At 35.0% G+C, this 65,335-nt stretch overlaps 1 protein-coding gene across 1 annotated transcript; it reads left to right on the forward strand.

Moving 5' to 3' along the window:
- The first annotated feature begins 11,207 nt into the window (after positions 1–11,207).
- On the forward strand, positions 11,208–59,290 carry LOC149770906 (uncharacterized). Its single transcript, XM_089949004.1, has 7 exons — positions 11,208–11,344; positions 15,236–15,291; positions 18,097–18,174; positions 51,938–55,109; positions 55,215–55,570; positions 57,304–57,593; positions 57,846–59,290. The coding sequence occupies exons 1-7, from the start codon at positions 11,208–11,210 to the stop codon at positions 59,160–59,162; spliced, it is 5,406 nt and encodes a 1,801-aa protein (XP_089805130.1). The 3' UTR covers positions 59,163–59,290.
- The last annotated feature ends 6,045 nt before the right edge of the window (positions 59,291–65,335 follow it).

Below are 65,335 nucleotides of genomic sequence, written 5' to 3' on the forward strand. Positions count from 1 at the left end.
ATTTTGGACATAGTCACACATTGAAGAATCCTTAATCACTGTATGCCTAAGCTTTACAAAGAAAATTTGAAAGTCATCATATTCAGTATTCAGAAGGAAATACTGGACAATATGAACAAAATAAGAAAAACCAGTATTTCCTTGTAGACTTACCCAAACAGAATACCTTAGGAGAGCTACTATTACCTCACAAATCCAGCCCTCCCAGAATATTATTTGTTGAGGGATGAAGACTTGCAGAATATTAGGCTCAGAGCTCAAAAATTGACTGAGATACAGCTTTTTAAAAATTGAGTGTGACAAATAACTCGCAAAAGCATGTAGCTGGGGTGGATTTTCACATAGCTTTTTTCCACATTTCTAATTGGCCTAGACAGCTCAAAATCACAAAATCCTACAGAACTTTTTGTGTAGATCATGGATCTGAACATGGTTGGCATATTATATGGCCACAAAACCCCTATCCCAAGCAATGTACTAAATTTTTTTCAGGATTTTGCTGCAGTCCAGTTTCCACATGCAAATAGTTAGCGATTAAATATTGGGCATGTAGTGAGGCAATGGATGATACTCTGTAATTAATCTGTAAAAAGACCAGTACCTTCATTAGATTTTCCGATTTTTTGCCTTAAAGATGGTTTCCAGAGCAAAAACGAGTAAATTTCCCCTATTCAAGAGATAATGGAACCCCATAGATGACCTCCTAAAAATCTGAAACTGGGGGGATTTGGTCTTCATTCCAACGTGTCAAAAAAAATTCTTTGTTCTCATCATCTTGATGTGTTTTTGAATTTTTAAAGTTTGTGGTGTATCCAAAAAATGTTTTTTTTTTTTTTTTTTTTTTTTGTAAATCAACCAGGTTAACTCGGAGACCCATTCTAATGTAAAATTTGGATTCTTTGATGCTGAAAACCGTATAAATCATATATTACAACCCAGTGTAGGGTAATTCAGTATTCATGAAACTCAAAATCATAGGGCAAGGTGAAAGAAAAGAAAAAAAAAATGAAATCATGCAGTCTGCATCAATTATGCTTCAAGGTAACTATATAGCACAATGACATGTTCGGTCTGTTCAAAACGTACCTGAAGCATGGCAAGCTTCCATAGTGATTTCTGCTATCCATCACAACACCTCATGAGGGAAAAATGTATTTGTGTGCCTTTATTAGGAAATACGACTGAAAATTCATTACTTTGCTCTGAATTAAAAGCTGACTTCTTTAATATTATCACATTAATTGCACCTTTTGTATCAAATAAAGGAGGCAGAATGAAAGTGAAATTAAAAGACATGCAAATCCTACAGGTGTAAGATGTAGCAGCCCTGGTCATATGTCAGGTGAACTCATTTCAATTGACCAAACACTATTATAATATTATTGTGTACGTAATCTAATTAGACCACCGTAAATTACCCTAACGATAAATGTGATCAAAGATAGCATGGCAACAAAGCGAAATGAATACTTCATGAAATAAATAGCTTTGTTTCACAGATACTGATTATTGTGGAGAAGCGAGTTTCATTTCAGAGAATTCTTGAATTTGCACATAAAAGATGTCCTCAGGTATGACTAGAAGCTTCACTATTACTTGCTATGAAATAACAGCATCAGTATTTTACTAAATGAACAATGCAAAAATTGAGTTTTGATGTAAACATTTGTTTCTTGAAATGTAGCTCTAAGTTTTTAATAAAAAGAAATCTTGTCAGATGGTGTATCAACAGTTTGTCTGGTTCCTTCTTCATAGATCACAGCTTCACACTTCTTAAAGCATAAGACTTGTCAATAGCAACGAAAAGTAGTGACATAACATAAATGTTATCACATACACGTGAAGGTTGTTGAAACCAGTTGGAATAATGTTAATAATCTTTCAGTTGTTGGATATCTTGAAAACAAATGTAATTTTTAGAAAATTAATGAACAGTTTCTTTACAGAAGCGCTTCTTTGAATATTATTCTTAGAGCAATTATAAAATGAGTATTTAGCCATTAAACAGCCTAGTTACTTCCCCCTAAGTCCTGACAGTTGCCTTAATGTCCAGCGAGGATGGCATCACTTCTTGTTTTTTCTGAGGTCCCTCAGCAATGCATGCCCTTGAATATAGTGCGGTCTATATTTTTAGACCTCATTGTGTGAGACTTATTGAGGGAGAGGTGTAAGGGCATTGGTGGAATGGCAATTGCCAGAACAACAGTTCCATGGATGTTGTAACAGGTAAACCTTGTGTAGCAGCTAATCACATCTTGCTTATTTATGCTGTTAAATTTGCTGAGCAGCACGGTGTGCTAATTCCCCCAAAGTGCTTGACTTTGATTTAATGCTATATGAGGCACACAAAAATTAAAATAATACCTTAAAAAATAAGAACATTTTATTCAAAAGCTGAATGTTATGGCCAGTCAGGGGGCACTAAATTGACTATTCCAAGTATACCATTGTTTAACACCAGAATCTATGGGAGCTATCCTCATTTTTTCGTCCCACACCAACTAAAATCTCTAGTACCCTTGATATCCTTTGTCCACCTCATCTCATGAAAACCTTACAAGAATGTACAATTTTTTGGGTAAATTGCATAAAAGGGTTTATAATTGTAGGAATGAGCAATGCTTTCCAAGTTTCTGCCCATGACTATGGAGTTTCCATACCCATATATATGAGTTAAGTATATCTGTATTATGTGTGTTAGTTTTTATTTTTATGATTGTAGATTGTAAGGGTAATTTTAAAGGCATTACAAAGCTTCAAGGTAGTGAGTTTGTACTGTAAGATAAGGTCATTTTGATTGGTAAACATGTTTTTGTGTCCTTTTGACCTAGGAAGGCGTAGAAGAAATATTGTTAATGAATTTGATCGGATTTAAGTACGGTACTGGTCAATGACGTGCATTTCTCCCTTGGAAAACCAGGTGACCTAATTTCTGATTGGTTAGCTGCTAAAAGACCTGACCTTGTTGACAAGTTCAACTGATCTAGAAATGATAATTTGACCCTCATTCTGATTCTGAAACTGCATCTTAGTGTCTCATATGAGGGATGTTAACCGGTCTTAATGGAGTCATATAGTTGTGTTCAGTTGAGAGGATTTCATTTATTCATTTTGATTATTCATTGAAATAACAAGGTGCTCATAAACTTCCGGACAAAGTAGCTATTTTGGAATTACCACAAATTCGTTTAAAGACATTTCAGTTTATAGCAATGGGATAGCATATCAAACTATTCCAGACTATTGGCACATCAGAACAATAGATCGGACTTCAATCGGAACTCCAGTGTAACTCATGATATTCTCTATACTTTTGGACTTGTGATAGAACTTTTACGATTATTTAGGATTTCATTCACCATACCGTTAATTATTTTAAGTTTTCTCTTTACATTCTAGGGAATTAAATTATGTGTTTAATTGTACTAAACTTCCTGTTTTTCACTCTTTCCTGTTACTTAGTTTAACTCCTTAACCCCTGGAGGTTTTTGTCATTTTCGCCTAAAATGCGAGTAGGAAACACATTTTGGGGGCTATTTCTGAATACATCCTAATACATTGACTCCCTAGTGATTTCTGGTTAACCTAATGCCTAGTCGTATTAGAAACATAATTTTTTATTAGCTATTTAGCTCGCGAATGAGCAGAAGGGTAAAAGTTGGAATTCTTTTTTCTTTTTTGCTTAACGGACCCATCATTTTCATATCCAGACCATTTTTTATTCTTATCCTACTTTTTGCAAAGGTTCACCTGTCTGTGTGCAGTTCAGATTGGTCTGCCTTAGATATGAGGCCAAAAAGTCTAAAATCTGAACACACAATCGGATGCTGACCATGGGCGAATTTTAGGTGGAAAAAAATCAGGTCCAAAAAATTACGTTTTTCCCTCTGTATTTTGTAGTGCAACTAGAAAGTCCTGATTATTTGGCATCATTGTAGAGGTACATTTGTCTGCCTTTGAGGCGTAAACAAGGCACCAGGGGTTAATGAGTTAAGACCATAGAATTGTAACATATGTACATGATTAATTATTTTACTCAACATTCCTAGTTAGATTTTAAGATAAACAACATGGGTTATAAACAGAATGGTATCTTTTTAGTCCAGAGTCCAGAGTCAAAAATGATATTGGTCCAGGGTCCAGATACAAAAAAATGACAAAGTATAGGTCATAGATTAAATATCGACTCAAAACGGACCAATCCAGTGGCCTAGTGGTTAGATTATATGCCCTGGATGCGGGAGGTCATGGGTTAGATCCCCAGTCTAGTCATACCAAAGGCTTCAAAAAATGATACTAACAGCTGCCTCGCTAGGTACTCATCATTAAGAGGTTAGTGTTAGGACTGGTTGTCCTGGTGTCAGGATAATGTGACTGGGTGGGACATGATGCTACGTCTGCGGCATGATGCTCCAGTGCTGGACATCACTTTAAACTGCCACATTGCAGACATCGTAGCGATATGACTGAAAAATTGTTAAAGCTATGTTAAAAATCTAAATCACACACACATTGACTCAAATATCTTAAGACTTGTAGGTAGAGCCTACAAGATTCTGTTTACCTAAAGAATTCCATGTAAACTCGAAAATGTGTTCATAATGGATGCTTTCTTTTATTTATACATCCTTAAGTCTTAATAGGTATGATATTCTGCTTTTGTGGTCAAAACTTTAATAAAATCCTAACTGCGCATTTTAATCCTAGCATGTGTCATAGGAAGGTGCTTGGTTGCAATCACTCTAGAACATCATGAATTTTTAAGAACCTGTCACAGTATTTGCCTCTTGCATCAATACACATTAAATTTGTGTGATAAAGCCAATCTCAGAAACATATCTTATTTGTACGATGTTAACCAAAAAACAGTATCTTGTAAATGTACATGTTTTACATAGAGTGACAGTATGGAGAGAGAACAAGCCAGTGGATTGTTCTCAAAATATACAAAAGGAATATCCTCTAGCAAATACATACATATGATGGATAACCTATTTTGGCATTGTTTACCATATATACATCCCTGTCATTGTAAGTATGCAACTGTTTTTTCTTGCAGGTATCCCAACAAATATCATCAATAATTTCAGTATTGGTACTGTAATGAAGAGCAACATTGCAACTGGTGATAACAGCCACAACAGCATAAATCTTAGCCCACAGAAGGTATGTATTCAGGCAGGTGTACTTTGGAGACAATATTTAAAGACCCCTGAAATGGGTTGTAATTTTAATGAACATTTTGGTAGATTATGGGTTCCTTTTTTCCCCTCAGGTTTGCATTGTGTGTTAACTTTTAAACTGAAATGATATTATTTGTAATACATGTATTTGAATGTTGTGAAATTTCATAAGGAGTATCAAAACCAAATGTTAACCTCTGTAAACCACTTCAGTGATTAGAATGCTATTTATTCATATTGTTACTAAATTAGAAGTCTTCTGTCATAATCATCATTCAATCTTAATCTTACTATCATTGGATGACAAATAAATAGAAACTGTCATAGTAGACATATGTCCTGGCAAGTAAAATTTGGTGACTGTAAATTTACTTTGAATCAATCATGTAGAACAATTTACATTATGCTCTTGAAATTGTTGTTGCATAGTTGATTAAAGATTCAGCACCGGAAAGCATAATATAAACATTAGGAATAAGGGACATTTTTTTTTGTTATACTAGGTTATGGATACAATTGACCTTTTCGTATGGATTGCTTTTATTTTGTTAATATATGGTTCTATGTTTGTCTGCTTGGTAAATTGCTTATACCATTTTGATGAAGAATGTGCTCAGTATTTTCTTGAAATTTCTTTGGCATAACAAGAATATGATGGATTTGTTATCATGTGTACATTCATAAGAATGTCCAAATTCATGTACTCTCAAAAGCAAGCATGTGTTGTTGATAGGTTCAAGAAGATTCTAAAGACTAGAATGTGATGATGCTTTCATAGAACAAGATTGGGTAGATCTATTGTCTTATCGAAGGATATAATTAACAATTATCATAGACCAATAGTCGAAAACCCAGTCAGAGCAAGAATGGGAGGTCAGGATTAATTTATTTGGTTTCCTAAGAACTGATTTCCTCTGGAAAACTAAATTACAGTTCTCCATTGTTATAATATGCTTTACTGTAACACGATTCCAGACATAATACTGTAGTGCTATGGACGCCAAAATAGAAATTTAAAATATTATAATTAAAAACAAATTTAAATTTCTTTTGATATCTATCAGCTGAAAACCTTTACATCGAAAACTATTTTCCTTGGTTGGACAGAACATGTTTCTACGTGTACAATTTATCTCTAATTAGCCACTGTTCAGGCAGTGTAAGATAGTGTGTTCCTAGCAGGCTATTGAACACCCGAATCTCTAATTAGCCATACCATATTCGCCATATATATTGTAACATGATAAAATGATTTTTTCCTGTCCCAGAACGTATGGTGAAACTTCTTCACGTAGATCGAATGTCCCAAGACTTAAGAAATTTGTATTGCATTTGTGCCCCCCCCCCCCCCCCCAGCTGCACGCTGCAATAAAATAGATAAACAAAAGGCATATTGGAAAATAAAAAGAAAGAAACAAACCATATATTGTTATCATGTACTCCTTTTTTCAACATTTTTGTGAATAAATGTGTTTGGGACATAATAGTTATTCCATGTTCTGCAATTGATCAAAGCATGCTGCACATAATGTCATCACTTAGTCTCTAACCATGTAACTTATATTTTGAACTGGAAACGAGATATTTTATTGATTAGAACTGACTTGACATTATTCAGTGCACTCATTTAAGAGAGATGTTCATTTATTTAATAGCAGGATTGGTATAGAAGTAGTAAATATTTGATTGAGGGCTCCTAATTAAAAAAGAATGAAGCTGTTAACATCAGGTTGCATTGGCCTCAAGAGCAGCTTAAATTTAATCATTAAAATGAAATGTTTATATCATTGTTTTTTTATGTTACTCACAATCTGATCTGTCATATATATGACAATATGAGTTAAAAGAAAGAAAGCTTGGTATTACTATGCATTTGCCAGAGATTTGTTCACACACACACACACACACACACACACACACAGATAGACTCAACATTTTGTATTATTTTTGCTATACTGCTGTTCAGTACATAATGCAGTCAGTACTTATGGACTCTGACAACTGTGTTTTAATAGCTGTATTTGATATGTTACCCAGCTAGGATTTTGAAATATCTTTTAATTCTACAGAGAAGATTTTAAAAATCAGTTGTCCACAAACTAGAAGGCTTAAAGGGAAAGAATATTAAGATTTGCTTTACAAAGATGAGTGTCACTATGACAAACATGATGACTTGCATAAGGTTGAAAATACTTTGAAGACAACTAGGAATTTTTCAGTGGCAGTATGGAAGGGGTATGATAATTTGTATGAGAACTGAGAGCTAGTTGAAAATATTGTAACAATAACATTAATGGAAGACATAAAATTTGTCACTTCAGAATTAAAATTCTGCCTAAAACAAAATCACATAATCATATATTCAAGGACACATATTGTGATATTTTAAAAGGTGAAAATTATTCCAGTGGAACAATATGCAGACTATTATCAGGATTGCAACATAATTTTGCAAGACAAAAGAAAAATGTTTTAACTTTTTAACTGAAAGATAAAGGTTATTTACCCATATAGATGGCAGTTAGAGTGATCCAGCTCATACATGTAATTACTATAAGCAATGCTTAAGTGATTTTGCCGTTATTGGCATTCAGACATTGGCCTTCCTTGGTGGGTAAGTTCTTACTAAAATTGATTATTCTTCTTCCACTTAATATATGTAGTTGCTTTATATGATATTTCAGTAATTTTACCTGTATAGGGAGTCAAAATTGACCTTCCCACAGGTTACTTGTTACTAGAATTTATTATTAGCATCCACTTTACAAATATTAATAGTGATGCTCTAATTCTCTACCTGTACAGGGCACATATACCCATTACAGGTATTTATCATCGTAGGTAACTGTGCAAGGACACACATAAGTTCATAAAGCAGGACACTGCGCTATGTATAATGTATTTGTCTTCATTTTGTCTTACAGATTTAGAACATAAGTGAGGCCAGTCTGACAACCTCTCAACATGTGTTGTTTTCTCTTTCATTCCTTGGATACATGTCAGGCTTGCATATCATTTATTGGAGAGCAACAGGAGCTTCAAGTATGGTCTTGCATATTAGAATTATGGACAGGCTATGTGGATCAATGTTCCATAACCCATCTCAGTCTCAAGAACTGGACAGCCTCTTGCCAGCCAAGAAGGCCATGTTCCTTCATGATCAGACTCAGCTATATAACTTTGATTACAATGGGCTTTGATCACAAATGACCATACAGTATCAGCCACCAGAGAAGGAACTTGTTCATTTCCACAACTGCCTTATTGCTGCTGTGTTTGATGCCCAGTTTAGTTCCACAAGACCAAAGAACCCAGTTTGTGAAACTAATTATGCAGCAGAATGACACACAGTTTATACAAGCACTCTCATAGATCACTCTGTTTGGCATAGTGCTGTCAGACACTTCATGTGAACATCGTCCAGTGTGTACTGGCACTCGTATGGATCAATCTATCATGCATAGTACCTCTAATCAGTTCTGGTTCATCTTGGTCATCTTGTTGCATCAGTTTCTAAGAGATGTCTCTTTACTTGCCCTCAAGCCTTTACTTAGTGACACCTTAGAAGTAAGGGGATTTAATTCATAACATACTGCAAGTGTAGTGAGCCACCATCCTTGATCTTTTTCTCCACCTACTTCACAGGTAGCACAGGAGACATCTTCTTCACTACCTTAATCCTAAACTGAAGAAATATGGTTCCCTTATCATAATTAGATCTTACATTGATCTTACTATGAGGAATGAAGAAGTTTTCCGCCCACTCCTAACTGAGTTCTGTCATGCTCATTCCTCTACATCATCTGCCAGGTTTACAGTTCCGACATCAGTCATTGTCTGTGGAAAGAACTACTTTAATTGCTTCCACAGTCTGACAAGTTACTAACATTTTGGGCATGCTTACATCATCAGTTACATGTTCCAAGTGCCTACAGACACCTTTTTTGCAAATGTCTTCACTGTTTTCTATTTGGATACCCATGAGTTAATTCATAAGATCATGACCTTGGATCAATGTTACATCTGATATCTAATGTGATCTTCAAGAGGCGGAACACCTTACCTTCTCCCACCATGAATCGCAATGGAATACATGGGAGCATATCTATAAGATGGTCCACTTTGTAACATAGTGCCCCAGCACACTATGGCTATTGCTGTTACAGGAGCTATGAACTTAAAACAGTTGGAATTGGATGCAATGCTCTTTACCTCAGCCTTTCTTAAAGACCTTCTTAGGCCAAGTTATGCTCACAACCTAAATCATCTAATCTCTTCTTTGATGATTAGGTTGCCTTCTTTCCATCTCTCACACTCTTAGCTAATCAACCAACAAAAAGATTACAGGAATGACCCTAGAGTACATGCTACTGACTTTACACTGTTTGAAACCAGTCTTCCTGAACTAATTGGAAGAATCAAAGAAAGGTCAATTGTTCCTACCAGAATCAAAGGAAGGTCAATTATCCCAAGAGCACATGTTACTGACTTTACAACTGTTTCAAACCAAAACTAATTGGAAGAATCAAAGGAAGGTCGATTGTTCCTACCAGAAATGTTCCATGAAACCCTCCCTTGCATATATAACATATATCCATGACCCCATTATCACAGATGATAGTAATGAAAAGACTCCAAATCTTTCAGTGCTGAATGGGGAGGATGTACTATGACAAATGTGGACCAGACATATGGGGTTTCCTGGGGACTCGGTATCACATTCTGCACACTTCTTAATCCTTTAACAAGATTACGTTTAGTTATGAAGATGCACTTATCACTTGTTATCAAATGTGCATTCAGTCAGCTCAGTTATGATCTTGAGATCACAGTGGAATGCAACAACATGGTTTCAAGAAGTCATATGATTCACCTACAACAAGATATAAAGCAGCAGGCTAGTTATATTTTAGAGCAAGATATGATTTAACCTCCCATTTTATTTTCAATCTCCTTGTAAACAGGACATCTACGACCTCATACTCTTTCAGCTACTTGTTCGACTAGGTCTGAAATCATTATTCAAGTAGAAGAAATGTTTTACCCAGGAATGCAAACTGAGTTCATGCAAGGGTAGATTCCTTGTCTACATGGGACAATCCGTCTGTTTGAGAATTCCTTCACCTGCTCAATGCAGCAGCTGACACCTTAGTCCATGGTTGCTCCTTGGGCTTCCATAACAGTGATAATGTGGTCCAAATGGAGTCAGAACCTTTGCCCATTGGACCAACTTTCATGATCTACATAATATAAGGTTGCAATTCAAAGGTAGGGAAACCACCCTGGATTTGTTTCTGAGATACCTCTGTAAGTACAGTAACCAGCAATCATGATCGCTATGGATACGAAAACAGATGACTGGGAGAGCAAGTCTCCTAACATTTTGGGATGACATTGGAGTGTAGCCTGTTCAGGATCATTATTTACATATCAACATCCTTGAGATGAATATCATTTTGAAAGCTTTTCATTGGTGGCTGAAAACCTACATGGGAATGGAGTTCTCATTTTGCCCGATAACTCCGCTGGGGTGATTTATCTCAAACAGGAAAGTGAAACCAAGTACCCAGACCTTTGTATTCTTGTTTGGGAAGTGGTGTCCTAAACGACAAATCTGCATTTAAGTTCAACATGTCTTAGGGTGGCTAATATATTGGTGAACTCAGTGTCCTGTAAGAAGGAACTAATACACACAGAATGGTCTCTTCATCCCTCAGTTTTCACTCTATATATACTTGATAGGATTGACCTATGATGGACCTATTTGCAACAAGGTAGATTGCCAAAATCCTAACCTTATTTTTTCAGTCCTGGATCCAAAAGGCCCTGATAGTCAGTACTCTTTTTATAGATGAGAATGACCAAATGTATACAATTCACCAACACCTCATTTTCTGAAGGTGATACAGGAAGCTAAACTGTCTCATCCTGATTACTCCATTCAGATGGAAATCTTAGACCAACCTTTTGAATCTCGCAACAGAATCACCAGGAATCAAGATATTCCCTCCTTGAGCAACCACAATGGCAGTCCTTTCATCTCAACCCAGAGTTACTGAACTTGCTCATCTTGATCTTATTAAATACGCCCTTAAGAACAAACAGTTCTCACAACAGGTGGTGGAGAATCCCTCAAGTGAGATGGCCATCAATCCATTGAGGTGTACGAAGGCAGTTGAATATAATTTCAGTGGTGTGCGCAAGAGTACTTTTTACTAATGTAGGGATCCATACATCAATAGCTTGCTTCCTATGGCTCTTCAATGAGAAACATTTAGCACCAATCATAATTAAACCTACCATTCCATGATCACAGGCACACTGTGTTATCATGGAGGAGAGGATATCAGACAAACTAAACCATTGTATGTTCATTCCAGATTTCACCTGTCCATTGACAATGTCTACATGTGGAATTTATCATGGGTACTTACCTGACTGAACAAGAAACCATTTGAACTGTTCTCTAGGGCTTATTTATTTCACCTTTCAAATAAGTCCTGCCTTTTCACTACTTTCATTGTCAAGAACAGGCTTACTGTTCATGAGGGGTCAGATATTGGTAATAATTCCTGTCTGTTCAAGACACTTCATCTCAAAGGCATCTGCAGGACCCAGTGCGAGCTCTGAAGTGGTATTTAGGAAGACTGAGAAGTTGATCAAAGATTATGACTTATTTTGCCTTCAAGAGATTGAAAGGACAGTGTATCAACATGGACACTTTCATGTTGAATCAAGTTTGACGTCTCTTCCTCATAACAGACTAAACCCACATTAATGAATATTCTTTACATATCGACTCACAAACGTAGGACAGTTGCCACAAACACTGCATATGAGTGAAATGGTTCTCTAGCTGTAATTATCCAGATGGAGATCTGAGCACACTTCTCAAGTCATATCGAAGATCTGTCATGCTAAAAGGCCCAGTTTAAATGGCAGGAACCTTTGCCAGTGGTGCAAAAGGTTACCTCTCTTGGTTGTTCAGCAGTTTCATAAAGATGCACTTTCATGAGTTCAGCTGGATTTGTGAGAAGGAAGATTTTCCCTTTGACAGCTGCTCCCTGTTATATGGAGTCTATTTTCAGTCGGGTTATCTATAAGCTGTCTCACATACCTTAGGGCCCCAGAGATGGTCTCTCCGGAGTAAGGGGATATACCTCACTCAACCACGTACCTATTCTCCAAAAGTATTATGATTGGATAACATATTTTGAACAAGAGACCAATTTTTTCTAGTTAATTCTTTCTTAGATAATACTTACCCAATCATTATTGCACATACACCCTTCCAGCACCCTGCAGTTACATCCATAGAGAGAGTGTGCCTTCCACTCCAGTGGTAACTGGCTATTTCATGGGATTTGGTGCCAATCCTGGTATTGCTCTGAGATCACTCAGACTGCCATCTAGGTGGGCAGATAACTTTTAACTTTTTAGATAAAAAGTTTTAACCAGAAAGAACTGGATTTTTGAAGTAAAAGTTATACTCCTAGGGTATTATGATTGGGTAAGTATTATTGAAGAAACTTATTGTACTAGAAAAAAATGGTTTTCATCTATGTAATCATCAGCAATGGAATAAATTTCTAGCAAGGATATCTGGCTGACTCAGATTTCTTATCAAAAACTGTTTTCTTTTGTCTGTTTGGTAGATTTAGCCAAGTGAGTGATCATGTTAGGAAATGGAATAACAGAAAAAAGACTTTAATCATTTTGAAGGAAGTGGGAAATTCAGAAGGAAATTGATACGGTGTTTAGAGTTCTACACATAACATTTGGTCAAGATACAAATTGGTATTTTGGTAGAATAGAATATTAAAAGGCACAGGTTGATATAAACACAGCCAGTGAGTGAGGACCATTCACAGAGTTACCTGAAATGGGCAAAGAGACTTTAAACAAGGATAACATATGTTTCTTCTCTGTTGTTTGCTTTTTGCTATCCCAGCAAGAAAACACTAAATTAGACCATCTAATTATTACCCTGACATTGATTTCAGAGAAGAGAGTTCTGTTGTAAAATTTATAAAATACCATTATCAACTTATCTGTTTCTTATACTGTAATTTTTTATAACGGATAATGTAAACAAATACATACTCTTTACAAAGAGTTATAACCTAAAAACACTGCTAAAATGCTATTCAAAAAAGAAGGTAAGATTGACTTCAATTTCACAAACATTTGTTGAAAGAAGTGAAAACTAGCAAGTTGAACAATCAATAAACTGATAAGCATTTAAGTCTTGTGCATAGCAAGTGTAATTCAAATTAAAAACATGCAAAATATATTTGATGTACTGATGATCAGTATGAAAATTATTTACACTTACATTTGTGAGGATAATAAGTTTATGACTCTAAGGTCTTAAACTAAGCAACAGAAAAAGAGAAACCCAACAAATTTTGTAAAAGTTCAACAAATAATTTAGCTTAAATGGAACTTATAGTGTTGTAAATTCAATCCCAAATAGTCCTAAAAGTTAAATCAAAAAGTCCAAAAGTAGTGTTAAGAATGACTTCCAAACTTGATAATGCTGATGTGCCTGTAAGTTTAAATGTGTTAATGTGCCAACATTCTTGATACATCACAGTGATATAATCCAGAATGTCTTTGAATGAATTCACATTAATTCCAAATTAGTGATTAAGTTTGAAAGGCAGTGAGCACTTTGTCATTCCAATGAATACTTTAAATAAATCTTCTCCACAAATGGACACACAACTAAACAACTGATTCCACTAGATACATGTTAAAGTAGGAATGGGTAGTTCTAAACAATCTTTATGAAATAACATAAGACAAAATAAGAGGGCCAGGGTGAGAGTAAAATGTTCATTTCCAGAACATTCTCAAAGTAAAAATGTTTACCTACATGTGATAAATGTCTTAAAATATACTTTTCTATCTTTGACAAAAAAATAGCCTTGCAAATTTTTTTTAAATGACCATTACAATCTACTCTCGTGGACAAAAATTAAACACCATATAGTCATACATAATAATGATCACATTTATCCAGAGTTACTCAGGAAAATTTGCATTTGTAATTAGTTCTTGTTACTGCTAATGTTCATTGATATATGAAAGAAATAAATCCTCCAAAATCTTAGCAAAAGCTTTTATTTTCTTTGCTATGTGTTTATAGGTCAGCACGTCCACATATAACATATCTCAGGTCAACCAGCAAAGCACCAACATATGTTAAAGAGAGCAAATTTATGTAAACTATAACATTGATAAAATGGGGGGGGGCAGGATTTTGTAATGTGATCTTTGTTCCAGTTGTAATTTCAGTCCTTTTCTTTTATATTGAAGACATGTATTGCAGAATAATAGGATAAGCACTGTATAGTAAATTATCATTTGTATGTTGCCATGTATATTATGTCCCAAAATAATGATGAGTTCTGTTGCCAAAATTAAATTTATTATGCTCTTTTTCATGTTTCAAGGGCCCTAAAGTGCTTACTGTTACGGATCACTGCCATCTCACCTTTGTCTGTGTGGATTCAAGTCTTGGGGTTTGGCCAATTTTGGTACATTAGAAAGCATGCTGGTAGCTTCCCTTGGGTTGGTGGTTTTATGGGGGGGTTTTCCACCATGTGTAGCATATCTTGTGCCGAAACACGGTGTTAAATGCCATATCATCCACTACAGTCATGTTTAATATTTTAGTAAAAGTTCAGTCAAATTATCATTAGAATCTGCAAACACACTCACACACAGATAACAGTGTGCATATTCCCTAGTGGAGCAAAAGACCTAAAGCCTGGTTCTGTGAACATGATTTGTGTTGCATTGAGTGGAGGGGGGCACATTTTCGAATGATGTACTGGTGATCTTTATGAAGAGAGAATGAACATTCCTTGCTGTTAAGTTTACACATATTAAATTTTATATATATTAATTTTCAGGATGGTGTCAAGTTTCAATCAGGTAATGGAGTCTATTATTCTTCTACAAATTAATTAACGCTGGAAAGATGTTGTTTTGCCCCATAATGGTGTATTTAATATTTTAACTCACCCAGCTATTATTTCCTCTAGAATAATCCTGCAGATGTGGAGTAGCATTGCTGCCATACCCAATACTGATATAGAAGGTAAGACGTAGGCAAGGAGTAATGTTCCACAACATTCATTAAATATTAGTAAATATGGTACAATATATGTATATATGTGTGTGTATGTGTTGATTTAAGTACTTTCTCAGCTTTCTTAAACATTATTCAATGACACATTGTTCAATTTCTTTAGGGCTCCTTTTTGACAATATCAATATTTCCATTTCATATATATATATATATATATATATATATATATATATATATATATATATATATATATATATATATATATATGTATATATATATATATGTATCCTATGGAGCATAGTGTGGGCAAGAGAATTTTTATAAGTGTTTTATCTACACACGCAAAGCATTTTCAACTCTTTTTCAGTGTATGTAAAATTTCAGTAAATGATACACTGTTATAAAATCAAAACAATTCCATAAAAATGACTAAGAAAGTAATGATAATTAATAGTTAAACAATCTCTTGATGTGGGACATTACAAAGAACTAACCTTAATATAGTCTCAACGCATGGCAACAGCTAGCACATGTAATTAGCTACAGACTAATAAGGAATATGAAGGTCTTGTTATTTGCAGCTACAAAAATTCCACTACAACAAACAACAAAAGTAGATGAACTGTAATAACTGCCTTGTCTGTTTTTCCAGTTTCATGCTATAAAACATTGTTGGTCAGAATAAGATTTAAATTCATTTCCCCCAGCTATTAACTAAATGTGTACCACATTGCATGATCTGATTATATTCCTTTGAGAACAGACTATGACAATATTACTCAAAAACACAGTAGCTTTTGCTATATACTCTCTATAATGGCTTAAATCAATTTTGTGTTTGATATAACATGCTGCAAATTTGAACTATGTTTAGATAAGAACATGCAAGTGTAGCTATTATTGAATTATGCTTTATAGTCTATGTACAGCAGGTGCAAAGTTCTCATGGGTGGCAGAGTGGTCCCTAGTGCTTACCTCTACTGATCACTGCCATCTCACCTTTGTCCACTTGGGATTAACTTTTGCCTGTGGCTAATGTGGGTATGTGAGAAAGCTGATCATTAGTTTCATGTGGGTTTGTGGTTCTTGCTGGGGTTTTCCCAGGTTCTTTCTTAACCAGTTATACTGTCTACCATGTATAGCCTGTCTTGTGCAGAGAATGGGTTTCATTCCAAACAAAATAAACAGAAGGTGCAATTATTGGGAGAAATATTAACTTGTGATAGAAATGAAATGTAACCTGATTGCAAAATTAACAATGAAAATAAAAGTTTTGTCTGTTATTGTTTTATGGTCACAAAATGTGTAGGGATTTGGAAACTTGAAACTTCAGTTCTGAATAATCTGTATGCATCAAGTTTTGATGAAACTGCTTAGTGAGAAAATCAGGTTTAATTGTATTGATTTTTCTAAGTTCTGATTATAACTTCTTACGACAGATTTACCTCCTCACTATGCTGTCTTGCTTATACATTTGGAAAACTAAAGTAAGACTTAAAATTTACAAAACTTACAAATTGTGCCAACTATTAATTAATCTAATTGATGTGGGATTGATATGGAAATATGGTAATGAATTTCTGTATTAGCTCAGGGCTGGATATACAGTTAAAAAGTAAGATTCATGTTTACTGTTGATTTTGATTACAAAACTTAATAATAATAATAATGTGGACATTGTTTGGAAATTTGTTATACTATGAAAGCCCATTATCTCATATATTTAAGTAGTGGCAAAACTTAAAGTAAAAAAAAGATCACTTTTGTTTTAAGTTTGAGAGTAATGCCCAAGTTTGTAAAAATGATAAAGGTTCTATGCCATAACAAATGACACAGTAGGACATTGATGTCTATGTCTAAAACCCATAATTTGTGATTCATGTATATTCTTCAGTATTATTAATTCCTGGTTGTTAATGTTAGCCTCCAATCTGAAAGTTCTATCAAGCCTGCATGTAAATTGTTTCCACAGTTAATTTAATTGTATATAAAAAACTAATTTGCCATTTTTTTTTGTTTATAACAAAAAGAGTCAATGTAGACATAATGAACAATTCTGATTTTCATTTTACATCGTTCCTCATCAGTTGTTACCTGAATCTGATAAGTGTTTAAGAAAGAAGGTCTTAGATATGTTGGGGCTTAGAAATCTGTTCATGGTCTTTGATTGGTATGTTAGGTTTCTTATTTTAATCCTTATGTTTTTGTCATGCACATGAAGTTTAGGTGGGGGAAAAGTCCATTGGTATAATTAAAATCCATAAAGATTATAATATTTTGAAACTACCTGTAATTTGTTTCCTTAAAATGGGTTTTAAAATTGTTTTCAGATCTGGGTTTTATAACACTTGTGTTCATTGTCATTACACCGTTGAGCTTAGTTATGGAATTGTTTGATGTTCCAGATTAAACTCAAGAAATCAATATAGTCTCATATCAGACAAAGTTAATTCTTAGCCATCTTCAAACATTTTGTAAATACTGCTTGGATTGAATGTATCTAAGAGCAAATGGTTGGCTTGTCTTATGCATAAAGGTATCATCAGATAAATATGTTATTATCCATTATTGATCATCATCTTACAGAAATCTAATGTTATTGTGTAACATGTATGTCTGTCTATCTGTCTGTCTGTGTCTGTCTCTGTCTCTCTTTCTCTCTCTCATTGTCTCCTGTAAGCTGAAGATTGGATATAGTTGGATATAGCAGATCCTTACAGTCCAGACCATAATTGCTCTCAAGGCTTAAAACTTTTGCTTGTTATGTGTGTTACGATTTTATGTTGCTTTTCACTATTTCATGTGACATTGTAGGCACAAAAGGAAAAAAGAGGAGATCAACTGTTGGCCAAGATGGACCAAGATCCAAACGAACCCAGTTACATCAACAAGGTTTGAGCTGGATATTTCAGTTATTTATCTACTGTTATTCTATGGTGTGAAAAAGAAGATATTCAAATGAACATTAATAGTCAACATAGCAACTAAATAGTTCAAACTTGTCTTTGCCTTCCAGTTTCAGTACAGCTTTGAATTTGTATTCACAAGCTAACATATTTCAGTTGCCCACGTAAGCGAAATCAGATATACTTTGGCCTCTTGTTAACAAGTTTCGTCTCATTGGAATGATTTGTCACTATTTACATGTCTATCTGCCTAAAAATATTTTCCTTTAAAGAGCATAATTCTCAGACTATTCAAGGAATTTCAAACAAATTTTATATATTTACTGACCAAGCATACAGGGGACTTATCATTCAATATATTTTTTTTATTGCCATGGTAATAAAGTGTGGCATAAAGTAGTATATAAATTGAGAATCTACACTAAATGATGCTAGTATAAGTTGTTTTAAAAATTCAGAGTGCTCAGCCATTGGGTATTTTCAATAGGAGTCTAAGATAAGCAGAGGGCAAGGGGTGGGGGTGGGGAATTTCATTTCATGATGTCTTTTGTTCGGACAAGTTTTCAGCATTTGTAGCTCCTGTGGTCATAGTCCAGCAGAGCTTATGGCTTAGCCTGTTGTTGGGCATCTGCCTATCTGTTAGCATGTGTTTCTTACTTCCCCCAAACTACTGATAAGATTGCAATGAAGCTATTTACACACATTAATCCCTAAGTATAGTTAGTCCTAAATGAAAATGTCACTGCTATTCATTCTGATATGGCCAAGATGGCCACCACCATCACAGGTCATCCTGAAAATCTTGTTAACACTACTCCACCTGAATGGATGGCCATATCAACATCTGGTTTGCACTTAGAGGCTTATTGTGATGTCTAATTAGTCCCAAATGTAACTTGTGCCGATCTGACCTCCCATATGGCCATCTTGGTATTGCTATTGCTGAATGGAAAATCAGCAGAATCTTGTTTTAACCAAAAGACTTCTTATGGTGTTTACTTGTTCGGATTTTATATCCGATATGGCTGATACAGTGTCCATGTTGAAAATCTTATTGCTCCTCATCCTAGATGGAATGTCATATCGCCATTAGCTTTTCACAAGAAGACTTATTACATTATTATGCATATCTAGATTGTGTGTTTCATTTTTGTTCGTGATTGTAGATTGTATGGGTCATTTTTGTAAATAAATTTATGTAGCTCCATGATTAAAGGTTGTACTTGAAGTTTGGTAAATATGCTTATGTATGCTTTCACCTTTGGAAGGTTCTAGAAGATAATCGTGTGGATTAATTTAATGGGATTTGAGTTCAGGTTATTGGTTTTACCCTTGGAAATTCTGGTATGCCTGGTTTCTGATTGGTTGCCTGCCAAGGAACCTAGCCTTGTTTACAAGTTAGAATGTTATGGAAGTGAAATATTAATCTTCATCCTAGTTCTGTGATTGTGTCTTATTTTTTTTAATATGGGGATTTGATTAAAAAAAAATTGTTATTCCAGTCTTAAACACCTGTAATGGAGTCAGTATTTTGTTGTGTTTAATTATCATATGAGAAGATTTATTATTTAAATTATTCATTGTAATTACAAAGTGCTCTTAGACTTTAGGACTAAATCACTGTCTTGAAATGACTGCATTCATTTAAAGATATTTTGGATCATATCATTGTGGTACATCATGACTGTTTGCATCAGGACCCACAAGCAAAATCATTGCCGGAATGACACACCAAAAAGTTGTACAAGCATTTTCTTTACATTTTAATTTACCCTGAGTAGATCTGAGAGAACACCAGTTGTCTCACAATCCATTGCCCTTATTCAGTATGTTGTGCAGAACTTCAGGAGTAGGTCACAGCTGTGACAAAAGTACTGACATGTGACAGATCTGTTTTTTCACTTGTTAACCAGACACGTGTTCTTTGCAACAAACATTTTCTCCATGGCTTTCATAGTAAAAATGCTTTAGAGACCCAGGCCTGCAGGAAGGGGAGGTTTTAGACCAGCCCTTTCTGGGGTGGACTGGTACACTGCTAAGGCGCCCTGAGGGTTTGGACAATCGACAGTGAGTGGTGGGGTGGGTGAGCTCAGACAACTAGTTGGCAGCTTTTTTGCTCATATTTGCAAGCCTTTGGGAAGTGGACTTGAAACACGTTAAAATTCATTCTAAGGTTTGGAAATGCTTACCTAAATTACTGATCTTTTACACCAACAGACAATATAGATATCAAAGCAGCCTTTTCGAAAATACTTTTACCTCCATTACATTCAAACTAGAAAAAGGGTGGTGGTCATGCAGATTGATTTGCATGGTTGTCCCCAAAACACAGTGCATTTGTGCCTACATGAAAATGGTGCATGTTCATTTTGTAGTAACTTTCAGCCTTGCAGTACCTGGTTGTGTTCTGACGCAGACTAAAATCAAGATTTATTACAAATAATTATAATGTAATAGATGTGAATAATATCTATAGTCTCTGTTGTGTTTAAATATGGCTCGCACAGAATGAATCATGCAATTCCATAAATTTCATTATTATGAGCATAGGGTGAGCCTACCTTCTGACATCATAGGTAACTACTATGAAACCATTTGCTGAATAAGTTTAGTTAAATTATAATATTTACACACAATTTCCATGAGAAATTCTTTATTTTTTACCATTCTTAAATCAGTCTAGACAATATCTAATGTCATTGTTGATAGCATGTAATGCCAATTTTTAATAGCATTAATTTATTTGTCAAGCAGTTAGCATGTAATGCAAATTTTAAGTAGCACTAGTTGTTTTTGTCAAGCAGTCAGCATGTAATGCAAATTTTAAATAGCACTAGTTGTTTTTTGTCAAGCAGTCAGCATGTAATGCAGATTTTAAGTAGCACTAGTTGTTTGTGTCAAGCAGTCAGCATGGAATGCAAATTTTAAATAGTACTAGTTGTTTTTGTCAAGCAGTCAGCATGTAATTTGTCTTGGAAAATTTACTCCACATAATGGCATGGTAAGTTAAGTGTAATTACTTTGTAAACTGTGTGATAAAACTGGATATTTATGTTAGGAAACTATCATTTTTGCAGCAGCATGTTGGATAGCTGGAGTTTATATTTCCATGAAAAATGAAATTTTTGAGTACGGATGTTCTGTTAGATATAATGGTAATTTTCTCAGGAAAATTTGTGTTTGTGTGAGTTGCAGATATTTTCAGATGTTTATTTCTGTTTATGTTAGGTAATTATTATTCATTACTTTTCTCATGTAGTCTGTCTTAGAAAATTGTTTGCTTTATCACTGTTGTTACCAGCCATAACTGTTATTAAATGGGAGTCAACATTTGTTTGGGGACATAAATCACTTGACAGAAATGAGGTAGATCATATTTACGAATTGTTTGCATAAAGATAAATGATAAAGTTATTAACCTGTATAGGTCATAGTTTCCATGGATTTTTGGCTACAAAATATAGACCATCGTTTGACTTGGTATTTCTGTCTGGAGTGATGTCTGAGACTTTACTTATAATTGAGAGTTGCCTCTTTATTCTTGTGTCTTCAGGAGAGATTGTACTGGTATTCTATTTCTTAAAAATTATTCATTGGAAAGTTCAAGGTTTGGACTGCATTTGAATGCAGGAACCTTGGCAACTATCATGGTCAGTATTTGCGCACTGATTTGTTGTTGCTTGCTGCTGTGGGGACCCGAGTGGCCAAGTGGTCTACAGCGCTCATCGTTATGGATCACTGCCATCTCACCTCTGTCTCCGTGAGTTCGAGTCTCAGGCTCGGCTAACGTGGGTACGTGAGAAAGCCTGCCAGTAGCTTCTTGTGGGTCGGTGGTTCTTCCCGGGGTTTTCCAGGGTTCTTCCTCCACCAATTATACTGGCCGCCATGTATAGCCTATCTTGTGCTGAAAAATGGCGTTAAACCATACAACAAACATACAACAACAAAGCTTGCTGATGTGTTTGAGGAATGTCGTGACACTGCCATGCACATGTACAAGGTCGATCCTGCACATTACTTCTTGTGACAAGGTATGACATGGGATGGATTGTTGTCCAAAACCAAAATTGAGTTGGAATTGCTCACTGACATTGACCGGCATATATTTTGTTGAGTGATCACTTTGTGGCGGGATTTTTCTGGCAAGTCACAGACATGCTTGTGCCAGCAACCCAAACATGGATGAGTATGACCCTGCTGCCCCTAATAGTTACATTATGTATCTAGATGACAATAGCCTCCATTAGTGGACAGTGATGCAGCTGTTGCCAGTTGGTGGGTTTTGATGGATTGATCCTAGATACATTGACCTGCAAAAACACATAAACAATAAAAACATAACAAAGACTAAGATACTTTTTTGAAGTTAATCTAGAATACTCCTAACATTTACATGATTTAGACAAGGATTATCGGCTGTCGTCATAAGCGCTTTTCTAGCCCGGTACCTGATTGTCTCCATATCAGATTGCAATCATTGATGAATCTGGATGTAAAAACACTAAATGCACCAAACTAATACAAAATCTCAGAACCAAATACAATTATGTACTGCGTGTACAAAGCCTCAGCTGTATCTGTGATTGGGCATGCATGTAACCAAGATCCAATGAGTGCTTCAATTTGCCAGCATGCCCTGTATATCCAGATGAATATTATTCTGAGAACAAAGGCCACCAATGACTTTGAGAAGGACTTTTTCAAGCTCATGAACAATGCTGTGTTTGGCAAAACCATGGAGAATCTGCACAAATGAATTCATTTACATTTTGATGGTGTTAGTGAACAAGGCAAATTTAGAAGGTTCATCCCTGACTCAGTCTTTGAATCCAGAAAAATCTTTGATGGTGGACTTATTGCCCTTCACAGTAAAAATTGAAACTAATACTGACAACACCAATCTTCCTTGGATCTTATGAAATAGTCTTGTTGAAGTTGCTCATGTATGAGTTTTACTATGACAAGATCAAACTATTTTATGAGGATCAGGTCAAGATGCTGTACACCAACAATGACTTGTTGCTGATGCATATCACTATCGATGCTGTGTATGTCGATATGGTACAGCCATGTTTGGTCAATGAATTTGATAGCATCAGTGAGGTCTCAGAATCAGACAAGTGGGTTATCCCTTCAGTGACAGACCTGCCAACCCTAATGATTTTGCCTAAGTCTTACAAAAATTAACAGACTTATGGTATGAAAGCAAAAACTACAGAAAAATGATCATTGCCTAAAAATCCGGAATTTTTTTTCTTATCCGTGTTTGATTTGGATCCCGGTTTTATTTTAGAATTAGTGAAATTAGTCAGATGCCTTAAGGTCTCACTGGACAGTTTATCTGGTGAATTTTCATCCGACAATGACCTATTGCAGAAAAATGAGAATAATTTTACACTGAAGATACAAAATAAAAACAAACTAATTATTTTTATAGAAAGCATACATGTGAGATTTTGACTGCGGCAATCAGGTTAATTCCTAATGCAACTGATGGCTTTTATACTGAACCAACACTGCCACCTACCCCCTCTTTTTTACATTCATTTTTGACAGGAAAGAGCTATATTGAATATTTTCCTGTGACAAGGCAGCTAAAAGAATCAGTATGTGCCTTATGCATGAATCAAGTTCACTAGTACTATAACAAATCAGCATACTTTTCATCACCCCTCAACCATCTAGATTTTTAGATATTTACCTCTGTAGCAGACACATGTAAATACATAAGCCAAGTCGGATGCTCATTTGCAGCCCAAGTTGCCCATTTGATCTCCAATGCTCATCTAACTGTGACAGGCAGTCACCAACAAGCCAGTCCATTTCCAAGCCTAACTCAAGTAAATCTCAACCACATTACAGATGTAGCTTATGCATGAATTTATAAATGCTAGGCTTGTGATAATTAGGTTCATGCTTTCTACCTTAAAAATTCAGGCAGCTAATCCATGATTAAAAGAAATAACAGAGTCAAAAGTCATAGCTTACCTCTGAGAAATGATTGTTTGTCACAAGGGCTCAGTTTTATCTGGAGAGAAATTTAAATTGAGATTGCTTGAAGCTAAGAGTCACCAGGTTTTTATTCAGGATTGTTTCTGCCAAAAGCCAATGGAACACTTTGTCATACATTTGAACTTTCCTGTCTATTTGATATGGATGCCATGGTTCAGAATGGAGGCATCAAAACTGGTTTTAAATGCATTTCCAAAGGAAGACTGCAATCATTACAGATCTGAAAGATGTTTACCTCCATGCTGCAATACACAAGTTCTCCAGGAAATTGCTGCAGCTAATTTTCAAGAACACTCACTTCAGGACCATATCTGCATCTGCATGTCATTGGTGGTGGGACGTGTTAGCTTTAAATATAATACTCATCAGATCCCACAAGTGTACTGTGCTAAATGATCTCATAAGGCAGTAGGTCTTTTGGTTTTTTTTGTCAGGGGGACAAATCCCCAAACCTGTACTTCCTGGTTTGGGATTTTCTTTGGTGGTGTCATCAATTAAAAATCCACATTTATGTCAACCACATCCTGGCCAGTCTCATTTTATTGGTTGACAAATCCCATCAGAATCAGCCAATGCAAACAAAATGGTACATTTACCCCATGGTGTTAAAGTAAAATCTGTATCCTCTAAGACTGGCCACTCATAGATCTATTTCGGACAAAGTGGAATGCAAAGCTCCCAACCTATGTCACTCCACTTCCATGTCTGAAAACCTGGACTCTTGATGCTCATTTCATTGACTGGAATGACATGGATTCAAATTCTTATACCCCAATACCTCTGATTCCAGAGTTTCTGCTAAAGGCAAAGGAATCTGAGTGGCATTTTATCCTGACTGCACACTTCAAGTGGGAAAAATCATGGATAAATGACATTATATCTGGGGGGTTCTGACATGGTTGAATAAAGCCTTGTTGGAACTGCTATCAATACCCAGGGTCTGCCTTCCTCGGTAACATGCTTTGAATATAATATCGATGGTGTCTTCTATTTACTTAAAAAATCACATCACATCCCAATAATTTTGTCCCCTACTAGACCACTTCATTGTTGCAATGGATCTCATAGTTCTGGATTACCTGTTCTTGAGACCATAGTAACTGATTCTTTGTCTTAATGTTAACCACAACATTTCACTTTGGACAAAACAATTGTAATCTCATATTATAGTCGGTCACATATCAGCAGAATGTACGTCCTAACTTGGCTTACAAAAGATGTTCACTATTAGGTCAAGAGTCCAGGAATTGTAATTCATATGGATCCAAGCACAGCAGATTGGGGTGACTGTTGTTTTCTGTATGAATTTTACATCATATCTCATGTCCACTACATATTTTGTCATTGCTGAGTCTGTGTGCTTCATATTTATTGGTTCTCTCTGATAACTACTATCTTGACCAGGTGTTGGCATCCCACTCAAAGCTTCCCTGCCTATTATTACATCAATAGTATAGCCAGGAAATTCTAAGCTTCCATGCCAACACTTCCTGTTTTTATCAACAAGTTGTCAAGCCTCAGCTATAGTGTAAGCTTAATCATCCAACTTTAGTTACAGTGTTTAGATTATAATAATAATGAGGACTTTGTATAGCACCTAATCTTTAGAAGCTCCAAGTGCTTTACAAAATTAGACAACTTCTAGAACATAAAAAAACATATATACACCACTTCCTGGACAATTCACACCCTGATAACTCACAATCCTGCTTATAATGCAGGGTCAGGCGTGAATCCCATTTTTTAAACCAGAAAATACCCCAAAAATTGATCCCTAGTTATGGAACTTGAAGAAGATTGCAATCAAAACTGGTAACTGAAACATTGATATATCTCTCATTTTATGGTTGAAAACGGTATATACCAATAGAACCTGGAAATTTTAATCAACATTTTGAAATTATCAGCTTTTAATAAGAAGTCATATTATTGGTTACATTTTGTTTACCAAACAACAGTCTTAGTGCATTGTAATTAAAGAAATTCAAGGAAATTTCGATTAATGATAATGTCACTAATGTATAGTTATAGGCAGTAAATAATTTTATTAAGTGAAATTGTGTTTTAATTCTATCTTTTCATTCCTCTTAAGTGTAATCATCATACATGCAATGTGTATTTAAATGTAAAATGTGGCAATTAACCATAACAGCTATGTCCACAAGCATTTCTCTGAAAACCTAGTTAAGTGTCGACCGTGTTTTGATAACTGACTTGTAGAAGTATTTCTTATATTGTTGCACTGAATTAAAAGCTGGCCTCCTTTATATTATCATGTTAATGATGTCTTTTGAATAAAAGAAAAGGTAAAAGGCATGCAAATCCTACATACTTAAAATCTAGTGGCCCCAGTCGTATGTCGGGTGAACTCGCTTCAGTTGATCAGTCAAACACTGTTATAAATCTTAGTGTATGTAACATAAACTACCTTAAATTAACAGACTTATTCATAACTGATCAAAGATAGCAAGGCAACCAGGCAAAACTAATACTTCATAAAATAAAGAGCTTGGTTTCAAATATACGGACCATTGTGGGTAAACGAATTTTAGAGACTTCCTGAACTGGCACTTAGAGATATCCTCAAGGATAATAAGAAGTTTACTTTTACTTCCAGTGAAGTCACGACATCAATATTGTACTTAGACGATTGTCTCATGAAATAAATGTCTCTAGTTTTTTGTGTGTTTTTTATTTTTTAAAAGCATCCTTGTCTGGTGGTGTATAAAAAGTTAGCCTAGTTCCCTGCTACATTGACTCCCAACTTGGCAGTATACTATTAAGGGGGTGCTCACCAGTTGTTATGCACTTTTGAGAGAGTGATGTATGTAAGGTGAAGTTGTTTGCACAGTGGAGAGAATGTTGGCATACCTCTATGCTACTTTGATGTAACTGACATTTCTTTGGGTATTGTACTTTTGGAAATTGTACATGATCTGAGCACACTGCTAACTAAAATGAGGAAAATGAATTTTGCCAGACTAGACCATACCAGCTTCTGAAAGTGCAATGAATGAATTACCAAATATATAAGATATTAAAAACATTATCAGCTCTTTTTTTAAACAACTTACCTCTGAAGTTCATAAGTGAAAATGGCCAAGTGAAGCTAGCACATTTTTGAAAGGTGCACATCTAGATTAAGGCCAAGCTGTATACTCTCTAACCCATATTACACCCATCAATCATACACCAAAATAAAGGGAATTAAAGGTTCTTTGAACTATACTGAAGATATACAGTCTTTTTCAAATAGCCAGTATAACCAGCCAGGAATGCTGGGGAAATTCTTTTTCTTTAAAATTCTAATGCAGAATATGAAACTGTAGAGTACCACCTAAATACCAATCCGGGAACCAAGCTAATCAACAAATGAAATGCAGTGACTTATTACACGTATATTTTCACGTACACGTGATGTTTTGTTGAGAAAAGTTTAAACGATCTTACATGTGTTGGACATTTTGAAAATAAATGTTATTTATACAGGATAACAATTTCATTAGGAAAAGCATGTTATTGAAATTATTATTGACATGATTGTAAAACGAGGATTCAGTCATTAAACAGCCCCCAGATTTTCTCTATGCCTAAGCGGATTTTTTCTCTCAATTTTTGGAGGTCCCTTGGTAACTCGCACCCTCGCTTATAGTGTGGTCTATGTTTGTGGACCCCATTGTGCGCGAGCTATCGAGGGAGAGGTGTAATGATATGATTACAACAAAATAAAACACAATGAAATTAGAAAACATAAAACATGCTTAAAATATTTAAGGTAGGAAACATTATTAGGTCTTTAGGTTTGTTCTTGCAGTCGAAATAGGTGAGTTTTAAGAGCACTCTTGAATGAGATCACTGTGTCTTTGTGTCTAAGTTCAGTGGGCAATTCGCTCCATGATGCTGGGCCCTGGTATGGAAAAGAACGCTGTCCATATGACTTCATTTTCATAGTGGGAATAATGAGTATACAATTGTCAGAAGATGAGCGTAAGTATCTTGCTGGTGTGTACACATGAGTGAGGTCGGATAGGTATGTTGGACTGGAGCCCGTTAGTGAAATATAACACAGAAAACAAATGTGTTTGATTCTGGATCGAATGGATAGACAGTATACAGTACAGAGCAGTGGGGAGGTGTGCTCTGATCGTGGTACTCTTAGGATGATCTGAGCAGCTGTGTTTTGAACTTTTTGAAGTTTCTGGAGTAGATCTTGAGATGAACCAGACAGAATTGAGTTCCAATAGTCCAGTCTTGAAAGTACTAATGAAAACACAAGTGTTTTAGTGGCATCAACTGAAATATATTTGCAAATGGAGCTGATGCATCTCAGATCAAGATATACAGCCTTGCATATGTTCATGACATGTTGGGGTAATGAGAGAGTGCTGTCCAGAGTAACACCTAGGCTTCGTACTGAATGTGAATTGAATGTTAGTGTTGCTGATATTTATTGTTTGAGGCAAATTATGTGAATGAGAAAGTTGTTGTTGTTGTAGTGTTTAACACCATTTTTTAGCACACGATAGGCTATACATAGCGGCCAGTATTAATGGTGGAGGAAGAACCCGGAAAAACCCCAGAAAGAACCACCAACCCACAAGAAGCTACTGGCAAACTTTCTCACATACCGACATTTGCTGAATCCGAGACTTGAACCCACGCAGGCAGAGGTGAGATGGCAGTGATCTGTAACAGAGAGTGCTTTAGACTACTCAGCCACTCGGGGCCCCAGAATGAGAAAGTCTTTGTGTTGTAATCAGAATGGCTTCAGTTTTATCATCATTCATCTGCAGCTTGTTACATGTCATCCATGATTTCACATCAGAAATGTACCTCTCTACAGATTGGATGTTTGCATCAACTTCAGTTGGGGGGCTAGATTTGTATAGTTGGGTGTCATCGGCACACAATTGGTGAGACACTGGATGATGATCTATGACACTTGAGAGTGGCTGAGTGTATAGAATGAAGAGAACAGGTCCAAGAACAGACCCCTGTGGAGCACATCATAGATTAACTGTACTGGAGATTACATTAACATACATATAACAAATTCATCTACTATAAGATACTGGCCATTTAATTTTCATGGGGTGGGGGCTATGATTTTGTTTTGAGATGAATTTTCTTTTTCTGTAAACTCCATATAATTAATTTGTTTTTAGATAATATAGTGGATATGGTATGGTGTTATTTTGCCATAAAACAGATTAAGATATGTTTCCAGCATTTGACAGATGAACATTTTACAGGTCCCTGACCCAGGAACATTAAATTATTTGTTGCTAATATAATTGTGGTATATCATGGTACTGTTTCAACTATATTGTCTTAAATTAGGTAACGAAAAATAGTGAAAACAAATAAATATTGTAAAATTGAAAACATAATTTATTTCCCTGAATTACAAATTGAAAAATTAAAAATAACTTACGGTAAGGTGAATTAACTCCTAAATAGTCCTAAATGTTCTATCAGGTCCAAAAGTATCAAGTAATCCAGATGAGTTCCAGTGGTATTCCAAACGATGTTCCCTATTGTACTGATGTATTAATAGTACTGATGAATTACAATGACATAATCTAATTATATATTTAAATGAATTTACAGTAATTCCAAACAGCTACAATTCCAAGTAATATGGGCACTTTGTAATTCCAATGAATGATTGAATTAAATAAATGAATCATCTCAGTTAAACACTACTAAACATAACTCCTTTGAGACTGATGATTGTTGTTAGGAATACGTATTCTTAAATGAACATATCTTTTATAGATAACTAATACACAATACATAATATGGATGCATATTTGTTTAAAAAGTCTGAACTTGTAAACAAGACCAGTTGCTTTATAATCAACAATCAGAAATTATGTCAGCTTGGCCTTTCAAGTACATATTCCTTAAGTCAAATCAGGTGATGTTTACTTGGATGAGAGTTCAACTCAGCCTAGAAACTTATGAATGAATGTACACAGTATGATTACAAAAATGACCTCTTTGTTAAAGTGCAAATCTACTACATAAAAATATTAGTATTAATTAACTAAAGAACCCTTGCAAATTGTTGGGTGTTGTAAAATGATACACATAATATGGACATACGTAACAGAACATATTGAGATGTGTTCATATATACCATGGTATACAGCATTGTACCCAGCTCCAGTAGTCAGTCATTTGTGATGATACCTCTATTATCTTTAGATCTAGTGAATGCTTTGTAGCAGTACATAAAACAAAACAAGCTGGTGCACAGAGGGAAATCTCGTTCATCTACAATTTTGAAAGAGGGAAAGGTCAGATCAGGTTACCCCACATTAGATGTTTATGTGTTATGTATCCATGTTACTGACCCAAGATCAAATGAAATAACAGTCAACTTGTGTTAGCCTACCTCAAAGATCAGATCATTTATCACAAGAGCTCAGTTTTATCTGGAGAGAAATTTAGCAGCATTGCAACAAGCTGCATTTCCAGATCATTTAATGGCTTTTAAGAGACACAGTCTAATGAATTAATGACATCTGTACTCCAGCCTGGATATATCTCTCAAGACTTTGAAGATGGCTCACATACCTAAGGGGATAGGACTTGGGCCTTCTCATAAGTAAAATGGTGTAACTCCCTCCACTGCTTACCTATTCTGCTAAGGTATTATGATTGGCTAATTTATTTCAAGAAGAAACCAATTTTTAGTGTACAGTATATTTCTTCAATAATACTTACCCAATCATAATAATGAAGCATCCTCCCAATAAGGCAAGAATTGTTTTATTAAATTGACTGTAACCTTTGGCATTGTGTTTATACATAAAACACACTGTGACTGAGTTAGTTACTGAAATTGCCACAATAAATTGACTGTAACATTTGGCCTTGTGTTTATATATAAAACAGACTGTGTGACTGAAGTAGATAATCGCTAACAATGTCTTATTACACTGCCTGACACAAGCATTGTTTATATGTTCTCACATGTAACTTTCATTGCCATAAGTTATTTGATACATTCAAAACCATTACACACAAATAATTTCAGATGTACATTTTGTATTTAAATCTTTTAATTAAATAAACAATCAAAGCCAATGAATATGCTTTTCTTCTGAATGAAGTTCAGGCATTGATAAAAAGAGCTAAGAAACTGATCACTGTAAAGAACTCAGATCAAATCCAGTAGATGAACTAGGCTGATATGATCATGGGAATTGAACTCATAAGATTCTTGTCAGGAATTCTATGTTTTAACCAGCCTGGTAATCACAGTGGTTTTCAATTTATTGCTTCATATAGTAAGGATAGACCTAGGAATCCATGCTGACTGAAAATAGTAACACATAAAATTTGTAATACTAGGTAGGTATACTTTATGGGTAGGGCTATGAATTATGTCTCTGTTGTAAATCTATGTCCTGTTCCCAAGTGGCAGCAGAGAGGTCCATGGGACAATGCTGGTTGTTCTTAGGGTTTATGTAAATATTGTGTGTGAGAGAAGATACATTAGACCAACATCTAATGGTGTGGAAACTCTGTGTAATCCCAGCTTTTCTTTCCTCTCTACACTTTCATCACTGCTATGCATCAGTGCTCCCTGGATGTAATAACAGTGCCAACACCCACAATCTATCATTACACTCATAACACTGATGTGCATCAGTGCTTCCTGGATGTAAATACAGTACCTATGCTTAAACTTTATGATTTGTTTCCCCTCCAGAGTTTTAACACTGCTATGTATCAATGATCCCCGTATGTAATAACACTGCCAACATTCAAGCTTTCCTTTCCTAGCTGCAGTTTAAACACTGCATTTGTATCAGTTCTACCTGGATGTAATAACTGTGCCAATGCTCACAATCTATTATTGATTGTAGTTACAGTGGAATCTAAAAGTCAGTCTCCTACCCATCAATCATATCGATTAATCAAGCTGGATTATATATTTAAACTATGCTAATCCATAACTTTACTAAATCTATCTAGTCTGAGTTGGTTACTTTGCTTATGTTTAAGTCTTACTTGGGAAAACCATTTCTCTCTTCATACTTTAATATGTAAGATTCAGTGAGTCTTTTTCACCTAATTCATGGTAATTCACATGACGGCATCAGTTTTTCATGGTTTAAAAGAAGTGATATAGACCGTGTCTCAGGCTGCTCCCGTAAAATAAAAGCTAAAAATCCTGTTGGAGATCATTTTGCTTTTGAATGTTGACTTTGTTGCAATTGTAAAATGTATTGAATGGAATGTCAATCTAAACTTGAGATACTGACAAGGAATGGGAATGGCCATTACCTCATATCCGGTCATAAGATGTTTATTTGTTCTGTATTCATTCAAATAAACCATGATCAAATGAAATAACTTGTGGTTGCTTACCTTGGAGAAGCCTATATATATATATATATATATATATATGAAGACTTTGGAGATAGTTCATGTACTTCAGGTGACTGGAGTTGGGTCATCTCATGACTAACAGGATGTAACTACCTCCAATGCTTGCCTATTGTGTTAGCATTTATGACTGGGTAATGTATTTGTTGAAGAAAACAAGTTTTAGAGTAAAATATATTTCTTCAACAATACTAACCCAATCATAATAGGGATGCACCCTCCCAACCTCCACACAGCTAAATCCTACAGGCAATGTTTTTTCTGTTCAAGTAGTAACACAAAGTATAGATGACATCATTTACTCCATTCAGATGACTTAGATTAGATACATTAATTTCATTTAAGAAAAACACCAATTCTTTCAGCCAAGCTGAGCATTCCACAGCTTCCAACTCTCTTGCACCAACTAAAACAGCTAAGTCAATAGAATTTGAAAATTATATCAACTTGATTGTGCCTGGATTTACTTCAGTATGGACAAAGTTATTAGGGCAAGTATAGTATGTAATTACACTCCAAGCTGTACAACAGCCTTAATATGGGTGCTAGCTGTGGGAGATATTCTTCAAAATGTGGCTTCCAGCTATGAAGTTGACGTTCAGAATAGAGCTACATGGCTCTAAGGGTTATGACTGTAAGACCTCGATACCCCACACCACCATCCAAAATCCTGAATAACATGGTCAGCATCTTGCATTGTAATAATATGGTCCTCATGTGTATACCTTAAACTTTCTAAATTTTAGTAGATAGTATTTTCAACATGATAAATGTTCTGTTATGTGCAATATGTTTTCGCTGTAAACTACAACTTTGAAAGCATCTCCTGTTCATGAATTATTGCTATAACATTTAGAATGCACTTTTTGACTATACCTACAACATGTGCTATTTGCTAGTCTGGAAACCAAGATTCACTGTCATTGGAAGACATTCGGGACATGTACATTACTGTTCAATTTATTGTTTTAAAATGGCAATGGTCACAGTGGTCTGTAAAATCCTTTACACACAATATCTTGCATTTTATCTCATTTAGCCGTAAGGCCAAGTAAGCTTGTAGTATAGTGTTTAATCTGTTGCCCATCATTTGTTAACAATTCATGTTTTCAGCTTCTTGTCAGATACACACAATAACATGTTAGATACATTTCATAACTTTTTCTAAGCAAGAGAGTCACGTGGGCCTAATATTGCTCACATGAGCAACTTACAACTGTAAACTTGTGGAGCTAATTCATGCATATAATGAAACTATAGAATGGGAAAAAAGGTTTTGTTGCTGCATTATCTAATTGGTTTCATTTATAGGACACCTTCCTCCAGAGCAATTTGGAATGATAACTTTTTGAAACAAATGGAAAATGTTCTTGCATAGGAGAAAGAAACATGTATACTCAGAGATATAAATAAGGACCTTCTCAATACTCAGATAAGGAGCATAAGTACATAAGTACATTGCATAAAGAATGAAATTCAACGTAATTGGCTTACTATTGAAATCCTTGATGCTATGAAAACACAAGACCAATTCAAGGCTATGGGAAGCCATGTACAATATAAAGTATGGAGAAATAAAATAACAAGTAAGATTCAAAAAGCTATTAAAAAAACGTATTATCAATCATTGCTTGAAAAGAAAAGGAGCAACACAAACTCCATTTGGAAAGTCTTCAATGAACTCATTGGAGGAACACACAAAGATCAAATAAAATTCACTCACTTCTGGTAAATGATACCATAGTCACTGATGACACTTACATTGCGAATGTTTTCAATGATTTTTTCACCAACTTTACCACAAAGTTAAAAGAACCAGTGACAGAAAACAACTTTATTGAACTGAAAAAGTTCTGCAGCAGAAAAATCTCAAAGGAGGTATGTTTCTTTATCCCACCAGTATCAAAATTCTTTGTTAAAATTTGTCTCAGTGAACTTGATACCAAGAAAGCTACAGGACTTGATCAATTGGTCCTTGACTCATTAAATCTTCTGCCTCTATTATTGTAGATAGCTAGCATAACATTCATAATCAATTTAAGTATTGTAACCTCATCTGTGCCCAAAATATGGAAAACTGCAAAAGTAAGTCCTATTCACAAATCTGGTTCTAAAGATGATGCTGATATCTACCAGCCAATCTTAATACTACCAAACTTGTAAAAATTGACTGAAAAACATGTCCATTACTCATTCGTGTCATATTTAACCACACACTTGCTGTTACACCCTAATCAATCAGGCTTTAGACAAAAATATTACTGTGAGACTGCCTTGATCTCCCTAACTGATAAATGGCTTCAAGCATGTGAATAATAGGATCTGTATTTGTAGATTTCAGGAAAGCTTTTGACATGGTCGATCATGAAGTCCTTTTGGAAAAACTCAAAATCTACCAATGTGATGAAAGCACAGTTAAATGGTTTACTTCTTACTTAGTGAGGAACACATCATATTTGTATAAATAATGTTCAGTCTGAACCTGGAACAATTCAATATGGAGTACCACAAGTCTCAATTCTAGGTCCATTACCATTTATTTTATTTACTAATGACCTACACTTTTACTAAGAGACTCAATATCATCTACAGATCTCTATGCAGATGACACAACATGGTCAGACATCCAAAACACAAAGCATGAACTTGAAATTTCTTAACAGAATGCCCTGAACAAACTGGACAGCTGGTGCACATGCAATGGCATGGTGGTAAATACTGGTAAAACTAAAACATACTTATCTCAACATGGCAGAAAAGGACAAACCTTGATAGTGATTCACTATGTCTGACATGGAAGGATAAAAATTTGCAAATGGTCTGTCATGATAGACTACATACTGCGTCAGGTGGCATTTTCAAACTAATCCAGTTGGAATTTCTCATTTAAGGAAGGCATCTAATCTACATGTTTCACTATTGCTTGCTCTTTTCTATCCAAGATGAAGTTTTGTAGCTCTTTTAAACTTAAAACTTTGTGATAAGAGATGCATGTTGATGCCATCTTTTTATACCTGTCCTGGTCACTAGTACATTCAGTAATATGCACTTGACCTATTGAATGTTCATGATCACTGACTGATTACTGTACGAATATAAACAAGATAAACATGGATATCAGTTGTATAGACATTTATTTGGTGTCCACTTTTTTTTAAGCTTATGTGACACTTTTCAGTCACTGACTAATTACAGACCAGAAGGTATTGCATGTAATTTCTGTGGTCATTCTTATTCTGCACTAGCATCAGCTGCATAGTAACTTTAAACAGCACTTGACAAATGCCTCAATAAGCAATTTTCTTATGGCAGAGAACTGTCTGGTATGAAAGAAACATGGCCGAACCATCCCACCCAAGGTATCACATACAGCTCCAGGTCTAATTGCACCTTACCAACAGCATAGGGTATTTTAATATCAGTAATATTTTACCTGTCACTGTCGCTGCTAACCTTTCCATAATGTAAATTACGCAAATCCAATTATGAAAATTACATTCTCCCATTAGATGGAAAGTTGTAGAAAGCTTAGAACTGGAAGAAAAAAAACCCTACCACTCTGCTCCCCATGTCATAGATCCAGTCACTGTAGTCATCCCCATTTTCAAGGATGACATTATGACTTGGTCGTAAATTTCATGCTATACAGAATTTTTGCCTTTGCTTGCATTGTATAAGTCATATTTGGCATTGAAATACCGCTTTCCATATTGTTAAAGTATTATTCCCTCAATTCCATTGCATATATGATTGTATTAGGTGCTTTCTATTAAGCTTTTAAGACAAATGTGTTCCAGTTGTCTGCAGTGCCCTTTGTAATAATATCCCTAGCAGTGATCAGGACCATAGTCTATAATTGTACCTTTTCTATCCTACTTCAGTTACAGTTGTTTTTCTCAGATTTGTAATTTCTGACAACTATTAGTGTGTATTTAATATGATGAATGATGATTCATTGACTATTGCTATATGTTCATTTTAGTCTCATTTTAGCAGGTCATATACCAGCATAATCATCTTTATCATGTTCTAGTGATCATACTCTTTATAATTATTATGTGTTTCTTTGGTTTTGAACCATTCATTGCATCTGACTTCAGGTGGCCTGCCATCCATTTACATTATCATCAGTTTTTGATATTATTGTCAATTGTTTTCAGATTTTCTAGTTTGCATCTATGTAAAGGCAGGGATGGGGAAAATGTGGACTTAAAAAATTCCATTGTGATACACATTCCACCTGCCTTGCAAGTACTAATTGCCATTGGACAGATGTGAGTCCTTTCTGCTGTTTATTGTCAGAAGAGGTCAGAGACATTACAAAAAGTAGACACATATATACACTAAGAAGGAAAGAACATCTCCAGAACATACTGGATCCTTATCTGAGTCCCTCAGGCCTCATGAAAAGATTAGCTCTTCATTGATGAAGGGCACTCCTCAATCTCAGGAGAATGTGGAGTCTGTCTCTTTGCAGACATACAAGACCCATGGACCCATAAGTCAGTGCCTGTTGTGGTTAGGACCAAGGGAGAAATGTTTAAGTTAGAGGATGAGTCACACCCCTATGAGGGAAGAGATAAAAATCCTCTCAAAGTCCACAGTACTGTGATGATGGGGACAAGTTGCCCATTTGTGAAGAGCAGCACACTCTTAGATTCCATAGCCTTGAAATGGAGAAAGGTAGGTCAACCCACTCTTGTGGGGAGAGCCAAGATCTTGATCTGTAAAATCTGAGAGGTCTTCATACACATCTGAGTCATGTGACATAGTTATTGGCTAGATAATGGTCAGTGAAAAGTGATTGAACACCAGTCAAAAGTCAGCATTCATAGGTCACTGGGCAGTGGTCACTGATGTGTGAATATCAACCAATGCTCATCAGAGCTCCTTTGTTATTGGGACAAGATTGGTTTAAGACAAGGTTATTACAGATGCATACATTTATAAATGCCACACAAGATAAAGATCAGATTGGTAGCCACCGTTTTCTTATAATTCCTCTTAATCCCTATGGGATCGGTGACATTCATTTCATGGAAGTGGCAAACTGTTCTTCCTGTTTATGTCACCGTGGATATCAGGGCTTTGGTCTTATAGTAGGGTCAATGTTGTTGGTTGCAGCCTAAATCATCTGTTGTCTAACAAAGAGGTAGGATTGTCAGTCTCCTTCCCACAGATGCCCAAAGAAGCCATTCTTGGGATATAGCAGGGATGATCAGGATTCACTCTTATACTTAGTTAGGGCATTACAGTTCTATGTGACCTTTTCTTAAGGAAGCCGAAATGGTAGGCAGCGGATTGTCCTGATGATCGAGAGAGGGATCCTTCGTTCATGGGCCCTTACTACCTCATGGGACCATCTAACTTGTCATGGAGAATCCTACAAAAGTCACAAACATACTTCATTTTCCTTCTACATTCATCCTTTGGCACACCATAGTGAAGGCCTATTTTCATTAGGGCTCATAGTTGCAGCACAAAAAGTGCTCCAGACAAATGCCAGCTTACATTATTGGATAGTCCTACAATGAGGGTGGGTATATGTTTCTGTACCAGTATTTTAATGCTATCGGCACATTTCTGGCAACACAATAACAACAGGTAAGTATTACATCATTAAGATTAATTGTATACCCAAACACACATATACAGCTACATTTTATGTAGTATCATTGACTATAACCCCATATATGTAATGATCATCCTGATACATTTTCTTTAGTCAGTACTTACAATGATCCAATATCACATATCCCTTCCTGGAAGCATACCAGGAACAACCAAAGAAACCAGAAGCCCACCCATTATAGTACCATGGCCATTTTGGTGCCATTTAGAGATTTCAAATGTTTATGAAGAGTCAGCGGTGTACTTGTCGATCCTAATGGTCAGTTACCCAGTTACCGGATCAAAGGGAAGTTATTGAATGCAAACCTGAACTGTTTTGTTGCAAATTCATGCATGTCAACCTTCCGAGGGGTATAAGCATCATTATTACTAATATGAGTCAGAAAAAATCTGAACAGAAACAGAGTAATTTATATGTTACATGCCATAATACAGAAAACCATATGAAAATGTACATTTATTTTTGCTACTTATCTGGATCTGCAGTTTGTTAAAGTTCTTGTCACAAATCCTAATAATCCATGTGGAATAGTATGAGGATAAAGAAAAAAAACAAAATGATACATTATTATATGCTCATTTTTTTCCCCGATAACTTTACATTGACAGAATCGTTCAATATTCCCCGATACTGAACGCACGCGACAATACACCTATAGCATTCACGTGAATAAAGGAACTGCTTTCTTTTGTAAATAAACAATGGACTCAGACGCCAGCACTTTTGATTTGTAAACAAATCATGTACACTCACATAAGAGGCTCTTTACGTTGTGGTTGTTTACTTGTTTCTGAATGAACTAAAACATGTTTCGTGGACTGAAAAAACCCCAGCTGTCTTGACATTTTGCTTTGATACAATGTTACATATTTATGCTAGCTACCTTGTATAAATCCTGTATTAGGTCCTTACAATAACAAGGCATATACTGTTTTCTTTAGCTGGGGATAAGAATGGCAAAATAAAATATACTTAGTTTTACATCCTGAATTTCCTCAAAATGTTTTTTCTTAATTCTCCAAATCTGAATTACATGAGTCATGTCATAGGTTTTCAATCTGGATTACACATTTCGAAAGTGTGCTGTAATTTTAATGATAAGTGCAATTGCATCCTCCTTACTGCACTCAAAATGAAATACACATTAAATTCCAAGGCGTCTTTTTGAAAATTGCAATTGAAAGACTTCATATTTTCCACACGTTATGATTTCAAACATTCAGTGACAGAAACCAAAACACATTTGCAGATGTAAACACGCTTCTCCCACGCCACTTCAATCCGATGTATTTCATGTAAAATTTGCACAGATGAATCCAGTCCAAAATCACAAACTTTCATCGAATCGAAACAAAACACCAAAATATATTCACTCCAGATCAAATGGAAAAGTTGTTGCAATGCCCAGTCATTCACAATATGACTGCAAATTTCAATTTTAACTAGACACATCATTTTCTTTCGAAAGTTATGTCGACCGCGCGACTAAGTTCAAATTTATCTGGGTGGAGTTATGTGTGCATTAATAATGATGTCATTTTGTAATGTGAAATCTGCGCTTGTTTATTTAGTTTGGAATACGGCATTCATTCATTTACGTTGTTTCTTGAATTGTATTTTGTTTATATAATTAAACCTTAGGTTGAATAAAAAAATGAGCATATAATAAAAAGGTTACTGCATTTGTGTGGGAAAATATGAACTTGTTTTGTCAGAAGGATATACTGCACTCACAAGTTCGTGCAGTATTCATTCTGAAAAACTCGTTCCTATTTTCCCATACAAATGCAGTAACCTATAATTATTTATGCACAATATTCACTTGATCTAGTCAATATCGCATATGTTTAACTTTTGCTGAAAGGCCAGAAAGTCCTCAAATTCTGAATCCTGTATTACATCAATGTAGAATTATTCTTTCAAACTTTGTAAATCGCTTTTGATATGTCCTTTTCCTGATGCAACACATTCTACAGTTTAACAGAATCCCTCTTCTTGAACATTTTTAGTCATATAACATCTACCAGAGTACCTGGGTACATATTGGCACATTTAGTGCCATTGTACCCAGTTTCTATTATGGACCTAGGACAGTATATTACCATAACACATTCTATAAATATTATAGATCCAATTAGGCCTGGTACATTTATGAATACAACTCAGCTTAATGCCATTACCAACCAGTGTTAAATAAGTACAGGATGGCCTGTAACAACTTACTACTATGGTACTGGCTAAAGTGATGTGTCAGACCCAGATGCCCCAAACGATTGCCTGGACCACAGGCAATAGACAATGATCATCTTCAAGTTATCATATATCAAAAATTGGACAGATTCCCAGTATGGTTCACAGCTGACATTGTTAACCTTCAACAAAACCATAACAAATATTGCAGGAGGCATTTTCATCACCCCATTCTTTGCTTGCTCGCAAGTTTCAGTGTCTTTACTTGTCCTCAGAATGACAGCTAATGAAATCATTTGTTTGCTTCTGTCTGAATTTTGTGCACCTCCTCCTGTTCCACTTGGCAAAGAAACACCAGCCTACTTTTAAGCAACTGATGAAGTTTTATGAGTTGGCAGACTTTGTACACTCTTCAGAGTGGCAGATACAAGACTCACATGTTGACAGAACTCTCCATCCAAATTTAATAAAGTGTACTATAAAAGACACATATTTTGTACAGTAGTCCCATCCTTTGACTGATGTATTAGGCCTGTAAATATCATAACCTTCTTCAGTATGGATGAAGCATGCACATTTCAATGCCATGCCACAATTAGTCTTGAATGTCCTTGCAATATATGCTCTTTGCTTGACCTGGTATCCATGTCTGTCATCCAGCAAGCAGCCAAGCTTCATATGTCATTATGTCCTCTGAGCAAGCTTATAAGTCAGTTTTTCCAATGGAACATGTGTTGTGCATAGCCACAATGGACACTTGCTATAAGAATGGTTGGGAATCATCAGTTAGTTGGAAGAGACGCCTGTGTCTCCACTTCTGTCTTCCTCAAAGAGCATCATAAGGCCACACTCAGATTACATCCATTGTCATGGAAGCTACTATTTCATGGGTATGTGGTGGAAGTTCAAAAGCAGGTAAATCTCACACAGTCCCAGTTTCACAGACCTCAGTAATCTTTTCAGAGCAGGGAGGAGAGAAGCAGGACAGCTATAGGGCACAGAAGACAAAGACCTGATTTACAGGCCCTATACACATTTGAAAATGAAGTGCTCAAGGGCAAATGTTGACATACTCTAAAAGCACCAGTTGAGTTATATTATAAGTTCAGACATGAATTCAATTGTTTAACTTCTAGCCTGCCTTGGATTCCTTGTCAAAAAGTACAAATCTGGTATAATCCCATCCCATCATCTCATCCATTTTGGGGCAGAGTTCAAAATGCACATGAACAGGGTCCAGGGCCTGTGTTCCTCAGGACCGTGGTTTGAAGATAATCTCAGTGGTGTCTTCTATTTGCTCAAAGAATCACATCTCATCTCAAAACTTCTTTCACTATTGTTGCAATGGATTTCATAGTTCTTGGTCACCTGTTACTGAGACCATTGTAAATGATTATTTTGTCCCAATGATTATGGAAGCATTACACATGGGACCAAACAGTCTTAGAAACTGATATTTGGTCACAACTCAGTAAATTGGACATCCTCACTTAGCTTACAGTAGATGTTCCTTTATGGGTCAAGCCTCCAGGAACCACAATTCATATGGATGCCAGCATAGCAGGTTGGGGTGCCCACCTCCTGCTATTATTTTGGGAAGCCAGCAAGTTGTGGTTTCCTTGGGTTTGACTTTGGCAAATAACTTACAATAAGGTGAATGAAATCCTAAACAGTTCTAAATGTTCTATGAAGTCCAGAAATATCAAGTATTCTGATATATCTATCAATAGTGCTAATTAATCATGATGATATAATCCAAACATGTCTTTATATGAATTCACAATAATTCCAGACAGCTAAATTTCTAAGTAAACCAAACACTTTTTAATTCCAATGAATGATTGAATTAAATAAACAAGTTCTCTCCGTTAAACACAATTAAATAAAATTCATCCAAGACTGATGATTATTGATGGGAATACTTAAATTCTTAAGTGAAAATCTCTTATATGGATAACTAATGCACAAATATGAATGAAAGATGCATATTCATTGTAGAAGTCCAAACCCATAAACATAAATAAATTAATGAATGTTCACATTACCATTACAAGGTGGTGAAAAAGTGAGATCTCATTTATTCTCTAATCAGGCAACTAACTCAAGATGAAATGAAACAACAGTCAACATGTGGTAGCTTACCTCTGAGATCTGATTGTTTATCACAAGGTGTGATTTTGACCAGGAGAGAAATTTAACAGCATTTCAACAGGCTGCCTTTCCGTATGATTTAATGTCTTCTCAGAGACACAGCCTTGGGAATTTATGGCATATGGCATCACTACTTCAGCTTGTATATATCTCAAGATTTGAAGCTGTCTCACATACCTTAGGAGACTGGTGTTGGGCCTTCTCATGGGTAAGAGGATTGACTCCCTCCACTACTTACCTATTCTACTAAGTTATTATGATTTATTTGAAGAATAGGCCAAGTTTTAGAGTAAAATATATTTCTTCAGTAATACTTAGCCAGTCATAATCAGAATGCACTTTCCCAACCTCCTCAAAATTACATCCTACTAGCAGTGTTTATTCTGTGCAAGTAATAGCCAAAGTATAGATGGCATGATTTAATCCATTCTGGTGAATGTGATTAGACATTTTGTTTCATTAAAGAAAATGCATCCCTCAGTCAACCTCAGCATTCCTCAGTTACCACCAACTTGAATGGCAGTCAATAGAATTTGAAAAATGCATCCACTTGCTTGTGCCTGGATGTACTTCAGTATGGAAAAAGTCATAGTATGTAATTACACTAAAAGCTGTACAACGGTCTTAATATGGAGCAGAGCTACATGGCACTTAATGTTATGGCAGTAAGATCTATGATCTCCCACCCCACCACCCAAAATCATATATATCAGGGTCAGTGTCTTACATTGTAAAACTATGGGCCTGATGTATATGCCTTCAATGATGAAGAATTAAATGTCATTGCAGAAAATTGCAAATTTGAATTGTTTAAGTCTCTTGGTCTTTTTCATATTTTGGATTTTTATCTGTGCCTCAGCATTTTATGGTCAAGGATCAATTGCTGTACCTTTTAAGATGTACTTTAGACTGTACCAACTACGTAGGTGGTACTTTACACTTTCGTATTTTACATTAGAATTTTAAAGAAAAAGAATTTCCCTGGCTTTCCTCACTGGTTATACTGGCTATTTAAAAAAGACCTTGTATATCTTTGGTATAATTCAAAGAATCTTTTATTCTCTTTATTTTGGTGTATGATTGATGGGTGTAATATGTTTTATAGAGTATACAGCTTGGCCTTACTCCAGATGTGCACCTTTCAAAACAAAAGTGCAAGCTCCACTTTGTCATTTTCACTTCCTGAAATTCAGAGGTAAATTGTATAAAAAAGAGCTGATACATTTTTTTACATTTTATATATTTAGTAATTCATTCATTGCACTTTCAGAAGCTGATATTGTCTAGTCTGGCAAAATTCATTTTCCCTATTTTAATAGCTGTTGTGGATAGTGTACTTTAGACTAGAGTCATTTTAGTTAGCTGTGTGCTTAGATCATGTACAATTTCCAGAAGTATAATATCCAGAGAAATATCATCCACATTACATTAATGTAGGATAGAGGTATGTCAACATTCTCTATACTTTGCTTGTTTTAAATGCAAACAACTTCACCTTACATAAGTCAATCTCTCAAAAGTACATAATAACTGGTGAGTGCCCCCGTATACTGTATGCTACTCTGGAAACCTAGATATACTGGTGATGTGATATCTGATTGGTCCGTTTGGCACCAAAGGTTCACTGTCATTGGGAGACGTTCAGCATGTGGTACATAATTGTTCTATTCAATTCTTAAAATGGCAGTGATCACAGGGACCAGTGTAAAATCCTTCATGTGCAGTATCATATATTTTATCTCATCTGACCAGAAGGCCAAGTAAGTATATAGACTGGTGTTTCATCAGTTGCTTTTATTGAACAGTTTATATAAAAAATATGACATTCTGTATTATTAATTTGGCATTTTTAATTTGTTTTATGTTTCTCTTTAGGAAATACCTAAATTTACATGGCACTGCATAGCTAGGATTGTTTTACTGTGGCATTGAGGGGCTTTAGGTGGCCAAGTGGTCAAAATCACTCGCCATTTTAAGTGACCACTGCCATTTCAACTTCTGTCTGCATGTGTTCAAGTCTCAGGCTTAGCCAGTGTGTTTATGTGAGAAAGCTGCAAGTAGCTTCCCAGGGTTTGTGGTTCTTACTGGGGTTTTCTTGGGTTCTTCTTCAACCATTTATACTGGCCACCATATATAGCCTATCTTGCACCAAGAAACAGCAACAACTTTGGCACTGGATACCAGGTACCCAGGACTTGTTTAATGTGGCAATGTATAGCTAGGATTATGCAGATGTGGCACTGTATAGCTAGGGTTGTGTTTATGTGGCACTGTACAGTTTCATGGTGTTAATGTAGCACTGTATAACTAGGATTGAGCCAGTGTGGTTCCACATAGCTAGGACTATCTTAATGCAGCACTGTTTTGTTGGATTGTGCTAATGTGGCATTTTATAGCTAGACTTGTATTAATGTGGCACTGATGGCTAGGATTATGCTAATGTGGTACTGTATAGCTAGAATTGTGTTATGTGGTACTGTATAGGTAGGATTGTGTTAATGTGGCACTGTATAACTAGGGTTGTATTAAATTGTGGCACTGTATAGCTAGGGTATAGCTAACGTAGCACTGTATAACTAGGACTTGACAGTTGGTAACATCACATTATTAAACAATATTCTGGTCAGAAATGCCATGTCTTAGCCACTGAGCCACCTAAGCTCCTTTGTGTAGCAATCATAGTGGCTTTCAATTTATTTCTTCAGGGAGTAGGGATAGACATAGGAATCGATGCTGACTGCATATGATCCAAGCTTTTCTTTCCTTCCTTCAGTTTTATCATTGCTATGTATCAATCCTCCCTGGATGTAATAACAGTGAAAACACTCAAGCTTTTCGTTGCTCTCCACACTTTGACCATGACTTTGCATCAGTGTTCCCTGGATTTAATTACAGAATTACAGTGCCAACACTCAAACTTTTCTTTCCTCTCAAGTTTTAACATTACTTTGTATCAGTGTTCCATGGATGATTAAACAGTGCCAACATTCAAACTTTTCTTTCCTTTCCACACTTTTATCACTGCTGTGTATCAATGCTCCCAGGATGTAATAACAGTGCCAATGCTCAAGCTTTTCTTTCCTTTCCACACTTTTATCACTGCTGTGTATCAATGCTCCCAGGATGTAATAACAGTGCCAACACTCAAGCTTTTCTTTCCTATCCACACTTTGAACACAACTTTGTATTAATGATCCCTGGATGTAATTACAGAATTAGTGCCAACACTCAAGCTTTTCTTTCCTTTCAGTTTTAACACTACTTTGCATCAGTGTTCCCTGGGTGTAATAACAGTGCCAACACTCAAACTTTTCTTTCCTTTCCACATTTTTAGCTCTGCTGTGCATCAACGCTCCCAGGATGTAATAACAGTGCCAACACTCAAACTTTTCTTTCCTTTCCACATTTTTAGCTCTGCTGTGCATCAACGCTCCCAGGGTGTAATAACAGTGCCAACACTCAAGCTTTTCTTTCCTTTCCACACTTTGAACACAACTTGACATCATTGCCCCCTGGATGTAATAACAGTGCCAACACTCAAGCTTATGTTTCTTTTCAACACTTTTAACACTGCATTTGCATCTGTTCTCCCTGGATGCAATAAGAGTGCCAACACTCAAAGTTTATTGTGGATTTTAGTCACAGTGGAATCTAATAATCAGTCTTCTACCCATCATTCATATGCAAATCAGGCCAGATTATAAATTCAAACCATGTTAATCTGGAACTTAACTAAATCTATTTAGTCAGTTGGATTCTTGACTACTGTTTAAATCTTAGGAAAACTGTTTCCCTCATCATGCTTTAATATGGAAGATTCTATGAACCTTTTTTACTTAATTCATGACAAAGCAGTTGAGGCAGCAGTTTTACATAGTTTAAAAGAAGTGATATAGACACTACCTATGCTACTCAGCTACTCTCATTAAAAAAAATGTACAAATGCTGGTGGAGAACATTTTGCTTTGGAATGCTGACTCTGTAACTGTTTCTAATGTAAAATGCATATCTGAATGGAATATCAAACTAAACTTTAGATATGGACAAGGCATTGATCATAAGCGTAACAGTATCTTCGTTAAAATTATATAATCATCAAACAGTGGACATTGGTAATGAAATTCTGTTTTTGATCATTATTGAAGACATTAGAAACTAAAAAACTGAAAGTGTCATGAAAAAAGAAATGTGAAAAGTGAAGAAATATTATCACCAATGCAACGAAAAGCAATTAAAATGCATAGCTTTTTTTGACCTGTGTAAATAAATAATAGCAGAAACTCATAAGATCGATCATAATATAAACAAAGTTGTCAGAAATAAAAGTACACTGAAAGATATTAACTCTAGCACCAGAAATCAGAACTTGTCTTAACTTCCAAAATATTCTGGGAAAGAAGAGCATATGACTGTTTCTGCTGAGATAAGCTCTAGTCACAAAAAGTATTGTAAAAATGGTGAGATAAGCTAGGTCACAAATATGTTATGAATGGTGAGATAAAATCTGGTCACAAAATTGTTATGAATGGTGAGATAAGCTCAGCTCACAAAAAATGTTTTGAATGGTGAGCATCACTATACTGATATTGGCAGCAGAACTCGTGGTTCTTTCAATACCAGGGATTCTTCTCATAACAATCTACCCACCTGAGGGAATTTCCATTACAAAATACTACTGATTGGTGACTCAGTCATTAAATATGTCAATGAAAGACCATGGGTCAAAGTCAAATCATTTTCTGTGGTGGGAACTTTTCTATATTTATTAGGAACAGTGAAACAGACATTTCTCAATTAGACAACATTATCATCAGTCTTAGAGGAATGATGTTAACAACAACATTGATACTGAACAAAATTAAGACAGTATTTACCACATTCTAAACAAGCATCTACATGGAAAACCCAACTTTCAAGGTAAACATTTGTACAGTTTCTTCAAGAAATGACACTGATCTTTGAAACATGAATGCCTTATTAGAGCAGCTATATGCAGTGAATGGGACCAAAATGATTGACATTGAAAATGCAAGTAGAAACAACTTTGAAAATTGAAACAACTTTTGAGACAAATGTATCACCGAGCAATAAATTTACATTTTCTGATTTAGATTTAACAGATTAACATTAAAATTAATTCAAATGTTATCTGAGTCCAGATAACAAATGTCTCCTTAGAACCCTTTGTTTAGAACATGCACATAGATTTTGACAATGATAAACAATAAAGATCTAATAAAAAAAACACTAGAGTTAAAATCCCTGAAGGGATTAGGGAAATAAGTAGACAGGTACAATATTGTAGCATCAATAGAGGATTTTAAGGCATTAATTTAGTGTTGTTTGATGCTGTGAAAATTAAAAACTGTGGCAACATAGATCACAAGGCCTAATCTAAAATATTCAAGAGAATTAAACTGGTATTTACTGAAATACTTTCATTGTTTAGTGAGTACTGAAGAACAAGTATATTAATTATTAATATCTTCTTTTTTTCCCTGCACTCTCTTAATTAAGTAGATAACATACTTTTTTCATTCACTCCCTTAATTCTGTAGATAACATTCCTCTTTGTACTCCATTGATTCAGTAGATAATATACTTTTCCCAGCATTCCCTTAACTCAGTGGGTAACATACTATTTCCCTGCACCCCTTCAGAGCAAATAATGCAATATAAACTCAGAGAGAAGTAACTAATTTGTCATAAATGCTATTATTTATAGTTTTTTAAATTTTCATTGTTATTTTGTTTAAAATATATATACTGTGTTTTAGAACCTTATTTTAGCTGATGAATTCAAGTGGAGTGCATCGGCTGCATTATAGCTATTTATAGAACAGGGGATTATCCATCAGTACAGTAATAGCTATGTCAACATAGTATCGTAACATAAAAAATAATCTAGCAGTGATGAGCGATTTAAAGCTTGTAACATTCCACAGCATGGTCTTAATCTTTTATGTAAATTGACTAATGTGATCTGAGTAAACATTCAACATTCAAAGCAAAGTATGTGTAACTTTGTTTGACATATAAATGACTCTTGGATTTGATGCTCTCGTGAGTTCATTGTGACTTGGCCGAATCATTATTGTCCAGACAGATGATTAAACAATTGTAATTTCTATAAATCTCTTATCGTATTCATTAACATTTTAGGCTATCTACAGGGGCTAATTTTTTTACAAACAAAATTATATCATTCCAAAAATAATGGTTCAGTGTCCAATAGTCAAACAGTGCAAGACGTTCACCATGACAGTTACATTGGAGGAGTAGCTGGATTTTTAACCCCCACATCGTAACTATCAAGGAAGGCCTCTTACATTATAGTATTATAGTATTGTGAATCCAATCCTTATATCAATTTACCTATAGTTTTAAAATCATTTTCAATGAGCCATGGTGAAAGTCCTGTACAATATATTCCCAATGCTCTTCTTGGCAGATTTGGTTTTCCAAGTTTTTTCTAACCTAGTCAAAGAAATAAATACTAATCATCAGAAAAGTTAAAAGGAATTTTTTTCTTTTGGTTCTGTCAAATCAATTTATTAACTTTTATAAATACAAACCTATTGTTATGCGTAAAATATAGTCCCAACCAAAGTTTAAATAGTATTAAGATTTAAAAGTAGAATCTACTTTTCTTACAAACTATAAATCAAAGAACAGGTGTTCTTCTGAATAAACAAAACATTTTAAAGACAATCATTTTTCCAATGCATGTTATGCCACATTGTTGTATGCACTATCCTTTTGAGTACAGTTGACGAGCCATGTGTATGCAATGTAAAGTGTCACATTATATTATTGCTATATTCATGTGAAAGAAGGTTCACTGGATTCAGCAATTCCCATATATACTGTAATGTATTTGTGACTTCATATTTGCAGTGATTGATTTTGGAACAGTAGACTGCAGAATATGCAAACTAATTTAATTTTGACTCAGATTTACCACACATATTTACCACTCAGATTTACCACACATATTTACCAGACAGATTTACCACTCAGATTTGCCACACATATTTACCACTCAGATTTACCAAACAGATTTACCACTCAGATTTACCACACAGATTTACCAGACAGATTTACTACACATATTTACCACACATATTTACCACCTAAATATGCAGTGATTGCATCAACTTGTGTCAGTTTGAAGACTATTTTATGTAATCATTCTTCTGTGAACAGAGGTGAGTTTATTTACTTCTGTTAGTGGATATTTAAATCATCTTTATCTATAGTGTTGATTCCATGCTACAGATGTATCGCCCCCTCCCCAACCCACCATGACACACACCTGTTATCAACTAAGCAATACCAGGGCATAGTTTTACTTGTTATTATTGTCATTGTCTTGGGGTTTTACCATTTTTTATGTTATACATTAAATAACATACTCTTGTGGTGGTAAATTGGTTATATTGAAACAGATGAGACCATTTTTTGCCATTTTGTTTTCGTGAGTAAAAAAAATAAAATGGCCACCAGAATGTTAATCAAAACAAGAAACAACAAGAGGCGGGGTTACAAAACTTTTCCCATGATTGTAGCCAATCAGTAAGGATAATATGGCACAATAATTTCCTGGGCTAATTTGGACCAATCAGAATTGCATAGAGCAATATGTAAATGTGTGGTAATAAAAAAAAAATATGAAACTGCAGATACTGTAGAAAAACTATACCGACTATCTGATAAAATGCCACTATGTTAAATGTGGTAATATTTTCCAATATTATCTTGAAATTTACACAATACGTGTTAATTTTTCTTAAAAGTTAAATAAATACTTTCAGTACCGTTGTCATAAATAAAAACTATTTTATCTATTTCATGTGTAAAATGTAACACCTAACACAGGTAACCAATTGATGGCTTTTGATATACATGAATGGTTGATTGTTTGGATTCTTCTTAAGTTTACATTAAACCGATTAATGGCTATATAATTTCAAGTAACTTTCCCAATGACATATAGTGGCAATAAACCCAGAGTGGCCTGGATTAATATTGAAATAATAATCCTTCCAGTAACAGGCTATAAAAAGTGATTGGTTTCGTTTCTAACTATTTCTCTTAATACATTTTTTGATAATTACTACAGATTACAAACTGAATACATGTAACTGGGATTTTAGAAGGGTAGGTAAGATCACAAAATAAACTTTTTTTCACTTGATGTCACCTCCAATTTTTAAAAATACAATCCTGTGCAAGTTAATAAAATTTGAGTTGCCTAAAAAAATTATCCACTTTTTCAGCATGCTCTGGGTATATCATTTTTGCCTCTTCCCAAGAGATGCAATTAGTTAGTTTGGTAAATACTTCCTCCAATTTAGACTTCCACTTCAATTTTTGTAAGTAGAAACATTAATAATATTTTTATGCATTACTGTCAATGGCTACTTTAGATTACTTTTTTAGTTTTCAAACTGAACAGCTTTCATTTCATTTTAATTATCAAAAATAAAATAAATGCTATTGAGGAAAATAAACTGTATATAAACATATTAATAGTAATTTTTAAACAAATTGAGATATATTGAAACATTCATAATATTGGAACTTTAATAAATTTAACAATTAATATATAACTAATTGGACTTACTTGCACAGGAAAACATTTCTCCAGACTATTTACTTTTTTGTAAGTGTTAAGATTTGTATCACTGCCACAAAACATTCCTCTAACATGTTTACAATATTAGCAACTGTTGTCGCACTTGTTGCAGGAACATCCTATTTAATTCATGATATAATTTCCTTCAAGAAATTATGAATGAGTCATTGTCTATTGTGCTAAATATATTTCAGGAATCAATTTAAATTAAGTAGAATTAAAAAAGAAACTATTAATGTAAAATCATGAGTATTGTGAATGTATTCGAGCAATACCCTAATTAAAGTCTCTTCCATTTTACCAAATGGATCAGTCTTTTCAAACAAGCAATGCATTATTAAAAATTATTTCATTTAATTGAAAATCCCTGAAATTCATATTGGGGAGGGTGCTTTATCACGGCTTGGACTGATGCAGTTGCTGCTATTATTATTATTATAGTTATTATCCAGTAAGAGAACCATGCTATATTATTAACCTGTCTCCCACTTGTTCATAACACTGGCAAGGCAAGTGCCCTGGGGTTATCATAAAAGTTCTGTACTCCTTTGATGATTTTGATTAACACAGTTATTATTATTATTATTGTTATTATTATTATTATTATTGTTGTTCTTGTTGCTGATGCTATTCATCTTGATGATGATAATATTAATTCTTCACTTTAGCTGTTGTTACTTGTGTTGATAAATCTATTGATCACAAATTTAATTTTCTTTTTAGATGTTCAAGAGATACAACGGTTGCTAATTAAGGCCTATGAACATGTCCAGGTGATTTCAATGAGCCCAGTATTTGAAAGTGCTGTCAACTTGAAAAACCTTGAAGATTTCTACACAGACATAGTCATAGAAGAAGAAATAGAAGAGTCTGTTCAACAGAGGAAGAATGAGAAAAAAGATAATAAGGAGAAGGTCACAAGTTTTAGACAGATTTTTTATAAAGATGGCAAGAATGTAACACGTATTATTGTTAAAGCTCCTGCTGGTCAAGGAAAATCTACTTTTTGTAGGAAATTTGTGCATACTTGGTGTTCTGTCCAAAAGAAAAAATTAAATCTTCTCAATGATGTTACAGTCTCTGACAAATCTGAAACAAATGGTCTGAAACATGAAGATGAGATGCTCAGGTTTGATGTTTTATTGTATGTCTGTCTTAGAGACATCTCAGATGAGAAAACATTGATGGATGTGGTACACACACAATTCCCACTTCATGAATCACAAGGTATGTCACACAGATCTCATATTGAAGCATTAATTGGGCAAGCAGAGAACAATAAGGTTTTACTTATTATGGATGGCCTCGATGAAATGGGATATTCATCATCCTTCATTCAAAAAATAATGCAAAGGAGCCTGTATCCGCACCTTACAGTTCTTGCCACAACTCGACCATGGAAGATTGGTCAGTTAAATCTAATCAGATCTGCTGATATTGACTTGTTGCTGGATCTCCAGGGGTTCAGCTATGAAAACAGTATGTTGTTTGCCAAGAGGATCTTTGATAAGTACTACAGTAATGAGTCTGCCATAAAACAGTTTCAAGTGGATATTAGGTCAAATAATTTGATTAGAAGTCTCATCCATGTACCACTTATCTTGCTGTTTATTGTCCATGTTTGGTATGAGAAGAAATCCTTCCCACAAACAATTCATGAACTGTACTTGGACATTTTTAATGTAATGGTCAAAAGGTACATGGAGGTTATGAGGAGGAAGCAAGAAAGTAAGGAAAAAGAGGATGATAAGAAAAATGTTTTGCTGAAAACATGGCCACTAGAAAGCACAACTTTCAGTTTAACTCATAAGCTAAGAAATCAGTCACTTGTTCAGCAATTTGGTGAGGAGTTTCTGGCTGCTCTGTGTGAAGTTGCGAGTCAGTTTTTGACCACAAATACAGAAGAAACTTCCTTGGTTTTTGAAAACCAGGCTTTTGTGAAATTACTTGGAAACGATGGGTTATCAAAGTTTCAGACAGCCCTAGACTTGGGTATTCTTTCAAATTCAGACTCACCTGGAATATTTAGGAAGAAAATATGTCTGACTTTTCTTCACAAAACGGTACAAGAGTTTTTTGCAGCCATAAACATATGTTGTAGAGAGAACAGATGCAACATTTTTCTAGATTCATTAAATACACTGGGTGATGTATTTGAAAATGAGAATATCATAATGTTTGTGGCAGGCATTTCCCCAATTCATTGTCAAAAGATATATGAGAAGATATATGAAATATGTGATGAAGATATGGATCTGAATTATTTCAGAAGATATCATTTCGGGAATCTATGTAGACTTTATAGCAACTGTGTCAGGGAAGCCTGTGAAGAGACTCTTAGTCTGAAATTGTACTATCTGTATTACAATGGAGAGGATTTCATCAAGTATATGATTAAGGATTATTTTTACCAAGGTGACATTATGTTGGATTTGCAAAGTCTTAGAAATGTGACCATGGAACTTAAACTGTTGCTATCAAAGTGTACTCAGCTCAAGTGTCTGGATCTGGTTAACTGTAAGTTAGATGATCCTGCATTGGATTTGTCAGAGTTTACCAGTCTGACTAATCTCAGTCTTGAATATGTGACCATGAAAGGTAAACTATTGCTATCAAAGTGTACTCAGCTCGAGTATCTGAATGTGTATGTTTGTAACTTTGATGATACAACATTGGATTTGTCAGAGTTTACCAGTCTGACTGATCTCAGTCTTAGTAATGTGACCATGAAAGGTAAACTATTGCTATCAAAGTGTACTCAGCTCAAGTGTCTGAATCTATATGGTAGTAACTTTGATGATGCAACATTGGATTTGTCAGAGTGTACCAGTCTGACTGATCTCAGTCTTAGTAATGTGACCATGAAAGGTAAACTATTGGTATCAAAGTGTACTCGGCTCCAGTGTCTGAATCTGGATGGTAGTAACTTTGATGATGCAACATTGGATTTGTCGGAGTGTACCAGTCTGACTGATCTCAGTCTTAGTAATGTGACCATGAAAGGTAAACTATTGCTATCAAAGTGTACTCAGCTCCATTGTCTGAATCTGGATGGTAGTAACTTTGATGTTGCAACATTGGATTTGTCGGAGTGTACCAGTCTGACTGATCTCAGTCTTCCAGATGTGACCATGAAAGGTAAACTATTGCTATCAAAGTGTACTCAGCTCAATTGTCTGAATCTGTATGGTAGTAGCTTTGACGACGCAACATTGGAATTGTCAGAGTGTACCAGTCTGACTGAGCTCAGTCTTAGTAATGTGACCATGAAAGGTAAACTATTGCTCTCAAAGTGTACTCAGCTTGAGTATCTGAATGTGAATGGTAGTAACTTTGATGATGCAACATTGGATTTGTCAGAGTGTACCAGTCTGACTTGTCTCAGTCTTTCATTTGTGACCATGAAAGGTAAACTATTGCTATCAAAGTGTACTCAGCTTGAGTATCTCAATCTGGATGGTAGTAACTTTGATGATGCAACATTGGATTTGTCAGAGTGTACCAGTCTGACTTGTCTCAGTCTTAGAGATGTGACCATGAAAGGTAAACTATTGCTATCAAAGTGTACTCAGCTCAAGTGTCTGAATCTGGATATTAGTAACTTTGATGATGCAACACTGGATTTGTCAGAGTGTACCAGTCTGACGTATCTCAGTCTTAGAGATGTGACCATGAAAGGTAAACTATTGCTATCAAAGTGTACTCAGCTCAAGTGTCTGAATCTGGATGGTAGTAACTTTGATGATGCAACATTGGATTTGTCAGAGTGTACCAGTCTGACTGATCTCAGTCTTAGAGATGTGACCATGAAAGGTAAACTATTGCTATCAAAGTGTACTCAGCTCAAGTGTCTGCATCTGGATGGTAGTAACTTTGATGTTGCAACATTGGATTTGTCGGAGTGTACCAGTCTGACTGATCTCAGTCTTCCAGATGTGACCATGAAAGGTAAACTATAGCTCTCAAAGTGTACTCAGCTCAAGTGTCTGTATCTGGTTAGGTGTGAGTTAGATGATGATGCAACACTGGATTTGTCAGAGTGTACCAGTCTGACTGAGCTCAGTCTTGAAGATGTGACCATGAAAGGTAAACTATTGCTATCAAAGTGTACTCAGCTCAAGTATCTGAATCTGGATAGTAGTAACTTTGATGATGCAACATTGGATTTGTCAGAGTGTACCAGTCTGACTGATCTCAGTCTTAAAGATGTGACCATGAAAGGTAAACTATTGCTATCAAAGTGTACTCAGCTCAAGTGTCTGAATCTGAATGGTAGTAACTTTGATGATGCAACATTGGATTTGTCAGAGTGTACCAGTCTGACTGAGCTCATTGTTAGAGATATGACCATGAAAGGTAAATTATTGTTATCAAAGTGTACTCAGCTCAAATATGTGAATTTGTGTCCTTCTTACTTAGATTATATTACAATGGATTTAAGAAAGTCAGAATTTGAATTCACTACATTGGATTTGTCAGAGTGTACCAGTCTGACTAATCTCAGTCTTGAAGATGTGACCATGAAAGGTAAACTATTGCTATCAAAGTGTACTCAGCTCCATCATCTGAATCTGAATGGTAGTACCGTATTTTCTGGCCTACAAGTCGATGCGGAGTTTAAGTCGAATTGACCAATTTTGTAAATTTTCCATCCTTCGTCCATATATAAGTCGATTCGGAGTATAAGACCAGGCCAGGTCAATAACTTGGCCTTGTATTTTATACTAGTAACTTCCGGTTGCATGAATATTGATGGTATCGTTGTATGATATTCCATATTACCGGCAATCGTGAAATTGCATTTTTATATATACTATTTTTTAAGTGTTTGTTCTGTTTGGACTTGGATATAATTAACATTTTATTACTAATCTATTCAGTGATATACCCCACTATTTATCGGCTAGTTCGAATACAAAGTAATGGGTATGATCTCTTGTCCTTATAACAAATTTTGTATGGACAATGACTTCAATAAAATGTTGACAGATTTTCATTTCCCTAAAAAAAAACTCATTTCCCTACTGGCAGCCTCGCTGATTTGACCTATTCTGTCGATTCTTGCCCTCAATCTGGTTTCAATTATAGCCAAAGCGCTAAGCGTGTTTAATTACCATGTAAATAACACTGCATAGCCATGTGGTTGTTGTGACAATGTACATCGTAATTAAAACAAGAATGAATTGTTGATTTAGAGGTGTTTATTGATAATAGAATATAGTAGGCTCGTAATACATGAGGATTATCACAATCATCAGGTAACTCAAAATACCGTCTTTTTTCTCTTTGCAAAAGCTACAAATAAAAACCGCCCTGAATAAAAGAACGATATTGTACACGGACAATCTTTATCATCTCTCACTCTCTCTCTCGTGCGCACACACACAAGCACGTGCGCGCTCACAATATATCTGATTTTAGTTTAGTTTAAACCATGTTTGTTTTAATTATGATATCCATTGCAACAAGAGCCACGTCGCTGTGCATGCTATGATTATTCCTTCCAGTTGAAACCAGTCTTGAGTGCAAGATTCAACAGATGAGATAAACTCAGTGAGGCTCACGTGTGTCCAACATTATACTGGAAAATCAAATATTAATGGACCAGTTATTTCATATCTTTTTGTTTAGGAACAAACAATATGCTTTGAATTAGTACAGTACACTATAGAGTATAGACCGCAAGTGTGCTATGCGGCCCGGTGAAGTTTTTACCGGTACGGTAAATTGTTTTCTTTTATTTTATGTTTGAGAAATAAGAAAAAACACACGCAGAATGCAAAATAAATAATGACAAAACTTACAAATATAAACGCAGTCATATTAGTTTATGACAATTTATTGACATAGTAATTTAACATGAATTTGTACTTCTATGTGACCTGTTTTCGATTATGCCGATTATAGAGCAATGTCAATAGCATACCGGATACCGTAATCCATATATAGGTCGATGCAATTTCAATGACACAATCCATATATAAGTCGATTCGGAGTATAAGACGAAGACCAAACTTTCAAGTCAAAAAGTATCGACTTATATGCCAGAAAATACGGTAACTTTGATGATGCAACATTGGATTTGTCAGAGTGTACCAGTCTGACTGAGCTCATTCTTAGAGATGTGACCATGAAAGGTAAATTATTGTTATCAAAGTGTACTCAGCTCCATCATCTGAATCTGAATGGTAGTAATTTTGATGATGCAACATTGGATTTGTCAGAGTGTACCAGTCTGACTAATCTCAGTCTTATAGACGTGACCATGAAAGGTAAACTATTGCTATCAAAGTGTACTCAGCTCAGTTGTCTAAAACTGGTTAGGTGTAAGTTAGATGATGCTACATTGGATTTGTCAGAGTGTACCAGTCTGACTGAGGTAAGTCTTGAAGAAGAAACCATGACATGTAAGCCATTGCTGTCAAAGTATATTCATCTCAATTGTCCTATTCTGGATTATTATTCTGACTAATGTACTGTATTGGATTAGACTGATGAACTGCATGAACTTTATAGCATGGACAGACTGATTTGTATCATCCATGATAATGTAGAAATGTATAAGATCAATAAGGTATTGATGTGTAACAGTCTGACCCAGTGTACACAACTACAGAAATTATCATTAAAGAATATGGATCTGGATATGGGATGGCTTGATTTGCACAATATGGACAGACTGACTTTTATCACCCTTGATAATGTAGAAATGTGTAAGATCAATAAGGTATTGATGTGTAACAGTCTGTCCCAGTGTACACAGCTACAGAAATTATCAATGAAGAATATGGATCTGGGTGATGGACTAATCAACCTTAATAGCTTGATCATGAATCAGCTTGTTGTAGTCACCCTTGATAATATAATTATAAGCACAGACAGTATGGAGCTTTTGTGTAACAGACTGTCTTGGTGTAAAGGACTAAGGACATTATCACTGAAGAATCTGGATCTGGGTGATGGACGACTTAGCTTTAAAAGCCTGAATGTGCTTGTTGAACTCACCTTTGATAATGTAACTATGCACAAATATAGCATGAATATGTTGTGTAACAGCCTGTCCTGGTGTACACAACTAGAGAAATTATCACTGAAGAATCTTGATCTTGGTGATGGATTAATCAACCTTGAAAGCCTGAATCAGCTTGAAGAACTCACCCTTGATAATATAACTATGTGCAAAGACAGTATGGAGTTGTTGTGTAACAGTCTGTCTCAGTGTAAAGGACTAACAACATTATCACTGAAGAATCTGGATCTGGGTGATGGACGACTTAGCTTTAAAAGCCTGAATGTGCTTGTTGAACTCACCTTTGATAATGTAACTATGCACAAATATAGCATGAATATGTTGTGTAACAGCCTGTCCTGGTGTACACAACTAGAGAAATTATCACTGAAGAATCTTGATCTTGGTGATGGATTAATCAACCTTGAAAGCCTGAATCAGCTTGAAGAACTCACCCTTGATAATATAACTATGTGCAAAGACAGTATGGAGTTGTTGTGTAACAGTCTGTCTCAGTGTAAAGGACTAACAACATTATCACTGAAGAATCTGGATCTGGGTGATGGACTACTCAGGTTGGACAACATGGAGGAACTGTATTTTCTCATCATTGATAGTGTGACCATGTGTAAATATGGAAATGTTAGACTCTGTACCAGCCTGTCTCTGTGTAAAGGACTAAGGACATTATCACTAAAGAATCTGGATCTGGAGAATGCACTACTCATCTTGGACAAGATGAAGGAACTTTATGTTTTTGAGGTTACTAATGTGACCATGTGTAAAGATGGATATATGATGCTGAGTAACAGCATGTCCAAATGTACTAAACTTAAACACTTACAACTGAGTAAGCAATACCCATGTTGGACAACCTGTGTGACAACGCCTGGTGAATACAGCCAAGTCATCGTGGCAACATCTTTAGCTTTGCTATGATTACTCTTATGCACACATAGGCCAGATGATGAAAGAGAAGGCTGCTGATAGTTGTGGGAAATGTGCTATGAATAGTTGCAAGAAATATATATCTGATATCTGTATTATGAATGTTACAAGGAGATTAGTTTTTGATGATGATGTTGATATCAATCCAAGTAGGTGAAAGACATGTAATAATACTGTATATTAATATTATCTACAAAATGACAGTTGAATAGCAAACAAGCTTTCCCTGTATCTGCACCATCTTTCAGAATTGTTTCTTAACCCCAGAGTGGAACTAAAGGCATTATTGTGTTGATATGAAACTAGCATTGCTCCATAACCCCAGAGTGGAATTAAAGACATTATTATGTGGACATGAAACTGGCATTGCTCCATAACCCCAGAGTGGAACTAATGGCAAGATTATGTGGATACGAAACTCAATGGGTCTAAAAATGCAAGGCTATAACTCTACAGACATATGATCTTGAAAATTGACAATGACAGTCAACTTTGGCATCATTGATATTAAACTGCCTTCTGAATTTTGAATAATAATTAGGGAGTTAATATGTGAAACAAATATTTAGGTGGGTCTGACAATAATGGGCATGAACTCCACCAAGTGATGTTGTAAAATACTAAACAGTGGGAATCAACCAAGTTTCATTGATAAAAGTATCCATTGCTTTTTATTGCTCATCTATAATAACCAATTTTTTTTACCTGAAAACTTTTAGTTTAGTCTAGTAGCAGGGATGACAAAATCTTCAATCTGAAATTTTAAGTTAGAAAATATTCTTTTCTTTGAATGATTATTATTGTAATATAACAAATAAGAAATAGACCTGTCAAACATAAATGCAGCTAGCAGTTGCTGATTTACCCTATAAGTATTATACTTAGAAAAATATCCATTTGTAATATATGTTCCCAGAAATTTATTCAGAAATGAGAAAGAAAAAATTAAATACTTGCTGCACATATACATAGCATCAACAAATTATTCAGCATCTTAGGAAAAGTATCAATAAGAAGCCTTATATCTGTGCATGTTAATGAGCCAGTCTGATATGTATATAATAGATGTGCATGTTAATGAGCCAGTCTGACATGTATGTAATAGATGTGCATGTTAATGAGCCAGTCTGACATGTATGTAATGTGCATGTTAATGAACCAGTCTGACATGTATGTAATGTGCATGTTAATGAACCAGTCTGACATGTATGTAATAGATGTGCATGTTAATGAGCCAGTCTGACATGTATGTAATGTGCATGTTAATGAACCAGTCTGACATGTATGTAATGTGCATGTTAATGAACCAGTCTGACATGTATGTAATAGCTGTGCATGTTAATGAGCCAGTCTGACATGTATGTAATGTGCATGTTAATGAACAAGTCTGACATGTATGTAAGAGATTTGCATGTTAATGAACCAGTCTGACATGTATGTAATAGCTGTGCATGTTAATGAGCCAGTCTGACATGTATGTAATGTGCATGTTAATGAACCAGTCTGACATGTATGTAACAGATTTGCATGTTAATGAGCCAGTCTGACATGTATGTAATAGATGTGCATGTTAATGAACCAGTCTGACATGTATGTAATAGATGTGCATGCTAATGAACCAGTCTGACATGTATGTAATAGATATGCATGCTAATGAACCAGTCTGACATGTATGTAATAGATGTGCATGTTAATGAGCCAGTCTGACATGCATAAGTGATCTACAGTATATGCATGTTAATGAACCATTCTGACATGCAAACATGATATCTGTGCATGTTAATTAGCCAGTCTGACATGTATACATGATATCTGTGCATGTTAATTAGCCAGTCTGACATGTATACATGATATGTATGCATGTTAATTAGCCAGTCTGACATGTATACATGATATCTATGCATGTTAATTAGCCAGTCTGACTTAACATTTAGCTGTGTTGATTTGCAAGCTACATGCAGTATTTTGATTACAATTTCTGCTCACATGTTGCACAAACTTAATACACTAAGAACTTGGATGAGTTTTTGAGCCACGTCTCATTATCTAAATATTCCATTTCTAATCAGATTCTTACTTTACTCTATAATCTTTATCATCAATAACTTTGATAAGTCTAGCTATGGATGACACTTGGGACTATTTTTTAACTATTTTGTGAATGCATCTAAGGCTTATGCACGAAATCTGATTACTGATTTGATGAGTACTACATCCTCATTACAAAAGTAGGTCACTGTATATGAAAGGTATGTGTGACACTAATTCAGTACATTAACTCAGTGTATGAAAGTGGGTACCTATTACCCACTATTGCACCAATACATTAAAATTATTATTACATTTACTACATATGCACAACAGTGCTGATGGGTTTTACAGTATAGTCTGTGTAATTTTTAGACATAATGAAAAAAATAAAGAAATTGACAAAACCTGTTGGTAATAATTGTAGGTACCTTTATCAGACTCTCACATGGTGTTGCTCTATCAAAATCACAGTAAACTATGGTTGAATGAGAATAGATTTTTCATTTGTTTATTTTGTGCATAATTTCTCTCCTACATTTGTATTGTAAAGTTTTTAAAATCTGTAGATAATAATATTGTAATATGTGCATGGTACTATTCTATTGTTTGGCTATAATATATCAGAGTTATTGCCCCTTGATGACCTGTACATAGTGTAGGAATTTGTTGTTGCTTTCCTACCATAATTTGTCAGATGTATTGCTCATTTTTGAGTTGTACATAGTGTAGGAATTATTTTATGATTGCCTATAATATATCAGAGTTATTACCCTGACTTGTGGGAACTTATTTTTTTCTTTTCTTATAATTTGTCAGATGTACTGCCCTTCAATGACTTGTACATACTGTAGGAATTTTTTATTCAGAATTATTGCCCTTCATGTGTAGAAATTTATTGTTTTCACACAATATGTCAGATTTATTTCCCTTTACTAACTTGCATATAGTGTAGAAATTATTGTTGATTGCCTATAGCATGTCCAAGTTATTGTCCTGACCTGTGGGAAATGATTGGTGTTTTTATTTTATGTCAATGACTTGTATATAGTGTTTTAATTATTGTTGATTGCCTATAATGTACCATATATATCATATATCAGAGTTATTGCCACTCATTGACTTGTACATAGTGTAGGAATTATTGTGATTTTATTGCCACTCATTGACTTGTTCATAGCGTAGGAATTATTTTTCTATTCCCACTTATTGAATTGTACATAGGGTAGGAATTATTGTTATTTTATTCCCACTTATTGAATTGTACATAGGGTAGGAATTATTGTTATTTTATTCCCACTCATTGAATTGTACATAGGGTAGGAATTATTGTTATTTTATTCCCACTCATTGAATTGTACATAGGGTAGGAATTATTGTTATTTTATTCCCACTCATTGAATTGTACATAGGGTAGGAATTATTGTTATTTTATTCCCACTCATTGAATTGTACATAGGGTAGGAATTATTGTTATTTTATTCCCACTCATTGAATTGTACATAGGGTAGGAATTATTGTTATTTTATTCCCACTCATTGAATTGTACATAGGGTAGGAATTATTGTTATTTTATTGCCACTCATTTACTTCTTCATAGTGTAGCAATTAGTTTAGTTTGGCTTGAAGTTATTACCTGTTACTGATTTTTACATTGAGAGTATATTTGCAGAAATGGACTTTAATACTGTTATGGTTAATTAGTTGATTGATTTAAAATAATAAGCTAATTATATTTGTCTTATATACTGTGAATTTTGGAATAGTGAGGCATAGTAATCACAAATTCTGTTTTGCAGCATAAGTTTTATGTTATCAGTTCTTAAAGTACACCTGGCAACAGAGTCTTGTTATTTTGTTGTGATAGATATGTCTTTGATGTTTTCAGAGTCAATTTACCAAAATCATGGTAGCAGTCTCGATATACAGGCTCTGGATAGCTTCTTCATTTTTTGTGTGTGGATGCTGCTTGATTCTGGTGAGATTTTAGATGAGTTTGATTGTCATTGTTTTGCATCATTGTTTATTATAGTTATATCCTATGTACTTGACACTGATGAGATTTTGGATGAGTTCAGTTGTCGGTATTGCTCATCATCATTATTTAGCATCGTTATATCCTATGATCGACAGACCCAGCTTATTCTGTTTCCAAGAATAACTCCATCATTGCATTGAAAATGAATGTGGAATGGTGTTTTGCCTGTTTGTTTGTTATGCCCTTTAATATCTTAGGTTCTCTTTTACCTAGAGTTAAAATGATTTTTATTTTGATGTGCCTAAGGAAGCCACCTGGAAAAATGTATCAGAATTTTATGCTTGTGCAATTTTTTGTTTAAAATTCAATGCCATTTCTTTGTTGCACTATCAAAATATTATATCATGTTTGGCATTTCCAGCAAATGGTACCGTATATACATGACACTTCAGTGGAGTTTGATTGTCAGTAATGTATATACATGACACTTCAGTGGAGTTTGATTGTCAGTAATGTATATACATGACACTTCAGTGGAGTTTGATTGTCAGTAATGTATATACATGACACTTCGGTGGAGTTTGATTGTCAGTACTGTATATCATAATTCAGTGGAGTTTGATTGTCAGTAATGTATATACATGACACTTCAGTGGAGTTTGATTGTCAGTAATGTATATACATGACACTTCAGTGGAGTTTGATTGTCAGTAATGTATATACATGACACTTCAGTGGAGTTTGATTGTCAGTAATGTATATACATGACACTTCAGTGAAGTTTGATTGTCAGCACTGTATACACATGACACTTCAGTGGAGTTTGATTGTCAGTACTGTATATCATAATTCAGTGGAGTTTGATTGTCAGTACTGTATAAGATAATTCAGTGGAGTTTGATTGTCAGTACTGTATATCATAATTCAGTGGAGTTTGATTGTCAGTACTGTGTATCATAATTCAGTGGAGTTTGATTGTCAGTACTGTATATCATAATTCAGTGGAGTTTGATTGTCAGTACTATATATCATAATTCAGTGGAGTTTGATTGTCAGTACTGTACATCAAAATTCAGTGGAGTTTGATTGTCAGTACTATATATCATAATTCAGTGGAGTTTGATTGTCAGTACTGTGTATCATAATTCAGTGGAGTTTGATTGTCAGTACTGTGTATCATAATTCAGTGGAGTTTGATTGTCAGTACTGTGTATCATAATTCAGTGGAGTTTGATTGTCAGTACTGTGTATCATAATTCAGTGGAGTTTGATTGTCAGTACTGTGTATCATAATTCAGTGGAGTTTGATTGTCAGTACTGTATATCATAATTCAGTGGAGTTTGATTGTCAGTACTGTGTATCATAATTCAGTGGAGTTTGATTGTCAGTACTATATAAGATAATTCAGTGGAGTTTGATTGTCAGTACTGTATATCATAATTCAGTGGAGTTTGTCAGAACTGTATATCATAATTCAGTGGAGTTTGATTGTTAGTACTGTATATCATAATTCAGTGGAGTTTGATTGTCAGTACTATATAAGATAATTCAGTGGAGTTTGATTGTCAGTACTGTATATCATAATTCAGTGGAGTTTGTCAGAACTGTATATCATAATTCAGTGGAGTTTGATTGTCAGTACTGTATATCATAATTCAGTGGAGTTTGATTGTCAGTACTGTATAAGATAATTCAGTGGAGTTTGATTGTCAGTACATGTACTATATAAGATAATTCAGTGGAGTTTGATTGTCAGTACTGTATATCATAATTCAGTGGAGTTTGTCAGAACTGTATATCATAATTCAGTGGAGTTTGATTGTCAGTGCTGTATATCATAATTCAGTGGAGTTTGATTGTCAGTACTGTATATCATAATTCAGTGGAGTTTGATTGTCAGTACTGTATAAGATAATTCAGCAGAGTTGCATAACCTGATTGATGACACACAGTTTCATTTCCACACAACTAAATCTATTCATTATTGGATTTAGTTATAGATCCATTTTTAAGATAGATTCACATTCATTTATCATGATAACCTATTTATGTTTTATTGGATTTAGTTAATTATCCACTTGTCAGATTTAACAATTTTAGTCATATTGCTATGGTGTCTGCAGTGTGGCAGTTTATAGTGATGTCTAGCACTGGGGC

The sequence above is a fragment of the Sinohyriopsis cumingii genome, unplaced genomic scaffold (genome assembly GCF_028554795.1).
Source record: "Sinohyriopsis cumingii isolate HCF-2022 unplaced genomic scaffold, ASM2855479v2 utg002228l, whole genome shotgun sequence".
Classification (NCBI taxonomy): domain Eukaryota; kingdom Metazoa; phylum Mollusca; class Bivalvia; order Unionida; family Unionidae; genus Sinohyriopsis; species Sinohyriopsis cumingii.

Coding starts and splice junctions, on each gene's coding strand:
- LOC149770906 (XM_089949004.1), top strand. CDS start 11,208: ATGGCAGTCCTTTCATCTCAACCCAGAGTTACTGAACTTGCTCATCTT. Junction 55,110..55,214: donor GATGTTGCAACATTGGATTT/GTCGGAGTGTAC, acceptor GTATCTGGTTAG/GTGTGAGTTAGATGATGATG. Junction 57,594..57,845: donor AGTGTACCAGTCTGACTGAG/GTAAGTCTTGAA, acceptor TTATCATTAAAG/AATATGGATCTGGATATGGG.